Raw genomic sequence first — 59,529 nt, 5'->3', positions numbered from 1 at the left:
TTCCATGTGGACAGTCTCGGGCGGGTAAAGGTGGGAACTTCTAAATCTTAGAGTTCTCACGAGACCCCCCAGGAAACGACTGGGAATCGAGGTGAACCGAGCTATCTCGTGTATTTCCCCCTCTTCCCGTGAGAAACGTGATGGGAGAGAGCTCTCCCCGCCCTCGAGATTGTCCCGGATCTGGGCACACTATTGTTATCTAACAGCACGGTATTCAGATGCAAACTATGCCACTGAAGAGCTTAAGTAGGATCAGGAAAGCCTGAAAGCTCTCTTGGGCGGAGGGGCGCAGAGCGGACAGGACAGAAGGCTCCGTTTTTCCTCTCTCCTCTCTCCCCTCCCCCTCTCTCCCCGCTTATACTTCTACTTCCAATCTCTTATTGTAAGATCTTTGCCTCCTTGGGAGATTCTTCGCTCCCTCCTAAGGAAGAATTCCCCTGCACTTGTAACTAGACCCTGAAATAAAGCTCAACCCTTGTTCGACTCTGGAGCGTCCTTTCTCTCATACGAGCATCCGGTTTGGCCAACTGAAGACCTCCGATAGAGGTAAGGGAAGACTCGGGTAGCCCTCAGGCCTCTAGGCCTGGCAATATGTAGAGTGTAAAGGATGGCTTCCAATTCTCTTCCATCTCTTCCGATTCAGAGATTCTATTCTTTTCTCTGTGTCACAGTTTCCCCTAATAAACAATGATGTTGAACTAGAGTATAAATTTTAGAATATAAATTTTCTTCTGGCTCTGAACCCATTTGATGTTGTAAAAAGAGTTTATGTGAGGCGTGTGTTCGTTGTATGAGTCTATGATCATAGGTATAGAGCTGAGCAAGAAAGAACTTACTCATTTTCTTGCCTAGTCTTCCATTACAGAAAGACTGGGGATAATGCTCTCCAGGTCCGTCATGCTTCTCTAGAATAACATGGTAGAGCTATCTACTTGTTAACGAGCAAATAATTGATCTGCATGGTGATACAACCATGACTCCTAGACCCCAAAACAATTGGATGTACATGAAAAGTATAGTCAACCAAGCAGTTGTTGAGCTTGATCAATTCAAAATTTCAAGTTGACTTTCTTCCCAGAAGTGACTTAAAATTTTATCTACAGGAAGCCAAGCAGCAATTCAAACCAGGATATTTAAGGAAAAAGCCAACTAAGCCAGATTTGAGTTGCTGAGCACACAAAAGCATCAAAGTTGTATTTGTTTATTTTTGCAGTCACCATCTAGCCTTGATTCACATTGTGGAAGGGAAAGACCTCTAGAATACATAGGGAAACAGGAGACCTTAGATCTACATTTACCAGTTGTGTGGCCTTTTACAAGTCACTTTCCTTCTCTTTGTGGCAGTTTCCTTATGAATAATGTGAGGCCTTGGATTAAATAATCTCTAAGGTCTTTATCACACCTACGTCTTCTGATTTTTGTTGTAATGTTCCTCTTGCAACTGACATCATATTTTCTGTGATACTCACACATTTTGGAGATCTATGTTTGAAAGTCTCTCCCAGTTCTAACATTTTAAGGGTCTAACAAGAAAATCACTTTTGTCATTTGCTTTTGAAAATCATTCTAGAACATATAACTCAATTAGTTTAGTCTAATGAATTTCTATTGATGGCTGAACATCTTGGTTAATTTCAAGATTATCTTCTTAAGCATCACTGTTAGGTAGCAATTGTCTAGTTGACAAGGTATTGAAATGGAGTTGGAAAGACAAGGGTTCAAATCCCACCTCTGACACTTGCTGTGTGGCAATGGATACATCTGAGCCTCAGTATCCTTTCCTTTAAAATGAGGACAAGAATACCTGTAGTATCTAACTCATCAAGTTGTGAAGTCTAAGTGAAAAAAATACAAAGATACATACTAATATATACACACATATACACACATATATACACACACATACATACATAAGTACATACATATATACATACACATAATATCCAAATCACTTTGGACTTTTAATGTGCCATAGACATAACTACCATCATTATTAAGTCTTTCAGTGTTGTCGAAATAATTGTAAGTCATTGAGCCTTACACCAAGAATGTAACAGCAATCAACTTTGTAACCTTCAATCTCTGATAGCAGCTGCTTTTCTGGTCATTTGACTCTTTCTCCTTAAAGTGTGAGAAAACTGAGGGCTCCAGGGAGCTCTGGAAAATCCACCTTGACCAGCTGGGATTTGATGCCTATAGACAGAGCCAGAAGTAATGATAATCTTGGCCCCGTGTGGGATAATTCCAAGGTTTTTTCGTGTGACAAATGTTTCTTTGCCTTAAGACTTAAACCCAACCATAGGAATAAGAGAAATATTTAGTTTTGAAACAAAATCCAGATAAGTTCTGAAGACTTTGATGTGCCTGGTCCTTAAATCTTTATGAGCTTAAACGTTCAGTTCTCTCTTAGCAACGAAAAGGAAATATGGTAGAATTTGACACCTCAAACCAGGGTTTCTGGCTTCATTGACCTAGAAAATCTCTGCTAAATATGAACTATTTGACCTTGGGCTAAGTTCACAAGTGAATCACAGTTTCCTCATCTATAAAATAAAAGGATTGAGAGTTGAACTAAATGTCTTCTAAATTATCTTTCAACTCCAAATGATATGCTTTCATCATTCTGTGATAATTTCCGTATTTCCTTGAAGATTAAACCTAGAAAAAAGAAAGAATTTGTCTGAGGTCACATAATGTATTAGTGGCAAAGACGGATCAATAAGCTAAGTCTTTTTTTTTTTAACTTTTAGGCCTCAGTTCTTTTTCCTAACTGCTAACTGAGGCCTTAAATCTCATTACCATTGGAGAAATTCTGTGATACTACAATAAATGATCCACCTTAACCTCTAATAGAACATAACATATAACATTTTACGCCAATGCTAAGGAAAATAATAACAACATTGAAATTAATAATGAGGTGTAAATGATTCCCCAGAAAAATTTTCCTGATAACAGATTAAAGAAGGACTTAATTGGCAATTGAAGGGGAACAAGAGAGAATATAATATGCCTGCAGAAGGAGGAAATGAAAGGCAAACTGGGTTATGAAAATAAACTTAATTTCCTTCTCAATGTAACCTTAGATATCCATAGATATACACACTAAAGAATTATCCGCCTTTCATGAGATTTTCTTCACATCATACACACTTCAGGGAAAAAGAAATATCAGTAATCATTAGCATAAGTTCATGATCACCACTGGGTATCTGATATCTTGTTATCAATCTGATTTCTAGACATTTATATTAAGACTCTGTTAAAAATGGGGTTACCACGATTTTGGGGGCCAAAGTCTTTCTTGAGAGCAGGGAGAGTAATAATAGGATGTAGTCCTACATTTTGGACACCCTTGATTCTTGTGGTTTAGGAACCTATAAAATCATTGTCACAAAACTTTTTTGAATTTTTTTTTTTTTTGCTTTTTGGTGACATGCACATATCTGGTCATGTATGTTCCTTCTCAAGATGTTCCTACATGTCTCTATAGCTTCCGGAAATAATAACAAACTCTTCCCACTAATTTTATAAAATCCTTCACAACTTAGATTGGTTGAGGAAACCAATGGGGTGTGAAGCCTAGAGAGTAGGAAATACAAAGCAGCAGCATTAAAACAATCAATATCTATAAAAGTTAAAGTTGTTGAACTCAAAGACAAGGTACCAAAAGAAAATATAAGGATTGTAGGTTCCCAGAAATGCATAACTACTAAGATGATGATGACATTGACAGATAATACTACGAATACTATTGAAGACTATCATTCAGGATAACATAACAAAATTTCCCAGAACTTCAGAATATAGCAAACAAAGAAGGACTAGTAAAAGCAATTTATATATTGCCCCAAGAAAACGAAAATCATTTCCGAGAAACCCCAAGGATAAGTTCAACAATTTTGAACAACAAACTCTGCCAATAGACAGTAAAGAGACCTTCAAATATTAAAAGAAAAGTGAAATTATTCTTCAGTTACTTGGAAGCACGTGTGTATATTTTTCCTTCATTGTTGAAGAAGACCATGCCATCAGAGAAATAATGACATGATTTGCACTTGACTTTGTTTTGAATGAGGGAGGACTGAGAAGGTCACCAGCCTCACTTCTCCTCCAGAGCCATCTGAATCCAGTGACCAGATATTCATCAGGATGACTGGAGATGACCCAGGATGAAGCAATTAGGGTTAAGTGACTTGCCCAAGGTCACACCTCTAGTGTGTGTCAAGTGTCTGAGGTAAGATTTGAACTTAGGTCCTCCTGACCTCTGCATTGGTTCTCTATCCACTGAACCACCTAGCTGCCCCTCTTGGAAACATAGAAGAGGATAGAATAGTATATTTTAAAAAAAACATTTGTTCAAACTGTTATCCAAAGTGTAATACTGTGCAGTCTTGGCTTTCATTATCAATTAAAAAAAGATGAACATTCAAAAAAAGAGGCATAATAATGAACAATTCACATAGTACTGAATAACTTTAGTCAAATTACAGGATATAAAATGAACCCACTTAAATGTGCAGCATTCCTATATATAAGTAACAAAGTCCAGCAGCAACAAATAAAAAGATAAATTCCATTTAAAATCACTGTAGACAATAAAAAATACTTGGAGTCAACCTGGCAAAGCAAGTGAAGGTTTATATGAACAAAATTATAAAACACTTTTCATACAAATGAAGTCAGATCAGGAAAAGAAATATTAATTGCTCAAATGAAGGTTAATAAAAATGACAATTTAACCTAAATTAACTTACTTATTCAGTGCAATCAAACTACAAAAATATTTTATAGAGCTAGAAAGAAATCATAACAAAATTCATCTGGAAGAACAAGAGGTCAAGAATACCAATGACATCAATGAAAAAATACAGGAAGGAGACATAACCAAAACAGTTCTCAAACTCTATTCTAAAGCAATAGTAATCAAAAACAATTTGATACTACAAAACAGAATGGAGGATCAGTAGAAGAAATTAGGTACATAATACACAGTAAATGGCCAAAGCAATTTAGTAATTGATAAATCCAAGAATTCAAACTTTTGGAAAAAGAACTACCTATTTGACAAAAAAATACTTCCAGGAAAACTGGAAAACAATATGACAGAAACTAGTTACAGAACAACATCTTACACTATATGCCAAGATAAGATCAAAATGGGTACAGACATCAGACAAAAAGGGTGACACCATAAAAAAACCAGAGGAGCATGGAATAGTTTACTTGGAATATCTATGGATGAAGGAAGAATATTCCCAAAGAAGAAATACTGTATTGCAACATATAAAATTGATATTAAATTTAAAATAAAAGTTTTGCATAAACACAAGAAAAACGCACTTCATATTAGAAGGAAAGCTGAAAGTTGGAGATAATGTGTTTTATCATTATTTTGTTTGTTTCAGTATTCTACAATCACTTCCAAATATCTTAAATTTTTCCCCTCCCTGTCCCCCCGCCCTCCCATCCTCTCTACTACCTTCCTGAGACTTCAGGTTTTATACAAGTTCTACATATATATTCCATTGAATACATTTTCGCTTTAGTCATGTTGCATGTAAGAATTAAAATCGATGGGAGAAATCATAAAACAAACCAAAGCATAATAGAAAAGAAAATGATCTATTTCATTCTGGGATCAAATTCCATAGTTCTTTTTCTGGATGTGGAAGACATTTTGCCTTAAGAGAGCATTAGGAATTATTTAAGTCCTTTCATTGCAATGAAGTACTACGTCTACCAGAAAAAATCCTCGCACACTGTGGTGTTGCTGTGTACAAAGTTCTCTTGGTTCTGCTTCTTTCATTCAGCATTAGTTCATATAAGTCTTCTTAGGCCTCTCTGTAGTCTTCCTGTTGATCATTTCTTATAGCACAGTAGGATATCATTACACTCATATGCCACAATTTATCCAGCCATTCCTTAATTGATGGGCATCCCCTTGATTTCCAGTTTTTGGTCACCATAAAGAGAGCGGCTATAAATATTTTTGTACATGTGGGACCACTTCCATTTTTATGAACTCTTGGTAATACACTCCTAGAAGCGATATTGCTGCATCAAAGGGTATGCACATTCTTGTAGCCCTTTGGGCATAGTTCCAAAATGCTGTACAGTTCACAGCTCCACCAACAATGAATTCGTGTTCCAACTCTCCCACATCTTCTCCAACATTTATCATCTTCCCGTTTTGTCATGTTAGACAATCTGAAAGGTGTCACGTGGCATCTCAGAGTTGTTTTGATTTGCATCTGTCCAATCTATAATGATTTAGAGCATTTTTCCATATGAACACAGAGAGCTTTAGTTTCTTCCTGTAAAAATGGCCTGTTCATATCCTTTGACAATTTATCAATTGGGGAAAGACTTGTATCCTTTTACACTTGACTCAGTTCTCTATTTATTTTAGAAAACAGGCCTTTATCACAGACACTAGTTGCAAAAATTCTTTACCAGTTTTATACTTCCCTTCTAATCTTGGTTGAATTGGGTTTGGGTGTGCAAAAACTTTCAATTAATGTAATCAAAATTACCTTTCTACCTCTTAATTAGTCAAAAATTCTTCCCTTCTCCAAAAATCTAATAAATAAACTATTCCTTGCTTCACGAATTTGTTTATAGTATCAGTCTTTATACTTAGATTATGTACCTATTTGGACTTTATTCTTATGTAAGGTGTCAGGCATTTGTTAATGCCTAGTTTCCGCCACACTGTTATCCAGTTTTCCCAGCAATTTTTTTCAATGAGTTTTTCTCTCAGAAACTGGGGTCTTTGGGTTTAGTGTAAAAACACAGGATCCCATTTGTCTTGAGGCAGACAGTAGGCAGATGTTTTTCTAAGATATATGAACGTGACTGTCCCATAGAAGAGGTCGACACCAGTAAGGTGAGATCCGCAAGTTGAGAAAGGCTTGAGTCGGCCTTCAGCAGAACTTATCCTGACGTTGGTAACAAGGATAAAGGCATAAGAAATGGACATGATGAGGATGATACTGAATTCAACGAACCCACATAGACGGAAGAGTAAGATTTCACTGATATAGGTATCTGGACAAGAGAGAGCCAAGAGTAGTGGGATTTCACAGAAGAAATGATTGATAATATTCGAACCACAGTAGCATAGACTGAATGTGAATGAAGTATAGGCTATCAGACTGTAAGACAGATAAACACAGCACACTTGAGGGTTGCTAGAACACGTTCACTCGATTTTGTCAGACAGGAAAGACACTAAGAAAGGGTTAATAATTTTACTTTATTCTAGTCTAGTTTTCTCTCAGAAGAGGAGTGATGATAATGGAACATAACTCCTGCAGCATTCCCTAATCACCCTTCTCGTAGGAAAGTTTGAGAAAGTGGGTGCAACTACCCCTGTGTCTCAATGGGGTGAATAGAGACAGACACAACTTGTACTTCTCCTAAATCCCCACAAACCTCAATGGGGGCCACACACAGCATTTGTGCATTCAACAGTAAGTGTTCTCCATTCAATGTCCAGTGACCACCTGTTTTATAGAACAGACAAAGAAGTGATATTGCCAGCAATAGCTTCACAAATTCACATAATTTGATCTCTGTACATTACTGTGCAGCTGCAATGTATGCTTGTATTATTTGCCATTATATAACTGCACAAGAGTCGTGGAGATGGTTTGAATCTTAACTGTGCGAACATATATCTAGCATTTGGGAATTGTGAATTGTTCATATGCACATAAATACTGGAGTGATTTGTCATTTCTTTCTCCAGCTCATTTTATAAACGAAAAAATGTGGCAAACAGAGTTCAGTGACCAGGGTCACACAGCTAGTAAGTATCTGAGGCCAGATTGAACTCATGAGAATGAGTGCTCCTGACTCCAGGCCTGGCACTATCCTTTGTGCCATCTAGCAGCAAATGGAGAATTTACTTACAAATAAAAATATTTTAATAAGAAATGGAAATAATGGAAATAAATCCTATTCTTTCCCATGTGTAATTTCAGAAATAATTGAGAGATATATGATTTTCACCTTCATTTTGTGAATTTAACTTCATAGTCTGTGTCATTAAGGAGGCCAGATTATGTCTGATTACATTTTTTTTCCAATGAGGTAATTGTCATTTGTCACTAGATTTAGGGTCATCTTTCAGGAAACTATTAAGGAAAACTGCTCTGATTTTCTAGGAACAAAGGGTTAAATAAATATTAAAAGAATGCACTGATTGCCTCCAGAATGAAATTCCAAAGGGAAAACTCTTAGGAATATTGTAGACAGATTCCAGAGCTCCCAGGTCAAGGAGAAAATATTGCAAGCAGCCAGACAGAAACAATTCAAGAGTTGTGGAAATACAATCAGGACAACTAGCCGCTTCTATATTAAGGGATGGGGGGGGGGGGGCTTGAAATATGATATTCCGGAAGTCAGAGGAAATGAGATTAAAACCAAGAATCAACTACCCAGCAAAACTGAGTGTAATACTTCAGGGGAAAAAATGGTCATTCAATGCAATAGAAGACTTTTCAGCATTCTTGATGAAAAAACCAGAGCTGAATAGAAAATTTGACTTTCAAACCCAAGAACTAAGAGAAGCATGAAAATGTAAGTAGGAAAAAGAAATCTTAAGGGACTTATTAAAGTTGAACTGTATACATTCCTACATAGAAAGATAATATTATTAACCCTTGAAATTTTTCTCAGTATTAGGGAAGTTGGAGACATTATATTCATATAGACAGAAGGCACAGGGTAAGTTGAATAGGAAAAGATAATATCTAAAAAATAAAATTAAGGGATGAGAGAGGAGTATGTTTGGAGGAGAAAGGGAGAAACTGAATGGGGCAAATTATCTCTCACATAAAAGAGTCAAGAAAAAATTTCTCAATAGAGGGGGAAAAAGTGGAGGTGATGGGAAAAGTGAAACTTATTCTCATAACATTTGCCTTAAGGAGGGAATAACATGCACACTCAATTTGGTATGAAAATCTATCTTATAGTATAGGAAAATAGGGGAGAAGTGAATAAGCGGGATGTGAGGGGATGATAGAAGAGAGGGCAAATGGGAGGAGGGGTAATTAGAAATGAACACTTTTGAGGAGTGATAGGATTCAAAGAGAGAATAGAATAAATGGGGGACAGGATAGGATGGAGGGGAATATAGTCAGTCTTTTAGAAAATGAATTTTATGGAAGTCTTTTGCATAACTTTGCATGTATAACATATATCAAATTACTTGCCTTCTCAGTGGGGATATGCGGGTAGGGAAGAGAGGGAAGTCGAAACTCAAAGTTTTAAAAGCAAATGTTAAACGTTGTTGTTACATGCAACTGGGAAATTAGGTATACAGGTAATGATGTATAGAAATCTATCTTGCCCTACAAGAAAATAGAGAAGATGGGGATAAGGGTAGGGAGGGGTGTGAAAGACGGGAGAGTACATTGGGGGAAGGGGCAATCAGAATGCACACAGTCTTGTATAGGGGAGGGGAAAGATGGGGAGACAATTTGGAAATCAAAATCTTGTGGAAATGAATGTTGAAAATTAAAATAAATAAAAAAAATTTTAAAATAAAAGACAAAATCCCCACAAAAGTAAAAAAAAAAAAATGATGACTCTCAGAATATGCAGAAGATATACACTAGCATTCTTCATTGTCCTATTCCTGATTCCCAGATTCGGATTCTACTTGGATTTGTGTATTTGTTTTTCTTTGCCAAAGAAGACCATGCCATCAGAGAAATGATGACATGACTTGGACTTGACTTTGTTTTGAGGGAGGGAAGGCTGTACAAGTTCACCAGCCTCACTTATCTTATACAGTCATCTGAATACAGTGACAAGGTATGTCTGCTCCCAGGATGCACTGGGAGACCTTTAGACCAAAGTCTCTGCAGGTACTCACTTATGGTGAGGCAATGCCTATTCATCTAATAGGCCTGTTTAAGAAATAGCCAGGGGATGCCCCCTTTAATGAAGAATAACAGAGTCGGAAAGGACTTCAGAAGACATCTAGTCCAACCCACTGAACAATGATACGTTATGTGTTGTACCTGCCTGGGGACTTTCAAGTTTTAGCTTAAAGACGTCCAGTGAGAGAATTCACTAATTCTACCCCCCACCCCACACTTTCACCCAAATAAGCCTATTATGTTCCTTTTGGGTGAGAACTTTTTAAGAGTGGGAAGAATTTTCAGTCTCTTTCAGTGCAGTGTATAACATCTAGGTGGTACAGTGGACAAAGCACTGGGCCTAGAGTCAGGAATACATGAGTCAAAAACAGTCTCAGACACTTTCTACTTGTGTTACCCTGGCAAATTACCCATTGTTTACCTCAGTTTCCTCACTTGTGAAATGGGGATTATAATAGTCTCTAACTTACAGTATGAAGACAGTTGAAATAATATCTATACAATGCTTAGCAAAGTTCCTGGAACATTGTAGTCACTAAAATGATTATCTACCTCCCCGAACCCCTGGCTCTTAATTTTCATGGTTTCCTTGTATAGTACTTACCATATAGTAGGCACTAATACATGTGAGGAATTGAACTGATAATACATCAGAAACTTTAAAGCGCAACAGAAATGGACATCATGGCTTTAGCAACCCTTCTTATATATTAATTTTGGACAATTAATTTACCAGACAGAGGCCAAGTAGTTTTCAAATGAATTAAAATATTTCACTTTGCTCCTTCTTGTTTCTACAGTCTAGAGTTCTTCCCCTTTCTCTTAATCATGGTAACAAAAGTAGGGAATTGACAGGTCCCAGAAATATCTTGAGAATCTGTGTCCCCTGCATTTGAGGAGAAGTATCCCCTATCTTAATCCCAATTTACAATTTCAGCTTTGGTGCAAAGGGAGCTCATTGTTATTCTTACTTTTCTGCATTTTCTATTTCTGATTAAAGAAAAGAGTCATGAATGAATTAATTTTGAAGAGCATGATTCCCTGGTGTGACCCCCCCCCTTCTTCTATGCAATTAAATGAAACCAACATTAGCAACAAGAAATTTGTTTTAATTGCCATACCCAAGAACTCCCAGGTCAAGAGAGTTACTAGTGTGTGACTTGAGACACTGAAGAGCCCAAAGCACATATAAAAGATTCCAGGATCAGCAGAATAAGCCTGCACTGGAATGACACTCTGGTTAGCTTTTTGGTAAATTGTGTCATCCAGGGGTAGAGATACTGTATATGTTTTGTTGTTTTTTGTTCGTGCAACAGAAGGTGATAGGCTGTTTGGAGAATAATAAACGTAGCTGCCTACAAAGTGTGAGCTGAGGTGCCATCTGAGGTGCCAGCTCTTTTCCCACACCGCTGACACCAGCTTTCTCTTGCAAAGGCCTGATACTATGCTCGAAATCCCGTAAGTACCAAGCTTCCTTTTCTGTTCAGGCATCATCACTAACAAGTTCATGAGATCACAAATTTAGTTTGTAAGGGAACTTGGAAGCCATCTCATCTAAGCCTTTCTTTTTATAGATAAGAAAACTTGGTCAAACTGCAAGCAAGTGGTGGAGTAATAATTGAAATTTCGGTGTTCTGATTCCAGATGATTTATTCATTCCACTTTGCTACCCCAAGAGCTTTGGTTGAAAAGTAAATACTAAAAGTCCATTCCTTTTTCCCAGCATCAGAATTCTGTGTCCTCAAGCATATTATGAACTCAAGAGTGATGAAATTGGGGCATTAAGGGCTAAACTATGTGCACCAAACCCTAATGCTCTCAGGTCCCAGCTCATACAGCGTTTGATCTAGCAAATTTATATTCATAGTGATGATAAATAAGAACAATAAGAATTCCCAGAAAAATATAAGAATAAAGAAAGGAAGGAAGGAAAAAAAGAAAGAAGGAAAAGAAGGGAGGTAGGGAAGCATATAGAGAAGGATAGGAAATGAGGAGAGAGGAAGGATAGAAGAAACAGAGGGAAGAATGAAGAAGGAAAGGAATGGAAAGAGCAAAGAAGGAAGTAAGGAAAAAAACACTATGGGAAAGCAAGGAAACAAATATAAATCCCATAATTTGGATCATTTATTGCAGGGAAAAGAAACCCTACTCAACTTAATTGGCCCCCTTCTCACAAGGTTGTGTGAGCACACACACACACACATATGTATATGTATATATATATATATATATACACATATATATATACATATATATGTATACACACACACACACTCACACACACACAAACATAGATATACATATGTCTTTAAAACATGCTGTTGTTTAGCAGTTTCCATCATGCCTGACTCTTTATGACCCCATTTGGGATTTTCCTGTCAGAGATATTGGAGTGGTTTACCCTTTCCTTCTCCAACCTCTTTTGTAGATAAGAAACTGAGGCAAACAGGATTAAGTGACTTGTCCAGGGTCACACAGCTAGCAAGTATGTGAGGGTGGATGTGAATTTAAGAAAATTTCTATCCACTGCACCCTAGAACTTGCAATTTTCATAACTGGAACGGATTGTAAGAAACTGATAATTCAAGCTTCTTAAACAGGTATCTATGAACAGATTTCAGGGGATCTGCAAATTTGAATAGGAAAAAAAATAAAACTATATTTTCACTCACATATAATTGAAATTTAACCTCCTTCAGTTTTGTCTTTAGGCAACAAAACACAGTAATATTACCAATATTGGTGATTTTCTCACCAATGGAAATCACATATATTTTCATATCCCATTATACTTGATTGGTGTCTCAAAATCCTATTTACATTCAACACTATCTTGAAATCACTGTACTTATTGGACTTACTGCTAGATATAATAAAGTATTTCTTTTAAAATAACTTTGAGAAATGTTACTATTTTATATAATTATTTTCCTCTGTAATTCTATGCAGTACCTACATTAGAAAAAAACATTGTGAGAAGGAGGTTCATAAGCTCCCCCAGAGCAGCAGAATGGAGACTCCCTTAAGCATTTCTTGTGTAAAAGTTAAGAACCTCCAATCTAATCCAAACTTGTTATTTTACACATAGGGATTCTTTGACCATAGAGGGATAGTTACTCTCTGAAGATCACACAACTTTTTAGTAGCAGACATAGAACTATAATTGTAGAATTCCATTCTACTGTTCCTTACTTTGTTCCAGACATTTTCCTGCCACCCTGGGTTTGGATGAAGGTTAGCTTTGCATCCTAAGAGTTTAAGTTCATTTTCAAGCTAGGGCGATTCCAAGAATTTGAAGAACCCAGAGAGAGAGAAGAGGAGGAGAAGGTCTGTGCCTCTCTGAGGGACATATTACTACTTCACCAACTCTTAGGAATATTTGTTATTTTTTACTTATAACTATTAAATTAAGTAAAATGACGTTCATGCATATTCATTAAGCACCTGGACTGTTTAAGGCACTGAAGTGCTACCATTAAGCAGAGATTCTTTGATCAGTTATCTGGAAATTTCAAACATTTAATCTATGTGTACTTATTTAGTATTTACTATAGACCAGGAACCATGCTAAATACTGCTACAAAGCAGAACTATTCCAAGATAGAAGATAAACCCTAGACATTCAACTAGTAAATGAACATTTATTAGCATTAAAGGGTAGCTAGGTGGATTAGTGGATAAAATTCTGAGCTTGGAGTCTGGAAAACCTGAGTTCAAATCCAACCTTGAGAAACTTCCTAGCTGTGTGACCTTGGCCAAGTCCTTCAATCTTTGTTTGCTGCTAGAGATGGAAAAAACCAACCATTCTAGTTCCTTTTCCAGGAAAACCCCATGAACAGAGGTCCATGGGGTCACAGAAAATCAAGCAACTGAAATGATGATACAACAACAAAAGCTATTCTAGACGTTATGTTAAGATTTGGGGATACAAAGGAAGAAAGACAAAAATTCTCTGCTACACCGGGAAGGCCATATTCCAATGACAGAGACAGCCATAAAATAACTGTACCTAGAAGATTTATACAATGTATGTGGGAAGTAATTTCAGAATGAAAGAACGAATAGGAAAAGATGAGAGTGAAAACTGACTCATGCAGGCAATGGGAATTGAACTGGTGCCAACTGTTAGAGTGAAGTCTCTTGAACAAGAAGGCTTTGTAAAGGCTGCTCTGGAAGTCATACAGCGTGGCTAGTGTCCATGTCTAACATGTTGTGCCCAACCCAGTTTTTCAATTTGATCTGACAAAGCTCTATAGACAAAAGATAAACAAGGAGCCACAATTTCAATCCGAACAGTATATGAGGCCTGAAACTATCACATGGAATGAGTTCCTCGTACCATTATTCCCAAGCAGAGATATCTGTTACATTGGGCTTCCAGCTTTTGGCCTAGCCAGAGACAAGCAGACACTCTTCAGAGGTCCCCAAGTGATAACACACTTTCTATGTGGCCCCAGTGGGAAGGGAGAGGAATTCGCAAAGTGCTCTTATATACAAAAAATGGAAAGAGATATAGATGCTATTATTCCAGGCTTATGAATGATTTCTTTAGTTTGTTCTAGGATCACTTTGGAAGGAAAGTAATTATTTCAAGCAAAATTTTCTGCCTAAGTGTATTTTTTAAATTTATTTTTTTATTTATTTTTAATTCATAGAATAAAATAAGCATTTCCCAAACATAGTACAATAAAAAATATTTTCACATGAATCTTCAAGTAGACTATGCACAACTTTATCTTTCTTTAAAATATACAGTGGAATTATCATTTCCTTTTTTTCGTCCATTCTCCCCATCAATGCCGTCCAAATTAAATCACCAAAAGTCATATGACTGAATTATTAAAAAAACAATAAAATTAACATGAAAAAAGTCAAAAATATCAGAGAAAATAATAGGAAAAAACGTGTACCATATAAAAAAAAATCTGCGACAGATGCCATAACTCTGCTAAGACACTACTTTCTGGGACAGTGGTGTGGGGTGGAGGGGCAAGTCTGAATCATCTGTGGTTTTATTCATTCAAGAAGCTTCAAGAGTGAGAACTTCCTTTCTTCTTGCAGGTTGGCAACTTTTTTAGACCCTATAGCGTTAGAGAGTAGCTGGAAGGTCCTACAAGACTAAGCACTTGCTCAGTGTTGTATAGCTAGTATGAGTCAATGGCGGGACTTGAATCCACATCATTCTGATTCCAAATCCAGTCCTTGCTTCATCATTTAACATTATCTCTGCTAGCCTCAAAGACAAAGCAATAAACTATAGTTCCTAGTTGAAATATAGTTGAAATGAAATAAAGTTCCTAGTTATCTATTAGTTTCAGAGCACCGTGCTAGGCACGTGAGAAGAGATATATGTTAAGACTAGGTACTTGCATTCAGTTTTATGTAGCAAGGTAAGACAAAAACACAGGTTATCATAACAGTATCACATCATTCGTATTTTAGGACATAACAAAATAAAATGAGTCCTCATAGCCTGAGATATCAGGGAAGGATTTATGGGAAAAGGTGACTTATTAATTAGACTTTAACAGAACGGCATGGATTCAGCCAGAGGTTCGAGGAAGGTAGGGTATTGCAGGCACAGAGAAGAAGCAAAGCAAAGACACGGAGGAGTGGGATGGCAGTGAGTGTTAGGGAGCATAATTTCCCTCTAGTACTTATAGTGTAGGGAGGAGAGATAAAGGAAGGTCATATAGGAAGGCCACCTCACATTGTGGAATATTTTGAATGCCAGATAGAGAAGTTTAGACTTTAGAAGAAGGAAGGAACCATGGAATAGTAGTGATCATAAGAGTCACATGCTCACTGTGTGAGCAAGATTATTCAGGCTGAGAATACTGAATTAGAGGAAATTCTACCCTTTACCTAATAGAATGGAGATAGATAGAATCGGGCTATAAGTGAAAGTTTTATTTTTTGGACATGACCATTGCAGAAACTGTGCAGCTATGTGGCTCAATAGATAGAGCACTGGGCTTGGAATCAGGAAGGCTCATCTCCCTGACTTCTAATCTGATTTCAGACACTTGGTAGACATGTGACCCTAGGAAAGTCACTACGCCCTGTTTGCCACAGCTTTCCTATTTGTAAAATGAGCTGGAGAAGGAAATATCAATCTATTCCAGTATCTTTGCCAAGACAATCCCCAAAGGAGTCAAGAGTTAGACACAACTGAAAAATGACTAAACAAACAAAAACAAAACTCACAAAAATTGTTTTGCTTTCCTGTCTATTACAAGACATTGTTTTCCAATGGGAAGAGGAAGGGAACATTGATTTTTACTAAATATAAAATGAAAAAAGAACAATGTACTTGAAAGGGGAAAAACTGAGGCTTGAAAACCTGTTATAAAGATACGACACTAACCATGACATCAGAGATCTATTTTTGGAGAGCTTTGGAGAATATCTGAGTTCTTTATATGTGAGAGAAATGATAAATGGAGAGGTTAAGTAACTTGTCAGAGATCACCAGGAGAGCGAAGATTACTGAGCTGGTATTTGAATCCTACCTCATGTCCCCAAACCGAGACATTTTTTCTACTATACAACTGGAAATGTACATTTTCACTACTGTGATCCTACCTGTGTGAAACCAGGTAAGTCACTTCACTTTTATGGGTCTCATTTTTCTCATATGCTGATCAGCATTCAAAATATTTATGTTAACTACCTCATACAGCAATTATGAGAAAAATAGGAGATTGTCTGTTTAAAACATTTGGTAATTCACTGTTTATGGGAATTATTCTGATCTTTAAAATGTGTGTATTAAGGTGACAGCCGGGTTTCACACTGTTGGTCCTGGAGTCAAGAAGATCTGAGTTCAGATTCGGCCTTAGATATCCACTGTATGATCTTGAGTAATTCACTTAACCCCATTTGCCTCAGTTTCTTCATCTGTAAAATGAGGTGGAGAAGAAAATCGCAAACCAATCTGGTATCTTTGCAAGAAAACCCCACCATGGGGTCACAAAGAGCGGAACATGACTAAAATGATTGAATAACAACAGGGTAGAATAGGTGAAAGGTCTTGAAGAGTATCTTTATTATTCTATGTTTTCAGTGACAAAGTGCAGTGAATTATGCCTCTATAATCTCATGCTTCACTTAGAGAGTGACTAGCCTAGATTATCAAGGAGCTTGATAAACTGTCAGAAGAGAGGGGATTCCAGCTACCAAAATGAACTCTATCTCTTAGTCGCATGAAGGTTGCATTTATGAACTGCTTGATAGGGTCAAAACCTGATTCATTGCCAAGTGACAGTATGACCTATCTGCTTGTGGCATTTGCAATTGCATTTGGTAAAGTGCAGAGGAAACCATATACTTGGATCAAAGTAGTGCTTGTGTTCCTTTGTCCAGAGCTTCCAGCAACCAGGTACTGTTTGCTTCTTTGAATTGCCCTTAGTTAAACCTTGTCACATACTTATCAGATATTTAGATCAGAAAGGTAATTTGAAGGTCTTGATTAAACTCTTAGTCTAATCTCTCTCGTTTACAGATGAGGAGACTGAAGCAGGGAGAGAGGATAAGTCACTTGCCAAAGTTGACGTAGCTGATAAATGTCTGAGGGAGGATTTGAATTTAGGGCTTATGAACCATAGTCGGCCTCATATCTGCCTGAATATCTTCATGCCTGTTTAAAAGTACCAACATAAAGGTCAAGTAAATGCCTTTTCTTCCCCCAAAGTACCATGTGGTTTTAAAGGTCTCCTTATGAAGTCACCATCTCCCTTATGGAGCTATTGTGAAAATGAAATGAAATCACTTATGTAAAAAAAAAAAAGTTTTGTTTGGGGAAATTGAAAATACATGATTGAAAATACATGAAGGGTTTCAGTAACATGTGGAACTCTTAGAATGAGAATTCCTTCTACCCATCCAGAGCTGGAATTAGGGTTGAAACACTTTAGTTGATGTGGTAAGTGTAGGGGCTACAAAGACAAAGACAGATACTATTCTCAAGTTACTTAAAATCTTGTGGGAAAAATAAGTAAATAGATGAATACAATACCTATACAGAATGGATGGAAGGTAAGCTGAGAGAAGACACTAGAAGTTAGGGGGAAGCAGAAAAGGCTTCCTTGGAAGCTAAGATTTGGAATGAAAGAAGTTATGGAAATGGAATGTGAGGTGGGGAGGAGAAACATTCAAGCTATGTGGCACAGTAGATAAGGGAATTGCTTGCTTCACACACATACAAACACACACACACACACACACACACACACACAAACACACGCATGCATATAAGTAGTTGCCTAAGAAGGACATTACTAGTATCAGACATGGATAATCCCATGTCTTATTGCCTAAAAGTACAGTGTTGATATTCAGTTAATTTTCGATTATGTCTGTCTCTTCATGACTCCATTCAGGGTTTTCTTAACAGTTAAACTAGAGTGGTTTACCACTTCCATTTCCAGCTCATTTTACAGACGAGGAAACTTAAGCAAATAGGGTCAAATGACTTGTAAGTGTCTGAGGCCAAATTTGAATTCTGGAAGATGAATCTCCGTGACTCCAAGCATAGCACTTTATGCACTCTGCAACCTAACTGCCCTACCAGCATAATACTCAAAACATTACAACAACATTCATGATGAAGATAATGATGGTGAGGAGGATGAAGATTAGGATGATGGGGTACAATTTCATTAGTTTGAATTATTTTCAATTAGTGGGAGAGGCGACAGGAATGAGCTAGAAACCTCTATTATAGAATGCAAAGTAAGAGTTCTTTCATGAACTTCCTTCATTTCAGTCCTAAGCACAATGCAGAATATGCACTCTGATTTCAAATAATGAAACATTTTCTTTGATCCTGGAAGTAATCAAGCTAGATAAGTACCTCTTAGATTGGTCGCCTTGAGAAGTCCTGTCAGTTGAACTGATGAGTAGCTCTGATGATGCCCTATGAAGGCTTTTTCCACCCTCAGATACTGGGATTTTGTTATTTTTTTTTTAATTTTAATTTTTTTATTTTTTTATTTTAAATTTATTTATTTAAGTTTTCAACATTCATTTCCACAAAATTTTGGGTTCCAAATTTTCTCCCCAATTGTCCCCTCCCCCCACCCCAAAACACCGAGCATTCTGATTGCCCCTATCACCAATCTGCACTCTCTTCTAACATCCCTCCCTTCCCTTGTACCCATCTTCTCTTTTGCCCTGTAGGGCCAGATAACTTTCTATACTCCTTTACCTGTATCTTATTTCCTAGTAGCAAGAACAGAACTCGACAGTTGTTCCTAAAACTTTGAGTTACAGCTTCTCTTCATCCCTCCCTCCCCACCCATTCCTTTTGGAAGGCAAGAAATTCAATATAGGCCATATCTGTGTAGTTTTGCAAATGACTTCCATAATAGTCGTGTTGTGTAAGACTAACAATACTTCCCTCCATTCAATCCTGCCCCCATTGCTTCTATTCTCTCTTTTGATCCTATCCCTCCCCAAGAGTGTTGACTTCAAATTGCTCCCTCCTCCCATTGCCCTCCCTTCCATCATGCCCCCCAACCCTGCTTATCCCCTTATCCTTCACTTTCCTGTATTGTAAGATAGGTTTTCATACGAAAATGACCGTGAGTTTTATTCCTTCATTTAGTGGTATGTGATGAGAGTAAACTTCATGTTTTTCTCTCACTTCCCTTCTTTTTCCCTCCACGAAAAAGTTTTTTGCTTGCCTCTTTTATGAGAGATAATTTGCCCCATTCCATTTCTTCCTTTCTCCTCCCAATATATTTCTCTCTCACCACTTAATTAAATTTTTTTATGATATGATCCCATCCTATTCCATTCACTCTGTGCTCTCTGTTTCTCTGTGTGTATTTGTGTGTGTGTGTGTAAGTGTGTGTGTGTGTGTGTGTGTGTGCGCGCGCGTGAGTAATCCCACCCACTACCCAGACACTGAAAAAGGTTCAAGAGTTACAAATATTGTCTTTCCATGTAGGAATGTAAACAGTTCAACTTTAGTAAGTCCCTTATGACTTCTCTTTGCTGTTTACCTTTTCATGCTTCTCTTCATTCTTGTGTTTGAAAGTCAGATTTTCTTTTCAGCTCTGGTCTTTTCATTAAATATGCTTGAAAGTCCTCTATTTCATTTAAAGACCATTTTTACCCTGAAGTATTATACTCAGTATTTCTGGGTAGGTGATTCTTGGTTTTAGTCCTACTTCTTTTGTCTTCTGGAATATCCTATTCCACACACTTTGATCCCTTAATGTAGAAGCGCCTAGATCTTATGTTATCCTGATTGTATTTCCACAATACTTGAATTGTTTCTTTCTAGCTGCTTGTAATATTTTCTCCTTGACCAGGGAACTCTGGAATTTGGCCACAATGTCCCTAGGAGTTTCTCTTTTTGGATCTCTTTCAGGAGGTGATTCGTGGATTCCTTGAATACTTATTTTGCTCTCTGGTTCTAGAATATCAGTGCAATTTTCCTTGATAATTTCATGAAAGATGATGTCTAAGCGCTTTTTTTGATCATGGCTTTCAGGCGGTCCCATAATTTTTAAAGTGTCTCTCCTGGATCTATTTTCCTGGTCAGTTGTTTTTCCAATGAGATATTTCACATTATCTTCCATTTTTTCATTCTTTTGGGTTTTTTTTGTGATTTCTTGTTTTCTCATAAAGTCATTAGCCTCCATCTGTTCCACTCTAATTTTGAAAGAACTATTTTCTTCAGTGAGCTTTTGAACCTCCTTTTCCATTTGGTTAATTCTGCTTTTTAAAGCATTCTTCTCCTCATTGGCTTTTTGAACCTCATTTACCAATTGAGTTAGCCTATTTTTAAAGGTGTTATTTTCTTCAGCATATTTTGGGTCTCCTTTAGCAAGGTGTTGACCTGCTTTTCATGCTTTTCTTTCATCTCTCTCATTTCTCTTCCCAGTTTTTCCTCCACCTCTCTAACTTGATTTTCAAAATCTTTTTTGAGCTCTTCCATGGCATGAGCCCATTGAATGTTTATTTTTGATGTTTGGGATACAGAAGCCTTGACTTTTATGTCTTTTCCTGATGGTAAGCACTGTTCTTTCTCATCTGACAGGATGGGAGGAGATATCTCTTCCCCAAGAAAGTAACCTTCTATGGTCTTATTTTTTCCCCCTTCCTGGGCATTTTCCCAGCCAATTACTTGACTTCTGAGTATCCTCTCCACGCCCACCTCCCCTCCAGATCCGCCCAGCCAGCACTTAGAGTCTGAGATTCAAATTCTGCTTCCCTGCTTCAGGATTTTTGGGCAAGGGCAGGCCTTCTATTCAGTGTGAGATTAAGTTCAGGTGCTCAGGTGGGGTCAGGGCTGCCTCATAAGGCTTAGTTCCTTCAGGGGATTTATGCAGAGACCTTGAACAATGAATCTGAGCTCCTGCCTGCTTTAGGAGTTCCTGTGTGCTGTAGCCTCTACTGCTGTCTCCCAAAGGCCCCTGGGCTATGGGGCACCCCAGTCCGCTCTCGGTGAGCCAAAGAGACTCTCTCACAGACCCTTGTCACCTGTGGGTGGAGGGACCTGCGAGGTTGCTAGAGATTCTGTCCCTGAAGCCTGCTCGAATCTTCTCCTCTTGGTGTCACACAGCCAAGGCAGGGCTGGGCTGTGCTCTGGTCTGGGTTCGTGACAGATCTTTCGTGTCAGATCTTCAGGTCTCTCTGGAACATAAATCTCCTCTGCTCTATTGTTCTGTGGGTTCTGCTGCTCCCGAAATTGTTGGTAGTTCTTCACAGGGATTTTATGGGCTATGTGTTCAGAGGTAGCATATATGTGTCCTTCTACTCCGCCATCTTGGCTTCTCTCCTGAATTTTGTCATTCTTGGCATTTGCAAAAACACATATATGCTTTCATGCTAGCATAAAAAGAGGTCAAAAGATATGAGCCATTGTGGTTTGATGGAATGAGAACTGAATGTGGAGTCAGATGAACTTGAATAAATCACATCTATTTCCCAAGTCTTAGTTTCCTTATCTGAAGAATAAAACGGTTGGATTCAGTGACAAAGTAATGGCTCCATAATTTCTTGATCCACTAGGTTCACAGAGAGCTGATTAGTGGGATCCCATTAATCATAAGCAAAAATAGTCTCATGGTTTAATAGTGTAATTATGCATAATTAAAAATGATGCTCTATCCAATATTTCTACACTTTGTGGAAATGTCATTGCTGTAGACAATTTTTCCACCATTTCATAGAACAACTTTCAACTGCTTGGAAGACATTTGTTGAAAATGTCTGTGTCTAAAACATCCTTTACCCTTCAGGCTGGCAGGTAATGAGCCTCTTTGAAGTTGCTGGGCTAGTCCTTGGATGATAGTCATGAAATCAATGACATGGCATGCACTTGAAACCGTTTCAGCCTTGTAGGAATCACCAGAACTTCATCTCTCTTTGCAGACTTTGAGGACCAAAGACTACCTCTAATGAAATAACTATTCCAAATTCCAAATGTCTGCTGGTATTGATATTTAACCAAATAAAAAGATTAAATGATAGGCAAATGTTGCTGCCTGTTGATTGTAGCGTTTACCTAATAATGTGATGTTTCTTTTTAAATTTGTTTTAGGGGCGGAACCAAGATGGCAGAGTAGAAAGACGCACATACAGATAGCTCTGAACCCACAACCCACAGAACGGCTACAGGGGAGTAACTCACGGCGAATTCTGCACCCAGAGGCCACGGAATATTGGAGCGAGGGAGATTTCTGTTCCGGAGGGAACTGCAAACCTCTCGCGGGGGGTCCTTCGCGCTGCGGACTGGGAGCTGAGGGCAGCCCTGCAGCGGCCGCAGCACCGAGAGATACAGATCCAAGCGGGCATCAGGGACGGGATCTCCAGTGGCCGCACAAGTCCCTCCACCCACAGGTGATGGGGGTCGGTGAGAGAGTCTCTTTGGCGGGTCGAGAGGGGAGTGGGGTGCCCCCATGATTCGGGCCTCCCCCGCGAGGTAGAAGCTGAGAGGCGGCTGCAGACAGGGGCTCCCCAAGGGGGCAGCAGCCTGGATCCATTGTGGAAGGTCTGTGCATAAACCCCCTGAGGGAACTGAGCCTGAGAGGCAGCCCTGCCCCGACCTGACCACCTGAACTTAATTCTCACACTAAATAGCAGCCCTGCCCCCGCCAAAATCCCTAAGGCTGGAAGCAGCATTTGAATCTCAGTCCCCAAACGCTGGCTGGGAGGACCAGGAGGCGAGGTGGGTGTGAGAATATTCAGAGGTCAAGTCACTGGCTATGAAAATGCCCAGAAAAGGGAAAAGAAATAAGACTATTGAAGGCTACTTTCTTGGAGAACAGACATTTCCTCCCTTCCTTTCTGATGAGGAAGAACAATGCTTACCATCAGGCAAAGACACAGAAATTAAGGCTTCTGTGTCATAGCCCACCCAATGGGCTCAGGCCATGGAAGAGCTCAAAAAGAATTTTGAAAATCAAGTTAGAGAGGTGGAGGAAAAACTGGGAAGAGAAATGAGAGATATGAAAGAAAAGCATGAAAAGCAGATCAGCTCCCTGCTAAAGGAGAACCAAAAAAATGTTGAAGAAATTAACACGTTGAAAACTAGCCTAACTCAATTGGCAAAAGAGGTTCAAAAAGCCAATGAGGAGAAGAATGCTTTCAAAAGCAGAATTAGCCAAATGGAAAAGGAGATTCAAAAGCTCACTGAAGAAAATAGTTCTTTCAAAACTAGAATGGCACAGATGGAGGCTAAGGACATTGCGAGAAAGCATGATATCACAGAAAAAAGAGAGAAGAATGGAAAAATGGAAGATAATGTGAAATATCTCATTGGAAAAACAACTGACCTGGAAAATAGAGCCAGGAGAGACAATTTAAAAATTTTGGGACTACCTGAAAGCCATGATCAAAAGAAGAGCCTAGACATCATCTTTCATGAAATTATCAAGGAAAACTGCCCTGAGATTCTAGAACCAGAGAGCAAAATAAATATTCAAGGAATCCACAGAACACCGCATGAAAGAGATCCAAAAAGAGAAACTCCTAGGAACATTGTGGCCAAATTCCAGAGTTCCCAGGTCAAGGAGAAAATATTGCAAGCAGCTAGAAAGAAACAATTCAAGTATTGTGGAAATACAATCAGGATAACACAACATCTAGCAGCCTCTACACTAACGGATCGAAGGGCATGGAATAGGATATTCCAGAAGTTAAAGGAATTAGGACTAAAACCAGGAATCACCTACCCAGCAAAACTGAGTATAATACTTCAGGGGAAAAATTGGTCTTTCAAAGAAATAGAGGATTTTCAAATTTTCTTGATGAAAAGACCAGAGCTGAAAAGAAAATTTGACTTTCAAACACAAGAATGAAGAGAAGCATGAAAAGGTGAACAGCAAAGAGAAGTCATAAGGGACTTACTAAAGTTGAACTGTTTACATCCTTGTATGGAAAGACAATATTTGTAACTCTTGAAACATTTCAGTATCTGGGTACTGGGTGGGAGTACACACACACACATGCACACACACACACACACATACGTAGAGACAGAGTGCACAGAGTGAATTGAAGAGGATGGGATCATATCTTAAAAAAAATGAAATCAAGCAGTGAGAGAGAAATATATGGGGAGGAGAAAGGGAGAAATTGAATGGGGCAAATTATCTCTCATAAAAGAGGCAAGCAAAAGACTCATTAGTGGAGGGATAAAGAGGGGAGGTGAGAGAAAAACATGAAGTCTACTCTCATCACATTCCACTAAAGGAAAGAACAAAGTACACACTCATTTTGGTAGGAAAACCTATCTCACAATACAGGAAAGTGGGGGACAAGGGGACAAGCAGGGTGGGGGGATGATAGAAGGGAGGGAATGAGGAGGAGTATGCAATTCAAGGTCGACACTCATGGGGAGAGATAGGATCAAAAGAGAATAGAAGTAATGGGGGACAGGATAAGATGGAGGGAAATATAGTTAGTCCTATACAACACAACTATTATGGAAGTCATTTGCAAAACTACACAGATTTGGCCTATATTGAATTGCTTGCCTTCCAAAGGGAAGGGGTGGAGAGGGAGGGAGGTAAAGAAGTAGGAACTCAAAGTGTTAGGATCAACTGTAATGTTCTTACCACGAGGAAATAAGAAATACAGGTAAAGGGGTAAAGAAAGCTATCTGGCCCTACAGGACAAAAGAGAAGACGGAGACAAGGGCAGAGAGGGATGATAGAAGAGAGAGCAGATTGGTCACAGGGGTAATTAGAAAGCTTGGGTTTGGGGGGTAGGGGACAAAAGGGGAGAAAATTTGTAACCCAAAATTTTGTGAAAATGAATGTTAAAAGTTAAATAAAAAAATAAAAAATTAAATTAAATTAAATTAAAAAAAAATAAATTTGTTTTATCTGGCTATGGGCAATGGTGCTTCTGGTCCACTTCTCCATGGTAGAAGAAACCTTCTGCAGGCATGGAGAAAAACAACCATACAGTAACTGAGTTCATCCTGCTACGTTTCACCCAGGATCCTATGATGCAATTGATCCTTTTTGTTCTTTTCCTCATGGTATACTTTCTTACATTGGTAGGGAATATCAGTTTTATAGTATTAATCTATTCATATTTCCGGCTGCACACCCCTATGTATTTCTTCATTGGAAATCTGTCTTTTCTGGATCTCTGATATTCCTCTGTTTATACTCCCAAAATCATGTTGACCTGTGTCTCTGAGGATAAGAGCATCTTCTTTGCTGGATGTGAGTCTCAGTTTTTCCTCGCAGCTGCTCTAGGACATAGTGAATGCTACCTGTTGGCAGCAATGACACATGACGATTATGTAGCCATCTCCAATCCATTACTCTATGCTCAGGCCATGTGTAGATGGTTACATATATGTCTGATTGGCATTTCCTACATTGGCGGTGTTGTTAATGGTGTCATACTTGCTAGCAATACATTCACTCTGAATTTCTGTGGGGATAATATCATTGATGACTTCTGTGATATCCCACCCTTGTTGAAGCTGACAGGTAATGTAAAGGAGAGTTACCAGGAGGTGCTCTGTTTCCTCTTGGCCTCCAATGTCATCGCTCCTGCTCTACTAATCCTAGCCTCGTACCTCTTTATCATTGCTGCCATCTTGAGATTTCACTTTGCAGAAGGTCGACTCAAAGCCTTTTCTACCTGTTATTCTAACTTGATTTCTTCTACCTAATTGTATGGCTCTATTATCTATATTTATTCTCCCCCAAGTTCCAGCTATGCCATGGAGTGCAACAAAATCATCTCTACGTTTTACACTGTGCTCTTCCCCATGTTGAACCCCATGATCTACAGCCTAAAGAACAAGGATATGAAAGAAACCCTGAAGAAACTCTACAAAATGACAGCTTTCTGAGTTTGAAGAAAATGTGTTTTTCCTCCAAAACAATCATACATATATTTCATTTGATTGTTACCTAACACTTACAGTTGTATCAAATGTTTTCTGTTGTACTCATGTATATCACCTAATGTTTCCTTTGCGGACTTCTCCTACATAATCTCTCAGAAATCTACACTTCATTCTCCAAAGAATCAATCAGAGTGTTTCCAGAGTTTGAGAATGACATGTTAATTGGGAATTAAGAAAATATTTCATATTTTGCTCAAAGTATGCTTTTCCTTTGTGAATATTCTTGTTTATCGTAATGTTGAAAAGAATGTGTCCCAGAAGATACTTTTGAATCTTGATTATTTGATTCAGTGGAAATTTCTCCATGGCATAATGGACAAGGACAGGCAGAAGTCCTGAATCTGAAGGAAAATAACCTAGGCTCAGATAGTAAGCCTAGACTTTCTAAGTACTATTTATGTGACCTTGGACAAAGCATTTAACCATTTAGATCTTGTTTCCTTAAGTGTAAGATGATGAGATTTACTAATTGATCTGGAGATTCCATAATCTAGGAAATTATGAGACTAAAATATGAATTCTTTTCTTTTTTTACCTTTAAAGACCTTTTGTAACCTGGTACACTCATACATTGGTATTTGCCATTTCTGTGGCACACAAGCCTTTTTAAGGCACCTTTGTAAAGCTATCTTTCATTATGCCCACTCTGGACTCTAACCAAACAGGATAATTAATTTGGTACCAAACCCATTTTTTGGACACCTTTTATCATCTATGTCAATCCTTATTATGTTATCTCTTCCTGTAATGCACACCCACTGCTCCCTACCTTTCTTTCATCTTATCCTTCCTCTCTATGTCCGTCAAAATATATCAAAAATTGGTTCATGTCCATTCATCCAGGACGGCTTTATTGTTCTTCTGAACTCGAAATTAAGGACACTGCTTTGGCTTCTCTTCTCTTCTGGCTCTTAGCACGTTCTGCCTTGTATTCTGATCTTTACATCATTTTGATTCATACCACCTTGTTTGATTTCTACTCTGTCCTTTTGCTCTTATGATGGTTTTACTTTCCCTGTTTTATCAAATTGGGGCTATTCTGGTGCTATTTCTGGTGTCCAGCACAAATACCCAATCTCATTTACATTGAAATCTTTTTAAGGGTAGGAGTTGTCTTTTTACTCTTTGCATTCCCATCACTTAGCATAATGATTTGCACATAGGAGGCACTTAATAAACATTTATTGATGGGTGGATTAATTGATCTATAGAGACGATGGAAAATGATAAACAAGGGTTCTTCAGCAATAGAAGAGATGCCTGGGCTGCAATCAACAACTGTGGAGAGTATTGTCACATTAATTTCCACACTGATTCAACTGAGTCTTGATGTATTCACCCAGTACTCAGCACAGAGTCTTGCATTCCATAAAGACTTAATAAACTTATTGAAATAAATGGATTAGGCTCTTAGGGAAACTTATGCTCTTTCTGCCTACTTTGATTTCAGTATAAATCAACAGATAAACAGATACCATGCCATGCAAATTGGAAAATATCTGTAGTGTCCAGGATGTTACGAGAGTGTTGTCTTAGAAAAACAGATGGATCTCTGAAATATCTTAGGCACAATGAAAAAAATCCCATTTCACTCATTTTAGTCCTTGAAGATCTTCCTGTAGAAGGATATGAACAGTCTCCAAATGGAGGAAAACATTTTCATCAAAACTATTTTTAATAGAAGAAAAGAGCCATTCAAGTTCTACTGTAGCCTGACAGCTGTTAATATTTTCAAGTTAACAGCCTTTACAAATCTGGGGGGTTCATCAATTCTTTAAACAACGTCTTATTCTGCTAAGTCAAATACTGAAAGGTAGACCCAAGTTTTGATGCCTATACCCCATCACAGTTCTGTCTGGGAAACATTCCCTTATTGGCTCCGTAATACATTGTCCTGAGATTAACGCTGAAAACACTATGAAAAATTAGCAAGGATTTCTTTTTCCTTATAGGAAGTCACATTTTAAACTAATTTTCTAATATTAACAGCTGTTCTTTACCTTGTGCTTAAAAGGGAGGTGGTGATGAACTTGTCTCTTGCAAATCAGATGAAGCAAAATACAATTAGGATATGTTAAAAAGTTTTTCAAGTTAGAAAACCATTTAAAGGAAGGACAGTGCTTGGAAATGTATCTGCAGTGATTACAATTTAGGCCCCTGTTCTTTGAAAATGGTACGGTATAAGAAATACCCTGCCACCTTCTCTTTTTATTAGTGACACCAGGCAGGAAGGACAGAAGTGTTTTCCCAATGAAATTTCAGAATAGTGTACACTTACTTGAGAAAAATCATACTTTTACACTTTAAAAGGGGTTTGGGGGAGATGACAAAAGAATAACTTATTAACAGTGTTTCTCAGTCTTTAACTCTTGGTATATTATAAGCATAGCGGACCAAAGGGAATCCCCTACTCTGATAGAAGCAGGCACGCCCACAGGCCTGCACTTGGTCTGAACTGTCTGAGACAAACGAGTCTTCCTCATCTGCGTAATCAGAGTGAGCAGACTGAGTCCCACAGTCGGACCAATAGCCATCTGGTCGCTGGCAAGGCGCCACAGCCAATGCAGGACAGCTGTGTGATTTAATTAAGTGTTTGCACGACACTGGTTTTGTCAGAAGGAAGGATTCACAACAGTCACACACGGTCAGGTTTCCCTGCAAGTGTGAATACATGCCACAGTCATAGTAGAAATCCTGGGTCACACAACCACCCTGGCTACTGATGGAAACAGCAACAGACCCATTCTTTCTGGTAATGTGTCGCCGCAGTAGCTTCCAGTCTTCCTTGAATTTGGGGTTGAAGAAAACATACAGGACTGGATTCAGGCAAGCAGGCAATGGGAAAAATATCAACGTGACAGACTTCATGATCTCTGGGCTGACGGAAATTGCAGTGATCAGTGGTGCAAATGAGAAAAATGCAACGGGGCAGAAAAAGATGCAGTTGGTAAATATGAGCCAAGCAATATGCTTAATCATGCTAGCCTGGGAATGCTCTGAGAGGTCCTCTTTTTCCAGGTTGCAGTAAAGTTTGGTGTAGATAATAGCCATTAGGAGAAATGCTAATGAGTTGAGGAGCACCAGGGTGACAGTAAACCCCAATGAAGCTGTTTCACCTGTGGGGAAAGGCAAGCAGAGGGGAGACGCAGAATATTCCCCTTTGTGGAAGAGGGGCAAGCACCCGGCTACCGCAGCACACAGAAACGCTAACACGGCAGCCGCCTGGAACTGTCTTACATGGTTGCTCTTCCCATTTTTCAGGATCTCCTTGGCGGATAAACTTCGTTCCACAGCTGCCAGCATCAATAAAAATATGGCACTTTCCGAGGAAAATACTGCAAGAAAGCCAGCAACTTTGCAACCGTTGCCAGTCTCCCACCAGATCCCAAATTCAGCAAATCTTCCCCAAGAGATGGCATCCAGGAAAGTTAAAATGCCAGTGTAGACTCCCGTGAGTAAGTTAGACACAGAAATCAGGCCTATGAACAGCTTGCAGGAAGGCCACGGAGCACGAGCTGCAAATGTCGTTACAAGGACAAGCAGGTTGAAAAACAACGCGACCAAGAAAATAAACCACACAGTGAGACGGATCATCCAGCTCCCCAGCAGATATTCACAGGGCTTAAAGGCACCTGTTGCAGGAGTACAGTGGATAATTGTCTGGCTGTGCTCTTCTTTCTCAGTCCTGCCTGGGAGATCTGCTGGGTCAGCTTTTTCCTGGTTGGAGGAAACGCTGTGGTCTGGGAGGCTGGCGTCGTCTGTGTTTGAGTCTGTATAAGAATCACAACCCCAAAACGCACAGCACTGGTAAGCATACGGCACAGATAAAGACCTGAGATTCACAAAGTCCTTTGCTGATAATGCTTCTTTTAGATGAAAGTTGCCCATCAGTTTTAGCTGGTTTAACCCATTCAGTCCTTCTGTTGGAAATGAAGTCAATTCATTGAAACTGATATCTAGGTTAGTGATTGACCCAAGCTTAATGAATGCTCCACTGTGAACTTCATGGATCAGGTTTCTACTCAGATCTAGGATACGCAGGGAAGTAAGTCCTTGGAAGGTGCTTTCTTTAATTTCATAGATCTGATCATGTTGCAATGAAATTTCCTCCAAAGCACTGCACCCATTGAAACTAGAAAGTTCCTGTATATTGTTGTAAGACAAGTCCAAGGTCTTAAGCTTCTTTCGATCTTGGCACAAGTTACTGGGTATACTGCTTATCTTGGTGCCCGTCAAGGTTAAACTCTCTAAATTGACGGTTCCAGTCAGGTTAGGAAATCCCTGTACCATGCCTGCACCCCGAATGACTAGAGAATGCAGCTCCGAAAGATTGTGAAAGGCCACGTTCCCCACAAAAGATAAAGGGTTGTCATTTAAATGGATGGTTTTTAAGAGTGGATTTCCACCAAATGCTCCATTAGGGATTACAGAAATAGAATTACTACGAAATCCCAGTTCCTTCAGGCTTGGCAATGCTTTAATCGCTTGAGGAAATTCTCCCAAATTATTATAATTCAAGTCCAAGGTTTCCAAGTTGTCTAACCCATCAAAACAGTGCTGGCCCAGGGTCTTAATTTTATTGTTATGAAGGTGCAGAACCACAAGGCTTGAAAGGTTGGTAAAGGCAAAATCAGGGATGCTTGTGATCTTGTTGAGAGCCAAAGTCAGAGCTTGGAGAGAGGGGAGGTTGCTGAGTGGTCGGACAGGAACTTCACTCAGACTATTGTCATCGAGCCACAGATGCCGTAACTGAACGAGACCCTCAAAGCTCTCCTCAGGGACTGAGGTAATGTGGTTGGCATCTAGTCGCAAAGACTGCAGAGAGCTCAGTCCTCGGATGGCTTCCCTTGGAACAGTTTTCAACTGATTGTTCTGAAGCGTTAGAACTTTGAGCTCTTTCAACCCAGACAAGGCCTTTGGATGGATAAAGGAAAGGTCATTGCCAGCCAATCGTAATTCTTCCAGAAAAGGAAAATTCTTAAAGGCATCTTCTGGTAACTGGGTAATATTATTCATACTGATGTCCAGGGAGTGGGTGAAGGCGCTCAGTCCGTCGGGCACGGCCGTCAGCGCTCGGCCGGTGCAGTCCACCCCGCGGTCTCCGTCGCAGCGGCAGGGAGCCGGGCAGGGCGGCGGGGACGCGCCGCTGGGCCCGGCCTAGCTGCCCCAGCCCAGAGCCAAGAAGCAGAGCAAAGCGAGGCACGGCATCCTACACATAGTATGTGTTCGTGATGGTCACCCCGAATCAATTTTTATGAGGATTTCAGAAGTAGGAGCGGTTTTATTGGCTCAGAAGGAAAAATGTGGTTTTATTAGAGTCTTGGTTATCTGGCTAATTCACTTCTGCATTCTAATTCAGTTACTCATTGGATTCAGTTATGTCTGAGGTTCTTTTCGACTTTGAAGTATTGTTATTCTGTGAATAGCATATTATCTAATGACATTCAATAAGTGACATGCTAACATTCTGCCCAGTATGCATCTCTCTCAATGTTTCACCTGTTTTTAAACCATATTTCTCTGATAAAGTCACGGAGATGCAACAACAAAGATGACTTTCAACATGTTTTTTAATTATGGAAACCCATCTCTAACCTGGTTTTCCAGTGAAGCTTCATGATTACTCCTTTCCTTGAACCATCAACAATCACATCGTTTATCTCAAGGAAATTAGAAGCAAAAGAAATATAATAGCTGGAGGATAGCTTGATCAATGACACTGCAGCCCTTACAGAAGGAATTCTTTACACTTTGGTTACACGAACATCTTTGAAAGTCTGAGTAATTGTATTGACACCTTCTCACAATAATGATTTTAAATATATAGAATGAAATATGTAATATTATATAGGAGGTTAATAATATTGAAATACATTTACTAAAAATATTTTAGTACAAGTTTATGGACCCTAAGTTGAGAACTCCGGCATGGTACCATGATTGGATTTCTCCTTCCTTGTGCATCATATAGAACCTGTATAAATTTTCTCTGCCAGCTATCAACCCCAAAAGTGTAACTTTCACAAATGGTTTTGACCATGGTAATAAATGTTAGTTATTGTGTGTGATTATGAATAGCCTTGATTGACTTCAGAGACACGTGATTTTCTGCTCCAGAATCATTGTGCGTAAAACGTATAAACAGATGAGTTCTCACTCCTTTCCCTGGTAACATGTGAGTAGGACATGAGAGAAGGGAGTTGTTTCATCCCTCTTATTGCCTCACTTTATCTTGTGTTTATTTTTTCCAGTGAATGAATTTTCTTAGATGAAAATGGTCAAATTACTGAGTATTGAGGAAGCTATCAGAAACATTCTCACTGGCAACCACAGTCTGTAGCAGTAGCAAACAACATGCATTAGAAGCCAGAATATCACCAAGGAACCTCTTTGATTCAAATGAAGAGTGGATGGTCCCACCAGAAGAGATTTTGCACCCCAAAAGGATCTACTCCAGCTGCAAAAGGGAGCAATTTGTTAATCTCTGATATTTTTTCCCTAGACGCAAATTTGGTAGAAACTGTGCATAGAGAAAAATGAAATTTCAGGAAATGAAGTTTGTTCTGTCGGTTCTGTCCATATGTGTCTCTATGCCATTGTGCTACAAATTTGGCCCTACTCTTCCCGGAAACCTCATGAAAAGGTGTGTCTGTATGTGTGTGTGTGTGTGTGTGTGTGTGTGTGTGTGTGTGTGTGTGTGTGTGTACATTCTCATTTAGAAAAAACTGGTTGTTTTGAGGAGGGGGGATTGTATAGAGATTAGTGAACAATAGTATTATAAGTCCCACATTTTCAGTGCTATTCCTAGAGACCTTACAGATAGATAGTATTTTCTTCTATGTGAATCATACCTTTCAGTGGGTAGTTTGAGTTGGGAGAGTGAGCACACAGGGAGTATTACATTTACAAAAAATAAGAAGAAGAAGAAAATTCCTACTTCATACATATATCTTATAAGTAACCGTACTTTTATATTCAGAGATATCTTTATTAGTTAGCATTAATAACTATTTGTCACTTCCATTACTCATTGGTAATGGAAATTAATCAATCAATTAACAAACATTCCATGTGCACTTACTAAACATTTGGGACTATGCTAACCAGTGGGGGATACCATGACAAAATCAAATCAACTCCTCTGAAAAAGTTTGTATTCTGATAGTAATAGCAATCAGGGTTTATATAGCACTTTGAAGTGTGGCAAGTGTTTTAACTCATTTTATTTTCATAAGATTCCTGGAATGTAGATGTTATTATTATCATGATTTACAAGATGACAATACAAGTATACAGAAGTTGATAACTTGCCTAAAGTCACAAAACTAATAAGTGTCTGAGACCAAATTCAAACTCTGGTCTTTCTGTTTCCAGACCCTCTACCCTGACTTCAAGAAGGGTATTATTAAAGGTGAAATAACAAAATAAATTAATGAAACAAGTGCTGTCTTCTTCTCCTGGATTCCTGTCTTGCGGCAGAGGGGCTTGTGTAGCTCAATAGAAACTATTAGCTATTCCATACAGGGTTGCCCAACATGAACAGGTCATAGTGGAAAGTTCTGACAAAAGGTGATCCACTGGTGAAGGAACTGGTGATGCACTATAATATCTTTCTCAAGAAAACCGCATGAAAAGTTCTAAAATGATAACAGAGATGACATTGGGAGATGAGCCCCTCATATCAGAAGGTGTCCAATATGTTACTGAGAAAGAATGGATGACAACTAACAGTAACAATGACAACAGCAACTAACAGTAGCTCCAGAAATAGTGAGGTGACTAGGCCAAGCCTGAAAGTCAACTCAGCTGCCAATGTCTTTGGTGATTACAGGAAAGATCAGTATTTCATAGGAACCTGGAATTTAAGATTTATGAATCAAGGTAAGCTGGATGTGGTAAAATGACAGATGGAAAGATTAAACATCAATACCTTGGGTGTCAGTGAACATAAAGCAACCAGTAATGGATGAATTTAATTAACGTGATCATTACATATAGTTCTGTGGGCACGAATTCCTTAAAAAAATGGAATATTCTTCATATTCAATAAAAGAAGATTGGGAGGGTTTTATCAGAGAAACTTGCTGTAATTTTTTTCAGTTATTATTGCAGACTCTATTTCCCATCATGCTATTTCCCTCCTGCTTATTCTATTCTCTTTTTCCTTTCACCTTGCCCTACTCAAAGGTGTTTCACTTCTGACTACCCACTCCTCAAGCCTGCCCTCCCTTCTATCAGCAATCCACCACTTTCTCTTATACTCTCTAATTCCAGTGAGAGTAAGGGTCATTCATTCCCCGCCACCACCTCCAAATACCCCTCCAGTGTTGCCTCTTCAGTGAATTCCTCTTTCTCATCTATTAATTTTATTTTTAGATATCATGTCATCCTATTTAACTGATGCCTGTGCACTGTCACTATATATTCCTTCTAACAGCCCTACTAATAAGAAAATTATTTTTCACAAGTATCTCATGTAGAAATGAAAACAGTTCAGCTCTATTTAGTTCTTTATTCTTTAGTTCTTTTTCATGCTTCCTTTGCATTTTGGATTTGAAAGCAAAATTTTCCATTCAGCCCTGGCCTTCTCATAGGGAATGCTTGAAAGTCCTCTATTTCACTGAATGTCTATTTTTTCTCCCAAAAGATTATACTCATTTTTGCTTGAGAGGTAATTCTTGATTGTAATACTAGATCTTTGCTCTCCAGAAGATCATATTCTAATGCCTCCAGTCCTTCCATGTAGAAGCTGCTAAATCTTGAGCAACCTTGACTGTGTTCCACAATACTTCATTACGCTTATTCTTGTTTTTATTAATTAATTAATTTTTAGTTTCCAGCGTTTACTTCTACAGGATTTTGAGTTCCAAACGTTCTTTGCAACTCTTCCATCTGCCCACTCCAAGAGATCACAAATTCTAATTACTCCTTCCCCAATGCGCCCGCACTTCCAACATATATCTCTTTTCTCTCATCCCCTTCCACTCTATTTTCTTGTATGGAAAGATAGATTTCTATACCCCATTGTTGTATGTATTTCCAAGTTGCATATAAAAACAATTTTTAGCATTTGTTTTTAAAACTTTGAGTTCCAACTTCTCCCCCTTCCTATTTCCCAAGCCATTCCCACTGAGAAGGCAAGCAATTAATGATAGGTTGTGCATGTGTAGTCATGCAAAGCACTTCCATAACAGTCATGATGTGAAAGATTACTTATATTTCCCTTCATCCCATCATGCACCCCGTTTATTCAGTTCTCTTTTTTGACCCTGCCCCTCCTCAAAAGTGTTTACTTCTAATTACCCACTATTGACATTTGCCCTCCCTTCTATCATCTCCGCATCCTTGACTTATCTCCTTGCCCCCTGCTTTCTTAAAATGTGAGATAGGTTTTGATACCAATTCCATACTTAAGCCAAATACGATGAGAATAAGGTTCATTCTTTTCCTCTCACCTGCCCCCTCTTCCCCTCCATTGGAAAAGTTTTTTCTTGACTCCTTTATGTGAGATAAAATTTACCCCATTCTATTCTTCCTTTTCTCCTCCCAGTAAATTCCTCCTTCACCCCTTAATTTTATCTTATTTTTTTTGGATATCATCATACATATTCAACTTATCTTGTGCCCTCTGTCAATATGTATCCCGCTGCCCTAATACGGAGAAAAGTCTCAGGTGTTACAAACATTATCTTTCCATATAGAAATGCAAACACTTCCATATTAGTAAGTCCCTTATGATTTGTCTTTTCTGTTTACCTTTTCATGCTTCTTTTGATTCTTATGTTTGAAGGTCAAATTTCCTATTCAACTCTGGTCTTTTCATCAAGAATGATTGAAAGGACTCTATTTCACTGAATGATCATTTTCTCCCTGAAGTTTTGTTTGGTAAGTGATTTTAATCCTAGCTACTTGGACCTCTGGAATATAATATTCCCAGTCCTCAAATCCCTTAATGTAGAAGCTGCTAGATCTTGTGTTATCTTGATTGTGCTTTCACAATACCCAAATTGTTTCCTTCTGGTTGCTTTCAATATTTTCTCCTTCACCAGGGAGCTCTGGAATTTGACTACAATATTCCTGGAACTTTTCTTTTTGTTGTCTCTTTTATGAGGCACTCACTCAGTGGATACTTTCAATATCTATTTTACCCTCTGGTTCTAGAATATCAGGGCAGTTTTCCTTAATAATTTCCTGAAAGATAATGTCTAAGCTCTTTTTCTGATAATGGCTTTAAAGTAGTCCAATAATTTTTAAATTACCCCTCCTGGATCTATTTTCCAGATCAGTTGTTTTTCCAATGAGGCATTTCGCATTGCCTGCTATTTTTTTCATTCCTTTGGTTTTGAACCTCCTTTTCCATCTGGCCAATTCTGCTTCTTTAGGCATACTTCTCCTCATTGGCTTCTTGGATCACCTTGGTCGTTTGGGGTAGTTTATTCTTAAGCTGTTATTTTCCTTAGGATTTTTTAGGTCTCCTTTAGTAAGCAGTTGACCTGTTTTTCATGATTTTTCTTGAATCGCTCTCATTTCTCTTCCCAATTTTTGTTCTGTTTCTAATACTTGATTTTCAAAATCTTTTCTGAGCTCTTCCATAGCCTTAAGTCAATTCATATTTTTCTTGGAGACTTTGGATGCAGTAATTTTGACTTTGTTGTCTTCTTCCATTTGTATATTTTGGTCTCCGTTGTCTCCAAAGTAAGATTCTATAGTCTGATTCTGCTTCTGGTTTTTGCTCATTTTCGCAGCCATTTACTTGCCTTTTGAGTTCTTTGTCAAGGAAGTTCTCTGCTTCCAGTAGGGGTGGTGGGTCTACTTGCAGACACTCAAGCCTCACACAATCTGTGTACCTAAACCTCCAGAAACAGCTGCTGTCTCTTCCATTGCTGTGGCTGCCACAGGCTCCTCCACCACCTCTGCTACCCTGGGGCTGGGGCCATACTACTCTACTCTCTTATGCAGGTCCCACAGGTTTTTTCTACTGATCTTCCAATTTTTCCTTGATGTTTAGGGGTTGTGAACTGCCACAAGTGCCACAGATTCAGTTCCCCAAGGCCTGCTCAGTTCTCTTCTGTGCTGGGAGGGCCATGCTTGACAGTTCTCTTCACCTGGCAGTATGATAGATGTTACCCATCCACCTTCCAAGCTGTCTTGGGTTGGAGATTTGCTTCATTACATCATTCTGTGGGCTCTGCAGCTCCAAAATTTGTTCAGAGTCATTTTTTAAAGATAATGCTTTACAGGTATTTGGCTGGACTGGGAGGGGAGAGCTCTAATAAGTCTCTTCTTCTACTCTGTCATTTTGGCTCTTCCCCCTAATTATGCTTGTTGGTAAAAAGTATTGACTATGATAAATGCTGAAATCAAATACAAATCATGTATGAAGCAAGACAGTATTTGCCTCTGGAAAACGAACTGATAAGTAGAAATATATACAAATTGATTTTACATATGCACATATATATTGTTGGTCTAATGATAGCCATCTGTGGGGGGAGGAAAAATAAATTTAAATGATTATTATATATTTTAAAGGAATAGGAAGTTGTATATTATATTTGTAGTTTTATGTGCAATCTATTTTTCTACTATGATACGAAAATGCTTGTTTTATTAGATAAATTAAAAAGTGAAAAATAAAAAAGTGTTTCGCATTTTTTCCAGTGGGAGGAAGGAAGAAGGAAAAAATATGCTTAATAATTGAAATTTTTTTCCAGCTGGAGTTTTTGTACCTGAAAGTAATAGGAAAATAATTGAATTTATTGAGAAAAGGAGTAACATGGTCAGGACTACACCTATAAAACCTTGGCATCTAGGTAAATAAATTGGAGTTGGAAGACATGAGGGGGATTGAATTGTCATATAACTTTGAGTTTCCTTAAAACTACTCTGTCCTAAAAGATGAGCATAGCTCGATCTCTGTCTTAACCTACTTCTTTTTTGAACAAAATGACCCAAGGCCTTAGAGTATTTCAAGCATGCCTGACAATAGAGAGTGCTTCCTAGATACTGTCTGAAATATTAAATATCTGTATATCAGTGGAGACAACACTTGCATTCAAGGAAGACTAAAAAACGTGTATTAATTCTATCTCTGCATGCTGATGAAAACTAGTTTGATTGCTAGCCAGTTACCTTCAATTTGCTCCCAGGATACATGTTCATTAAAGCTAATAGATTTGGACACTAATTCTTACTGGATGACAGAGAGTTAAGTTCCATTTGCCCCTTACCATCATTCCTCACTTATTGTTATACAATTTAAAGATATTCTCATTTATCTAGTTTGACTAAAGTACAATCTTCCGCATGGGAAATAGAGCAGTCTTCCATTAGTGACATGTTGGGTCCTTGTCCAAGACTGTCTATAAGTATGAGCTCTAATAGACTCTGGGCCTTTGAGAAGAGTATGAATATTGTTTTACTCTTTCATATCTGAAGCCACCCTACTTTGTGCTGCCCTTGAACTCAGCATAATGAAGGTCATTCACTGAGATTTTTCCCGTTGGAGTCTGTTGTTATGAATAAACATAAGTTTTTGTTTGCCTTTGAGCAATGCTACTACTTTTGGTTCTAACTATTCCTTATCATTTTGCAATACTTATCACTTCAATTAAATTATCTCCAGGAAAAATAATATTTAAGAAATTATTTCTGTGATATAACATTTCACTAAATATGTTTTGAGAGACATGCACTAAAAAATGATATATTTAATATGTATTACTTGTCAAATAATGTGTTATGTATTGGGGCTATAAAGATGCCAAAGCCAATGTTGCTGCTGTCAAGGAGCTTATATTCCATGGAAAGGGAGAACGATATGTATAGAAATTTTACATACATATATGCATACATACCTATATACATACATAAATATACAAAAGATAAAAATGAGGGAGAAACCTTTTTTTGGAAGGGGGCAAAGTGACCATGGCATTAAGAAACACTTCACATACAAGGCTCAGCAAAGTTTTGAAAGAAATAAGCAAGATTTTCCAAGACTTAAGAGGTCCAGTCTAAGAACTGGGAACAGCCCGTTCAAAGGTTCAGAGATGAGAAATTCAGTTTGAAACATGAGAAGTAACAAGAAGGTCCATTTGTAAGAAAAAGGGAATCGCACAGTGCCAGTTAAGTGCTAGAGTTCTGATTTCCTTTGGGATCATTTAAAAGAGTTCTGAAAGTAAGATTGTGTGTATACACATACATATATGCGCATATGTATACACACTTATAGATGTATTAAAACGTGTATATGCATAAGGACATAGACATACATAAATATGCATGTATGTGTACATATACATACAAAACATATATAAGAGATAGAAAGAGAGAGAGCACATGAGTTGGCTTCATGCATGAACCAATTTTTAGGTCAGAAACTACAATGACAACAACAAAGAGATTCTCTGCTCCTGCTAGTCAAATAATGTGTGGTGAAGCCCATATTTCATAAACTAGGAATACTGAGCGGAAGAAGACATGGGGAAATATAGTCATTATACTAGATTATAGAATCACATGTTTAGAACAGTATGATCTAGGTCATCTAAGCTCTCTAATTTCACAGATGAGGAAACTGACTTACAGAGAGGTCAAGTGACCTGCCTAAAACCGCATAGAAAGTAAAAGATACAGGATTGAATTCAGGTTCTCTGACTCTAATCCAAAACTCTTTCTGCTCTGATATAGCAACCTGGTGCTTGGTGACAGTTTATAATGCCACCATGTGTGACAGGGAAAGCAGGCTTCTAATAGCGAGCAGGGCTTTGGCAAAACCTTTGAGATCCTAGATCTCCTCCATCCCAAGAAGATCTGAGTTTATATATCTGGTCGTATCTTTGTCTATGTTATATTTAGATCTGCTCCTATTTTTAGGTCTCTGTTGTTGTCCCTACCTCTGTCTGTCTTTGTCTCTCTTCCTCTTGTTCTATCTTGCTCCATTAATCTGTCTGTCTTTCTACCTCTCTCTGTTATCCGTTCCCTCACTCTCATTCTGTCTCTGTGTCTATGTGTCTGTCTCTCTGGCTTTCCCTCTCTCTGTGTCTGTGTCTGTGTGTCTGTTTGACTCTGTCTCTATGTGTCTCTGTCTGTCTGACTATTCCTTTCTTCCTTCTTTCCTCTCCTTACCCCTTCTCATTCAATATTTCAGTTTCTAAGTAGATGAAACACTGGTCCAGAAGTCAGCAAAACCTGAGTTCAAATCTCAGACTTATATTAGCTGTGTGACCCTGGGCATCTATTTGCTCCAGTTTTCTCAGTTGAAAAAATGGTGATGATAATAGCATATTACATGGATATAATATATTTCTGTCTTTCCTTTCATTGTAAATTTCTTCTTGTGGAAAAAGATTGTTCAATACGTTGCTTTGTGTTCCGGTGTCTATCACAATGCCTTACATATACTAGGTATTAATAAATATTTGATGAATGAGTAGTGGGTATACCAGCTTAACGCTTTCACAATGAGACCACTCATATTGACACAAGCCGGTAACAGATTCTGAAAATCATTATGGGCCTAATAGTTTGGGCTAAATTAGATCAGTCACAGTTGTAGGAAATTAGTAAGTCAATGTCATGAAATAATATTAAATGTAAAGGAAAAAAGAAAAGGAGGAAGGGAATCCTCACATTCACACCTCAGAAGTCATTAGAGATTAATTGTAGACCTGGGACAATATCCCTCAAGAATCTCAGCATTCAGAAGGAGTTGGCTCATAAAGTGACGAACCTTGGCTTGCTAAGGGATTTAACTGTTCTGGTCACATGCCTACACCTTCTTCTTCAAAAATAATAAATAAAACCCTCAAGTTAGAATATAATTTTGGAGAGACAATAAGTCCATCCATCTTACTATTGGGTATTTTGTGGAACACACACACTCACACTCACAAACACTCATACTTACACGCATATTTCCTACATGAAAATTTCATGTTGCTATTTTGTCCATTTTACACGAGATGGGCTTCTTCTTGCCGTTGCTTCCAGAATGAACGGGTGAAGCCCTAATCTCTTTTGCAGTTATTATCTTTTGACTGTTCACCTCCAACACCAAAACAAATATTTTCAAAAAGTGAAAATTTGACCCAATTAAATTCATTTAAATTATACTAGGTTATTTTTTTTAGTTTTTTAAGGCTGCTTTGATTATTTTCCATCTTTCACTAAATGGCGTGTTTCTTTGGATGCCATTGATACAGCCATGCATTTTCTTTGGACAAAAGGAGATTTTGATGACTTTGTGTTTTTTATGTATTTGATTTATGATGTTTCCCTTTCCTGGCCTCAGTTAAAAATCATAGACTTAGGGTTAGGATTAAAGGAAGTGTTCTCTTTCAGGATATGCCAGTGTTCTAAACCCAGAGTCTAAAGTTATCTCTTTTTACCCTCAACTAAACCTTATTAATATTAATGAAAATGATAGAAAAAATTTACTTGAATTCATTGCGCTATCCATGTATTTTTCAGGTGAGGTTGTTCCCATTGGAGCAAACTGATAACACTTTACTCTACATCACCTTTTCAACCTGTATTTCTCACTTAAGTGTTTATGCAAATCCTTTTTGAAGGATTTCTTCAATGTACTGGAATCTTTCTGATAGGTCTGAGTTTCTTAATATTTTTATTATGCGTGTGTCACAGGTCCCTTTGGCAATCTGAAGAGCTCAACGAAACTTTTCAAGAATAGTGTTTATAAAAAAACATAAATGGTACAAATGAAACGAATTATCTTGAAATACGCTGATCAAAATTAAAATAAAAATTCCCAGGTCCTCTGGTTAACAATTCCTGATCTAATCTCAGGTGTAGGCACATTTCTTTCAGGTATCCATCAAATTCAGAGCAATTTGACTGTTCTTTTTTGAGCTCTTTTAATATAAATATATCTGTATGAAAGTTGTGTCCCCTTCTGTCTATGTACATACATTATTAGAATGTCACCTCCATAAGGGTAAAGTTGTACCTTATTTTTTATCCTCAGTACCTCACTTAAACCTTACTTATGCCTTGGTAGGCAATTGGCAAATCTATATTAAAAATGGTACCAAAGAATGAAACAATATCATATGAGAGGGGAAGCACTAATGGTAAAAGGCTTGAATTTGAAGTTGGGGTTTTTTGTCCAGATCATTCTTTCTTATTATTTGTGCGACTGATCATTTGGATTCCCCTTCTTGATCTTCTGATCAGTAAAACAAAGACACTGGATCAGGTTCTCTCCAACGTCTCTGACAATTTTAAAACTATGACATTGATCCACCTACTTGGCACATTTGCAATTGAAGTAAGAGAAATTATTTGTCCTAAAAGAATGAAGAGAATGCTAATGGAATTTCTAGGCAACGCCAATGGACTAGTGGAATGGAAAGCTTTAGGATATTTAGTAGGATGACTTTTAAAATTTCTACAACATTTTAAAATAAAAGCAGCTGGCTACTCTATCCTGGTAAAAGCCAACCCTAATGACACCCTTATACGTTCCCATGCTTTCTAAATTCTTTGCAAAGCTGCATTCTTGGGTCATATATCAGGAGAAATTCTGATCAACTAGAGCAAGCGTTCATAACCTGAGTTCCATGAGGACCCATGATTAGAGATTAAGGGCTCTATTCATTTTTAAAGAAAGATATTTAATAACTCTTTAGGTATAATTGATTTCTTTTGCAATCTTATTTATTTTACCATTTTTTTGAGACAGGACTCATTCACCTCATTAGACTGTCAAAGGAGACTACGGCAGCAAAAAACGTTGAAGAATCCCCAAGCTATCACGAGGAAATCAACCAGGTGGGTGAGATGACTACAAACTGCACCAGGTAAGAACTGATGAAAGAATTAGGGATTTTTGCTATGGAGAAACCTAAGAGGGAAACATTGTATCTAATATCTATCTTGAAGTATTTTAGGGACTGATAGAAGCGAAAGGCATTAAACTTCTACATTTGATGTTGGAGGTTAGTACCAGAAGTTATTGTTGAAGTTAGCAGAAAAGTGTATTCCAAAGCAAACTAAGTTTGTGCTCCCATCTTTTACAGCTGTAATCCATTCTATATTTGAACTTCTTGTATCATAAGAGAATGCTTCTGACTACCTGAGTATCTATTACTATTGATTTTGAGTCAGAGAAAATTTTAGAGATTATCTAATTTCACCCTGTTATTTTAAGGAAGAGTTAACTGAGCACCAGAGAGTGACTGTTCTGAACTTTCACACCAGTTAATTAAAGATTTGAGACTTGAGCCCAAGATCTAGAACTATAAATCCCATATTATTTCCATTAATCTGTGTTTAACACTTTGATTTCTGAGCCATCTGCATAAATCAAGCAAACAGGGAGCATTTGGAGGTGATTTGTCCTTTTGTTCTGAACTGGCTTCAAGTCCTCCTTTCCTTATATTCTTACTTATTAGTTATATTAGATTAAATTTAGTGCCTCCATTTAGAATAGCAAACATTTAAGAATACCCTTAGTTTGTACAAGATACTGTGTTAGGTCCCAGCAGAAAAACAAAAGCTAGAAAAGGAAGCTAAGCATCCCTTCACACTATTCTATTTATATGCATCTTTCTTTGCCCTCAGAGAGCTTAGGGAAAAATTGTTTGGTATAAGGTGGGATGGGATGAGGACAAAGAAGAGGTCTAGACCAAATAATATAACAAATAAGAATTAGTCTTAGAAAAAAAATTTTGAAGTTGGAGATGAAGAGAAAATGTAATTCAGCCACCAGGAACAGGTTGTACAAACGCACAGAGGAAGGAGGGAGATGGGCAAAGATTAAGGATGAGTTAGCATTTCTAATTTGACTGAAATTTATAGTGGACAAAGATAAGGAATGTGCACTGAGTATGAGAAGGTAAGTTGTAGGGAGAAGGCAAAGGGTCTTGAAGTCTCAGTTGAGGACGTCTTATTTTATCCTTGAGGCATTTAGTAGCCCTCAAAGAGTTCTAAACTTGCCTTATCATGTGGGATGACTTTATCTATACTTTTCTGCATACCTCACATGACACATTATTCAATAGTATGTGAGGGCTGTTTGTTTTTCACAAATGTGTGTCTTGCTACGTTAGCATTTCTATGTATATCTATCTATATATCTTTGTGCATTTATTTATATATCCATCTATCTCACTATCCATCTCACTATCTCCCTCTCTGTCTATCTATTTATCTGTCTGTCTATCTTTCTGCCCATTCATCTGTCCATCCATTTCTCTATCTATCTTCCTCCTTGATCACAGTTTAGAACTCTGTGAGTTATCGTCAGTCTATGACCAAGCCTTTGCTGCTTGGAAAGATCTACTATTACTTGTGCTCTACAGGCATAACTTTCAACATGCCAGGGCATCCTTTTCACCAAGATCAAGTTTCAGAGGATGACTTTAGTGGGGAATAGTTATTATCCACATTACTGACATTTCTACAAAATTATGACATAAAATATCTAAGTGGTGAATAAGTGTAAGGAAAGGAGGGGAACAAAGGAGGAAGGGAAGAAGGTAGAAAATTAAAAAAGGAAAGTATGGAGGGAGAGATGTGAGACAAAAAAGAAGGAAAAGGGGATGGAAAGAGGAAGTTGCCTCTATTTGATATTTGCTTCTATATTATATCTGCTCTTTTCAGGCTGCCATTAGACCAACCTGTGTCCTTGAGGCCAAATGTGACCCTCTAGGTTAACAAACGTGGCCATTTGACTGAATCCAAACCACCAAAGAAATCCCCTTAATGAAAGGATTTGTTCTGGAAAACTTGGACTTAGTCAAAAGGACCTAGGACCTAGAAGGCCACACCTCTTAGACCAGCAGCAATCATTTCTCAGAGCTTTTGCTTTCACCCTTCCACTTCTTTGTACTAACTTTCATAAATTCCTGCTTCTCTTCTGTTGACAGATGGGAAACATGACAACTAAGCCTGTAAGGCCTTGAATTTTTCTAGAATTAGTAAATGACATGTGTTTAAATGCATAGGATGATTAATACTAATAACAATAGTACTCTCATTTATATAGTATGCCAAATACTTCACATATTATTTTATTTGTTCTTCACAATCATCCTATTAGGTAGGTGCTATTATTAACTCCACTTTCAGATGAGATACCTGAGGCTATGGCACATTAAATTATTCGTCCAAGGTCACACAGCTGGTAAATGACTAAGGAAGAATTTGAGCTAAAGTATTCCTGACTCTAATTCCAGTGCCCTGTTCATTGTGTTCATCAAATGCTTATTTTCACTTATTTAAGAAAAAAACCTTTTTTTTGACTAATTTTACTTTAAAAACCTGTAAACAAAAAATGCGTCTACATATATAATATATTAAATTCGGCAAACTGTTTCTCTTAGACTTTCCTCTAAAGCTGTATATGCTGCACATTAATTGTGTGAGTGTTGGCAGATGGTTTCATTTTTCTGACTCTGTTTTCTCATCTATTAAATGGGGATAACAATAACAGTAACTTCAATATTCTTTTCACTCTGTTTTTGTGTAAGGTGAGTTAATTAATGTATACAGAAACCTTTAGCACCATGAAAGCCCTCTATTGATGTCATCTGCTTTTATTTTTGTTGTTTATGTTGTTTCTGGTGGTGATGATACAGATGATGTGTCACATAATGAATAATGCAGTTGGGGAGGCCAAGATCTGAAGCCTAATATCTGACATTGACCAGCTCTGGGACCATGGACAAGTCAACCTTTGTGAGTCTCAGGAAATTCTCTCTTACTTATTAAATTGAATGGGAGTGGTGATATGCATCAATGAAGGAGGATCCCACAGCAATGAGATCACAAATACTTACATATTTTCACCTTACACATAACTTCATTTATCTGTTCCTTTCTATGGCAGTCCACAAGTTCCAAAGCACTCCTTGGTGTTTACAAGAATTACTGGAAGCTATTTACTAATCTACTTCATTGGTCATTTGCAGGAAGTTTGCTGCTTATTCCAGAATCCTGGAGACTATTCCTTCCTTCCTAATGAAGAGACATTGAGTTCTCAACCTGAAAGGGACTAGTATGACCCTGGACTGGGCTTAAGCTTCAGTTTTGATTAAACTAACCAATTGATGTGTAATCTCAGATGCTGAGAGAGATACAAGAGAATGGTCAGATTTCCTGTCTTGAAAGAGCTTCTGATCTAGGGGGAGGAGATAAGCTTGTTTTATTTTTACACCATTTTATATTGTTCACCGTTTCATTTAACTTTAAATCTATGAGAAATTAAAAATGATTTGATAATTTAGAGAAGGGGAAACTGTATGTGGGTAGATGCACTTTTGGGAGGCTTCATAGAGGGCGGAAACTTGAGAAGGACCTTGAAGGAAGGACAAGAAGTATTTCTGTGGGGCATTTACATCTTCTTTCTTATGATGTGGTATTTTTTGAATGTTAAGCATATTTGATTAAATATTGATTTGATTAAATATTACAGTTTGACAGGAAAACAGTATCCCAACCCTAAAATGGGAAGGAAAACCTCAAAATTTTTTGCAAACTTCAAACTCCTTGTGCAGACTGCTAAAGTAAAAGTCCACTTTGGGTTCTTATTTTTAATCAATTTCTCTACAATGCTCTGTGTAGGGTGCTTCCTTTTCAGACTTGGTAGGTTTGATTAATCCTTTGCACGGAAGCTACCTCTTCTTCTGGGAGATGTTGAGTTGGTCCAAATAACCAATATGACAGAGACAAATATAACTTTTGTGACTGAATTCATTTTCTTGGGTCTCTCTTCTCAACCAAGGACTCAACTCATCCTTTTCATCATGTTTTTATTCTTCTACTTAATGACAGTGCTTGGCAATCTCATAATCATCACAATAATCCAGAACGAACCCCACCTTCAATCCCCATGTACTTTTTCCTAACTAACCTGTCTTTCCTGGACATCTGTCTTACCAGCACCAGTGTCCCACGAATGCTTTCTAATATGTTGGGGAAGAAAAAGACGATCTCCTTTATTGGCTGTGCAATTCAGATGTATTACTCTCTCTCTCCTTTGCGATGATTAAATGTGTCCTCTTGGGAGTCATGGCATATGACAGATATGTTGCTATTTGTTCCCCATTGAACTACACAGTCATTATGAACAAGCGCACTTGCATTCACATGGTCATCATTTCCTGCACTAGCAGCTTCCTGAGTTCCATGGTGATTAATGTCCTCAACTTGAGTTTGTCTTTCTGTGGGCCTAATGTACTGAACCACTTCTTTTGTGAAGTGCCCTCAATACTCAGGTTAGCTTGCACAGACACCTCTGTCATAGAGCTGGTAGTGTTTATCTTTAGCATCATGATTGTCTTTATTCCATTCCTTCTCATTGTCGTCTCTTATGCTCCCATTCTCCTATCAGTCCTCAGGATGCGCTCTGCAGCAGGAAGACTCAAAGCATTTTCCACCTGTGCCTCCCACCTGACAGTGGTTGTCCTGTACTATGGGACAGGCATTTTTATGTACATGTGTCCTCAGTCCAAGTCCTCCCTGGGGGAAAGATCATTGCTGTTTTCTACACTATGATCACACCAATGATCAACCCTCTGATCTACCGCTTAAGGAACCAGGATGTGAAAATGGCCTTGAGAAAAGCCTTCAGGAAACATAGCCTGGAATAGTGCATAGAGATAGGATACAAATTCCAAAGACTTTGGCTTGAATATTGGCCCGGACCCTCATGGTGGATTTTAGTGAATTATTTCGTCTCTTCTTAGGGGTGTCCTGCCCTTGGAGGGATAATCTAAGGGGACAACTTAGGACTTTCCTTTTCTTTGTAATAAATAGACATTAAATTCTCATCCTGAAAGGGACCTAAAATGTGACCTTGGATTGAATTCAAGCCTCAGTTTTAGTTAAATACTATATGTCTTTTTAAAATGTGCAATTCAAAACAACTGAAGTGGGAAGTGCAGACATTAATTGAGAAGAGACTGAAATGCTTACATTTTGAATGATTTGCACAGAACTGCAAAGTGAGTGATGGGGAGAGGCCGGTGTTCTTATAGATGAGGTGTCTTAGGGTTAAGGGAAAGAAGTGATTTTCCAAGTGTCACAAAGTCAGAAAAGTCAGCATCAAACTCAGGTGTCCTGATGCTTAGTCCAGTATTTTTCCCACAGTTAGGCTGCAGCTTCTGTTATCATTAAATTCTTAGTCACTTCCATTTGGAACATAAAGGTTTTCCATGGGATAATATAAAGGTACCATATGGTAAGAGCCAGGAGACTTGTGTTTTATATCTGTCCATGACACTTACCCATTGTTTGACTCAGTAAATATTTCTCTGTTCTGTGACTCAGTTTCTCCTTCAGAATAAGATCACAATGCTTCATTCCCTATTCAACAGCAATTTCTTTTTTTTTCAATAAAAATTTATTTTTATTTTTATATATTTTTATTTAACTTTTAACATTTATTTTCACAAAATTTTGGGTTACAAATTTTCTCCCCTTTTATCCCCTCCCCCCCCAAACCCAAGCATTCTAGTTGCTCCTGTGACCAATCTACTCTCTCCTCTATCCTCCCTCCCTGCCCTTGTCTCCGTCTTCTCTTTTGTTCTGTAGGGCCAGATAGCTTTCTTAACCCCTTAACCTGTATTTTTTATTTCCCAGTGGTAAGAACATTACATTTGATCCTAACACTTTGAGTTCCAACTTCTTTAGATCCCTCCCTCTCCACCCCTTCCCCTTGGAAGACAAGCGATTCAATATAGGCCAAATCTGTGTAGTTTTGCAAATGATTTCCAAACTAGTTGTGTTGTATGGGACTAACTATATTTCCCTCCATCCTATCCTGTCCCCCATTACTTCTATTCTCTTAAGATCCTTTCCCTCCCCATGAGTGTCGGCCTTGGATTGCATTCTCCTCCCCATGCCCTCCCCTCCATCCTCCCCCCGACCCTGCTTGTGCCCCTGTCCCCCACTCTCCTGTATTATGAGATAGGTTGTCCCATCAAAATGAGTGTGCATTTTATTCTTTCCTTTCGTGGAATGTGATGAGAGTAGACCTCATGTTTTTCTCTTGCCTCCCCTCTTTATCCCTCCACTAATAAGTCTTTTGCTTGCCTCTTTTATGAGAGATAATTTGCCCCATATAACTTCTCCCTTTCTCCTCCCAATATTTCTCTCTCACTGCTTGATTTCCTTTTTTTTTTTTAGTATATGATCCCATCCTCTTCAATTCACTCTGTGCACTCTGTCTCTATGTATGTGTGTGTGTGTGTGCATGTGTGTGTATGTACTCCCACCCAGTACCCAGATACTGAAATGTTTCAAGAGTTACAAATATTGTCTTTCCATGTAGGAATGTAAACAGTTCAACTTTAGTAAGTCCCTTATGACTTCTCTTTGCTGTTCACATTTTCATGGTTCTCTTCATTCTTGTGTTAGAAAGTCAAATTTTCTTTCCAGCTCTGGTCTTTTCATCAAGAAAATTTGAAAATCCTCTATTTCATTGAAAGACCATTTTTTCTCCTGAAGTATTACACTCAGTTTTGCTGGGTAGGTGATTCTTGGTTTTAGTCCTAGTTCCTTTGACTTCTGGAATATCCTATTCCATTCCCTTCGATCCCTTAATGTAGAGGGTGCTAGATCTTGTGTTATCCTGATTGTATTTCCGCAATACTTGAATTGTTTCTTTCTAGCTGCTTCCAATATTTTCTCTTTCACCTGGAAATTCTGGAATTTGGCCACAATGTTCCTAGGAGTTTCTCCTTTTGGATCTCTTTCATGCGGTGTTCTGCGGATTCCTTGAATATTTATTTTGCCCTCTGGTTCTAGAATCTCAGGGCAGTTTTCCTTGATAATTTCATGGAAGATGATGTCTAGGCTCTTCTTTTGATCATGGTTTTCAGGTAGTCCCAGAATTTTTACATTGTCTCTCTTGATTCTATTTTCCAGGTCAGTTGTTTTTCCAATAAGATATTTCACATTATCTTCCATTTTTCGAATCTTCACGCTATGTTCTGTGATATCTGTCTTTCTCATAAAGTCCTTAGCGTCCATCTGTACCATTCCAGTTTTGAAAGATCTATTTTCTTCAGTGAGCTTTTGAATCTCCTTTTCCATTTGGCTAATTCTGCTTTTGAAAGCATTCTTCTCCTCATTGTCTTTTTGAACCTCTTTTGCCAGTTGAGTTAGGCTAGTTTTCAAGGTGTTAATTTCTTCAACATTTTTTTGGTTCTCCTTTAGCAGGGAGCTGATCTGCTTTTCATGCTTCTCTTTCATATCTCTCATTTATCTTCCCAGTTTTTCCTCCACCTCTCTAACTTGATTTTCAAAATTCTTTTTGAGCTCTTCCATGGCCTGAGCCCATTGGGTGGGCTGGGGCACAGAATCCTTGATTTCTGTGTCTTTGCCTGATGGTAAGCATTGTTCTTCCTCATCAGAAAGGAAGGGAGGAAGTGTCTTTTCTCTGAGAAAGTACCCTTCAATAGTTTTATTTCTTTTCCCTTTTCTGGGCATTCTCCCCAGCCAGTGGCTTGGCCTCTGAATATTCTCCTCACACCCACCTCGCCTCCTGGTCCTCCCAGCCAGCGTTTGGGGACTGAGATTCAAATGCTGCTTCCAGCCTTAGGGCTTTTGGCGGGGGCAGGGCTGCTATTCAGTGTGAGAATTAAGTTCAGATGGTCAGGTCAGGGCAGGGCCGCCTCTCAGGCTCAGTTCCCTCAGGGGTTTTATGCACAGACCTTCCACAATGGATCCAGGCTCCCGCCCGCTTGGGGAGCCCCTGTCTGCAGCCGCCTCTCAGCTTCTATTTCCCGGGGGGACCCGAACCATGGGGACACTCCACTCCCCTCTCGACCCGCCAAAGAGACTCTCTCACCGACCCTCGTCACCTGTGGGTGGGGGGGCTTGTGCCACCTCTGGAGATCCCATCTCTGTAGCCCACTCGGATCTTTTCCTCACAGTGTCGCGGCCACTGCAGGGCTGCATTCAGCTCTCAGTCCCAGCGCCCAGTCCACAGCGTGAAGGACCCCCCGCGAGAGGTTTGCAGGTCTCTCTGGAACAGAAATCTCCCTTGCTCCAATATTCCGTGGCCTCTGGGTGCAGAATTCGCCGTCAGTTACTCCCCTCTAGCCGTTCTGTGGGTTGTGGGTTTGGAGCTATGTGTATGTGCGTCTTTCTACTCCGCCATCTTGGCTCCGCCCTGCGGGGCTGGGTGTGCGGGCCACCTGCCGCCACCTGAGCCGAGCCACGCTGCGCTGCCCAGCCCTCCACAGCAATTTCGTGAGCAAAGCTTTGTAAACATCAAGCCACAATATAAATACACATGTGAACTTATTTTGTTTTCAATATAGACAGAAATTTTCTTGAGAACAGTAATTATTTTCTTCATATCTTTATAGTACTAGAGTTGTTCGAAGTGCCATATACAGAGTAATGGCTTAATAAATGTCCATTGAATCTAATTATTTGCTGCATATTTTACAAAGTATTCCCAAACATATGTAGAATATAACGGATGGCTTCTGACATCCCTTCCAAATCAGTGATTAAATCCTTTTCTTTGAGTCACAATTTTTCCAGATGGATGAATAAGATATTGACCTAGAGTATCTGTAAAACTTCTTCTGGATCTGAATCCATTTGATCTTGTGAAAAGAGTTTATATGAGGAGTGTGTTCGTTGTAACATCATAGATTTAGAACTGGACAAGAATTAACTCATTAAGGGGCGGAGTCAAGATGGCGGAGTAGAAACACACAAATACGCTAGCTCCTAACCCACAGCCCATGAAATATCCGTAGTAAAGAGGCGCCAATAAATTCGGGAGCAGGAGAAGCCACATAATAGTGGAGAGGATAAGATTTCTGTTCCAGAGGGATCTGCAAACCTCTTGCAAAAGGTCCGTCGCGCTGCAGACACGGAGTCGAGCCCAGCCCTGCCTTGACCGCGGCACCGAGAGGAACAGATTCAAGCAGACTTCAGGGATGGGATCTCCAGCGGCCACGCGGGTCCCTCCACCCACAGGTGACGGGGGTGGGTGAGAAGGTCTCTTTGGTGGGTCGAGAGGGGAGTGGGGTGCCCCCATAACTCAGGCGCCCTTGGGAGGCAACAGCAGAGGCAGAAGCATACTGGGGCTCCCCAAGCAGGCAGGAGCCCAGATCCATTGTTGAAGGTCTCCGCATAAACCCCCTGAGGTAACTGAACCTGTGAGGTGGCCCTGCCCCCACCTGAGCACCTGAACATAATCTCACACTGAATAGCAGCCCTGCCCCCTCCCAAAGCCCTGAGGCTGGGGAGCAGCATTTGAGCCTCAGACCCCAAGTGCTGGCTGGGAGGATCCGGAGGCGAGGTGGGTGTGAGGAGAATATTCAGAGCTCAAGTCACTGGCTGGGAAAATGCCCAGAAAAGGGAAAAAAATAACCAAGACTATAGAGGGTTACTTTCTTGGTGAGCAGGTTTCTCCTCCCCTCCCTTCTGATGAGGAAGAGCGGTGCTCACCATCAGGGGAAGACACGGAAGTCAGTGCTTCTACATCCCAGCCCACTCAATGGGATCAGTTCTGGGAAAAGGCCATAAAGAGCTCAAAAAATTTTCAAAATTATGTTAGAGAGGTGGAGGAAAAACTGGGAAGAGCAATAAAAGACTTGCAAGCAAAGTATGAACAACAGATCAGCTCCCTGCTAAAGGAGACCCAAAAAAAATGCTGAAGAAAATAACACCCTGAAAAATAGGCTAACGCAATTGGCAAAAGAGGTTCAAAAAGCCAATGAGGAGAAGAATGCTTTCAAAAGCAGAATTAGCCAAATGGCAAAGGAGGTTCAAAAGCTCACTAAAGTAAGTAGCTCTTTAAAAATTAGAATGGAACAGATGGAGGCTAATGACTTTATGAGAAACCAAGAAATCACAAAACAAAACCAAAAGAATGAAAAAATGGAAGATAATGTGAAATATCTCATTGGAAAAACAACTGACCTGGAAAATAGATCCAGGAGAGACAATTTAAAAATTATGGGACTACCTGAAAGCCATGATCAAAAGAAGAGCCTAGACATCATCTTCCATGAAATTATCAAGGAAAACTGCCCTGAGATTCTAGAACCAGAGGGCAAAATAAATATTCAAGGAATCCACAGAACACCGCATGAAAGAGATCCAAAAAGAGAAACTCCTAGGAATATTGTGGCCAAATTCCAGGCTTCCCAGGTCAAGGAGAAAATATTGGAAGCAGCTAGAAAGAAACAATTCAAGTACTGTGGAAATACAATCAGGATAACACAACATCTAGCAGCTTCTACATTAAGGGATCGAAGGGCATGGAATAGGATATTCCAGAAGTCAAAGGAATTAGGACTAAAACCAGGAATCACCTACCCAACAAAACTGAGTATAATACTTCAGGGGAAAAAATGGTCTTTCAATGAAATAGAGGACTTTCAAGCATTCTTGATGAAAAGACCAGAGCTGAAAAGAAAATTTGACTTTCAAACAGAAGAATGAAGAGAAGCATGGAAAGGTAAACAGCAAAGAGAAGTCATAAGGGACTTGTAAAAGTTGAACTGTTTACATCCCTGTATGGAAAGACAATATTAGTAACTCTTGAAACTATTCAGTTTCTCGGTATTTGGTGGGATTACACACACACACATGCACACGCACACACTCATAGAGACAGAGTGCACAGAGTGAATTGAATAGGATGGGATCATATCTTAAAAAAAATGAAATCAAGCAGTGAGAGAGAAATATAATGGAGGGTAAAGGGAGAAATGGAATGGGGCAAATTATCTCTCATAAAAGAGGCAAGCAAAAGACTTTTTTAGTTTGGGGAAAAAGAGGGGAGGTGAGAGAAAAACATGAAGTTTACTCTCATCACATTCCACTAAAGGAAGGAATAAAATGCACACTCATGTTGGTATGAAAACCTATCTTACAATACAGGAAGGTGGGGGACAAGGGGATAAACAGGGTGGGAGGACGATGGAAGGGAGGGCATGGGGAGGAGGGCACAATTTGAGGTCGACACTCACAGGGAGGGACAGGATCAAGAGAGAGAACAGAAATAATTGGAAGCAGGATAGGATGGAGGGAAATATAGCTAGTCTTATACAACATGACTATTATGGAAGTCATTTGCAAAACTACACAGATTTGGCCTATATTGAATTGCTTGCCTTCCAAAGGGAGGGGGTGGGGAGGGAGGGAGGAAAAGAAGTTGGAACTCAAAGTTTTAGGAATAACTGTCAAGTACTGTTCTTGCCGCTAGGAAATAAAAAATGCCGGTAAAGGGGTATAGAAAGTTATTTGGCCCAACAGGACAGAGGAGAGGATGGAGACAAGGGCAGAGTGGAATGATGGAGAGAGTGGAGTGGTGATGGGGGCAATTGGAATACTCAGTGTTTTGGGGTGGGGGGAGGGGACAAGGGGGGAGAAAATTTGGAGCCCAAAAATTCTGTGAAAATGAATGTTAAAAGTGAAATAAATAAATTAATTAAAAAAATATTTCTCACTGGGTGGGAGACGAGTGTGAGGTAGGATAGAATTTCCACTGAAAATAGAATTTAAATATGTTCATATATAATTTTATGCATTGTATATTTAAATTCAAATTTATTTTTAATTTTTAAAAATTTAATCTTTTTTTCACAAAAAGAAAGTTTACACATATAATGAAATCTAGGAACCAAAGCAGGAGAAGAATAGGGGAAACGAAATATATGGGAGACAGTCAATAGAGGGAAAAACAAAAGTGATTTTATTATTACTGGACCTAGTCTGACAATTGTCTTAGATTAAGCGAAAGTAGATTTCAAAGAATTCAGAGGAATCACAGGATAGTAGGATCCCTTGGAGTAAAATCTTTTAGGGGAATTTTTCTCAGGAGGGATGGGAGAGGTTCAAGAATGAAATTCTGAAGACAAGAGGAAGCAATTACAATGAGAGGAAAATCAGATTTGCTTGAAGAGAGTCATGTGGACGCATAGGGAGCTCAGTGTACAATATTGCCTTAATAAAGAAATGAATGGAAAATGGAAATAAGGTTAGGTAATGAGATTGAATATGAGTGGTCTTGTAAAAATGTGCTTTTTAGGGTTCTGATATGACAAGAAGGCAAAATACTCCAGTACTAAATAGGTAATACCACTTTAGTAATGATGCAGTACAGATAATGCTGACCCTTAAATTTTTAATACAAATTTTGCATTAAATGGAGTGAATATTTCAAAGAAATTGACTGAGAATGTCATGCTGATTTGCATGATATGGACTGAATTCATGAAGTATTTTGGTATTTACCCATATTACATCATAATTTTGTAAAGAAATCTCTGCAGTTATAAGTGATAATAGGCTTGGGGCAGCTAAGTGGTGCAGTGGATAGAACACCAGTGCAAGAGTCAGGAGGACCTGAGTTCAAATGTCACCTCAGTCACTTGACACTCACTAGCTATGTGACCTTGGGCAAGTCCCTTAACCCCAATTGCCTCATCCTGGGTCATCTCCAGGTCATCCTGATGAATATCTGGTCACTGGATTCAGATGGCTCTGGAGGAGAAGTGAGACTGGTGATCTGCACAGCCCTCCATCACTCAAAACAAAGTCAAGTGCAAGTCATGTCATTATTTCTCTGATGTCATAGTCTTCTTCAGCAAGGAAGGACAAACACACACTGCCTCTTTTTCTAAGCTTGGAAGGCAGATGCAAGCAGAAAGACATTCCTAGCCCTCAAGGTACTTAAGGAAACAGAAAAGGAAGCTAAATGGGCTGAGAGAGTAATACTAAATGGTAGAGAAAATCCAGGGGGTGCAGCCTGGAATGGACTGAAGATATGTTTGACCTATTCAACCTCCTTCAAATGGAAATCCTAGAAGGAACCAGCCAATCTGAGGAAGACCTAGGGTCTTTGCCCTGTGGCAACTTCAGAAGTGAAATGGAGTTGGCTTCCAACATGCCGAGCTTTTTGTGGCATGGTCAGCTGAGGCAAAGGAAAGCCAAACAAAGAGTTGGTTGGTCTGCATGCCCAGGACCACCACTGCTCCCCTAGCCTTGGGTCATGGAGTCACAGAATGGGGATAGACTAACCTCACCAGAACCTGCTTTGAGGGAATCTTTTCTAAACCAAGATGAGAGGAAAGTGTGGTGCCCAAGAGATGCCCACCTCTAAAGCCTTGGGTTAAGTTGTGTGGAGCATCTGGGTGGTATAAAGTGCCTGGATCAAGAACGTGCACTTTGGGTCAGGGTATAGCCGACCAATTAGCCTGGTAAAGGTGAAGCTCTCATCCCCCACCCTCCTTTTGCTTTTCTTCCTTCCCTCCTTTCCAGTTTACAGGACAGCCCCAACCTATGAAACAACTACGACCTTCAGTGAGGCCATCATTTTGGGCATGCGTAGAGAGCGTCCCTGTTCCCTGCACTACATTTCCCAGAAGATCGCGGGGCTTACTTTTGTAAGATTTCATGCTGTATATTGAATATATCCTGGTGAGTCTGGAAGTTGTGCAGACAAACTCAGTCCTCTCCCCGAGAGTCCCTGACCTCGCCCCTCTGCCCTGCGGGCCCTCCTGCTCAGGATGGAGGCACAGCCCAGCCAGCCTCGGAGCCCTGTGGGGAAGCATGAGGACAGGCGGCCCAGGCAGAGTGCAGGCAGCCTGGCTAGCCCCGGCCTGCCAGGTGGCGGGATCCCCGGGAGGGTGGGCAGGGCCCCAGAGATGAAGGGGACCCTCCCCTGCACTTGGTCATTCTCTGGTTCACCAGTTCATTTATTCCTCTAATTCCTCCTCACTCTACTAGACTTGTTTGGTCCCTGGGGCTTCAGCATCAGTGTGTGACGTCAACACTACTGCTTATGACGTCTGCTTCACTGCTTATGACGTCAGCTTCACTGTGTATGACATCGGCGGGTCTGAAGGCCACGCCAAATGTCAGAGAAGTCATTCATTCCCGAGGTTTCAGTACCTTTGGAGAAATGAGCCCAAGCCTAACCTGAATGTGTTAGACATGCGGCTGACTGACACTGACACAGTCAGACGTAGGCAGAGGCCCACATCCACAAAGCGCTGATGTGGAGGCGCTTTCTAGGTTCTGTTCTGTTTTCACAGCATTGAGTTTGAATTGCTTTGTTTTCAGCATTGTTGTAGTAATTGTACATGTCATTTTACTTCACTCTGCGTAGTTCAGAGAAGTCTTTCACCATAGTCCAGTCCTCATATTTATCATTTTGATGGATGAGTAATCTCTTACATTACTGTACTTCCCCGAATCCATCAGTATGTACTTGCTCCAGGTTTTTGATATTACAAAAAGTGCTACGACAAGTATTTCCATGCATGTAAGTCCTTTATTTTTATCACTGACTTAGTTCGGGTAGATTGCTAAAGGGGCTAGGGATTCAGGAGGGGGCTACAGTGTGGAATTGAACTGGTTTAACAAGGAATCAGGATGGAAAGAAGAGGAGTGAAGAGTGCAGGGAGACAACTGAGGAATCAAGGAATCAGAGTTCATGGGGGTAGGAGAGGAGGAAGTTTGGGAGCAGGGTTGAAGAGCAAAGGGCAAAGTTTGGTGCTTAGGTGGGACAGGGCAAGCATGACAGGTGAGGCTGGAGGGAAGCAGAGGGATGTCCTGGCTAGAACTAAGTTGAGGTAAAGAGGGTGGCAGAAGTTAGGTGGCAAAGTGTCAAGTTTTCATGGGGAGGAGGGAAATAAGCGAGCATCTTAACTGAGTAGAGTGGAACCCAGTAGGACAGGGAGCAGAGCTACTGAGACCAGAGAGAGGATGACGTGAGGGGACTGAGCCAGAGGCTGCATCTTAGGTGAGGGCCCTAGTGAGGCTTGGGCAGTGGGCAGTGGCAAGGATTGGATGAGATTTAGATGAGGAATTGGGGCTGGATTTAGGCCAGCTAGATGTTTTATGCTGCACCCCAGGTGAGTTCCTGAGGGAAGAGGTGTTTATATGAGGCATTGAAAGAAAAAGTGAAGTGGTAGGGTTGTGTGTGTTTGTGTGTTCGTCCTTCATTGCTGAAGATGTCCATGTCATCAGAGAAATAATGACATGACTTGCACTTGACTTTGTTTTGAGTGAGGTAGGGCATGCAGATCACCATGATCCTTATGATCCTCTAGAGTCATCTGAATCCAATGACCAGATATTCATGAGGATGACTGGAGATGACCCAGGAAGAGGAAGTTGGACTAAAGTGACTTGACCAAGGACACACAGTTAGTGAGTGTCAATGTCTGAGGTGAAATTTGAACTCAGGTCCTCCTGACTAGTGAACTGGGGCTGTGTCCACTACACCACTTAGCTGCCCTCCAGTTGGAGGGGTGGTCTCCCTAAGTAGGAATTGCATTATTGAGGAGAAATGGGGATAAATAGCCTGCTCTCTTTCCTTTCCTACAGCCTTCCCATGTGCCAATCAACTGCTCAGTCACAGAATTCCCCAGCAAAAGAACACAGGCAGGAGGCTCATCTCCCCAAACTTGTGACTTCCTGGGGCTGAACACCATCTCTGAGATCAGCTGCGTCAGAGCCTCTTTTTCAAATGCTCCAACAGAGTCACTTGCCATGGAGATAATTCCTTCGATTCAGCCCACCAGCCACCATGTTCCCACTGAGACAATTGGCCAGCATATCAAGACACCCTCAGGCACACAATCAACCTCTTCTTCCACAAGAGTCTCTCCTGTGCCCAAGACATCTGCAGGAGTGAACATGGCAACCAGTAGCCTGTTGCTTGCCTTCACTTCAGATGAAACAACAGCTACCCGTGACTCACGTACTCCTTGACCAACATGCCTGGGGGCCTTTCTTCTCTTCTGCCAATCATCACATTTAGAGCACCAGCACCAGTTGCATGGTTTTCCTTGGAGGAAGTACAGTTTCCCCCTCATTTACTAAAGCTGAGGCCAGTTATCTCATCACCACCGAGACAGATACCACCCCTGCCTGCCCAAGGACACTCTCATCTTCAACTCCTCTAAACTCAACTGAAGTTATTCCCTTCACAGTGAACATCAGCTCAACTGTCCCAAAGCCTGATACCACAAGGCTCACCTTTACTACCAAAATCTTAGATATTGGCCCTCTCTGTCCTGGGGTCACTCTCAGCCCTGAGCTCCCACGTAGAGTGTCAGAGAAAAGCACAACTGAACCATTAACCACCACATCTATTGAAGATCAGCTGTTCTCAAACACTAAACCTGGAGGTTCATTGGTTACCACTGCTGGCTCAACTTTTGTGGGGACTGATGCTCATATTTTTCCACATGCAGACAGATGTGAGCTCAGAGCTTCCTCTGACCACAGGGA

The 59,529-nt window shown here is 39.4% G+C and overlaps 3 pseudogenes; 2 read left to right on the top strand and 1 right to left on the bottom strand.

Annotated features, from left to right (window-relative positions):
- Positions 1-25,299: 25,299 nt before the first annotated feature.
- Positions 25,300-26,226, top strand: LOC140522022 (olfactory receptor 9G19-like; annotated as a pseudogene).
- Positions 26,227-27,721: 1,495 nt separating this feature from the next.
- On the bottom strand, positions 27,722-31,491 carry LOC140524239 (leucine-rich repeat-containing G-protein coupled receptor 4 pseudogene; annotated as a pseudogene).
- Positions 31,492-46,967: 15,476 nt separating this feature from the next.
- Positions 46,968-47,900, top strand: LOC140522021 (olfactory receptor 5A2-like; annotated as a pseudogene).
- Positions 47,901-59,529: the final 11,629 nt, after the last annotated feature.

This window comes from Notamacropus eugenii, chromosome 2 (assembly GCF_028372415.1).
Source record: "Notamacropus eugenii isolate mMacEug1 chromosome 2, mMacEug1.pri_v2, whole genome shotgun sequence".
Lineage (NCBI taxonomy): Eukaryota > Metazoa > Chordata > Mammalia > Diprotodontia > Macropodidae > Notamacropus > Notamacropus eugenii.
The sequence above is the reverse complement of the archived record's forward strand: the minus strand, read 5'-3'. Positions and strand labels throughout refer to the sequence as shown.